The sequence below is a fragment of the Salvelinus namaycush genome, unplaced genomic scaffold (assembly GCF_016432855.1).
Source record: "Salvelinus namaycush isolate Seneca unplaced genomic scaffold, SaNama_1.0 Scaffold1230, whole genome shotgun sequence".
Taxonomy (NCBI): domain Eukaryota; kingdom Metazoa; phylum Chordata; class Actinopteri; order Salmoniformes; family Salmonidae; genus Salvelinus; species Salvelinus namaycush.
This window is the reverse complement of record NW_024057932.1, coordinates 5,499-77,116: the sequence shown is the minus strand read 5'-3', so window position 1 is coordinate 77,116 and position 71,618 is coordinate 5,499. Positions and strand designations below refer to the sequence as shown.

Genomic DNA, 71,618 nt, shown 5'->3' with positions numbered 1-71,618 from the left:
ACCTCTAATGGTTTGGTGTTTAATCTAACCTCTAATGGTTTGGTGTGTAATCTAACCTCTAATGGGTTGGTGTTTAATCTAACCTCTAATGGTTTGGTGTTTAACCTAATCTCTAATGGTTTGGTGTGTAATCTAACCTCTAATGGTTTGGTGTTTAATCTAACCTCTAATGGTTTGGTGTGTAACCTAACCTCTAATGGTTTGATGTTTAACCTAACCTCTAATGGTTTGGTGTTTAACCTAACCTCTAATGGTTTGGTGTTTAACCTAACCTCTAATGGTTTGGTGTTTAACCTAACCTCTAATGGTTTGGTGTTTAACCTAACCTCTAATGGTTTGGTGTTTAACCTAACCTCTAATGGTTTGGTGTGTAACCTAACATCTAATGGTTTGGTGTGTAACCTAACCTCTAATGGTTTGGTGTGTAACCTAACCTCTAATGGTTTGGTGTTTAAACTAACCTCTAATGGTTGGTGTTTAACCTAACCTCTAATGGTTTGGTGTTTAACCTAACCTCTAATGGTTTGGTGTTTAACCTAACCTCTAATGGTTTGGTGTGTAACCTAACCTCTAATGGTTTGGTGTGTAACTAACCTCTAATGGTTTGGTGTGTAACCTAACCTCTAATGGTTTGGTGTTTAAACTAACCTCTAATGCAGAGGTAGGCAAGATTCGCCGCAGGTAGATTTTGGTTTGATGTGGATGGTCGCGGTCCGGAAAATAATTATAATAATTTGCACACTGCAAGTTGACTACAACTAAGCCCAAAAATAGTTTTGTATTTGAAAATAACAATGTCATACCTTGATTACATTGAGACACGATCTCATATCTCTTCTTTAATTTGTGGGAATACTTGGAAACAGATTCTCTAATTATATATATTTTTTTGCTGAATTCCGGGTGATTTTACAGTCTTTTTGACCAAAAACTAAAATCCCCCAAAACATTGTGGGTCCAAAAACAAATGACTTGGGACAGTTATGGCTTGAGGCTGCCTGTTACCGACCCCTGCTTTAATGGTTGATTGAAGAATCTCATATCAATATGGACTAATTGGATTGTCCTGATATCAATCAGTGACCACCAGAGGTGATCGGTGATCAATAGCCATGACCCAGGATGGGATCATCCATCCTGATTCACAGCTAAGAGAATCATGGTTATATTCCATCCATCAAACACTTGTGAGGGTATGTGAGGGTATGTGAGGGTATGGGGGTATGGACAGTAGGCTATTCATAATTGTCTGGTTTCAACTTCTGCATATAACACTGTTTATTACACTGCAGTGTTGTCATTCAAAAAGTGATGTGAAGCATTCCATGGCTCGTGTTAAAATCAGGTGCATGGGCAGTATTTATAAATGATCTGGTCATGACTTTTGGTTGAACATCACAGACAACCTCTGACCCTTACAAAACTACTGGGTAAGCACGGAAATAGAGCTGTGACACTTGCAACTTCATTTCGATAACACTTTACGACTGCTCCTACCTGCAGTGAGGTGTGGTAATCTGGACACATAATTCCAGATCTGCTGCAGTGAATTTAGTTTGGGATACCTTTTTCTGTCAGCACCGCACTTAACCGACCCAATGTGCATTCTTTCCTAGTTACTTTCCACATATCCTTCTGCCACAGTGAGAGAATGAGAGGGAGACTAGTGTTTGTGCTATTTTTATTTTGCCGTCATGTTTGGGTTTTTGCACCGGCTTGTTGTTATGGTACAGATTATGGGAGGTCAGTTTGAGGGGTTGCTATGGAGACAGTGTTCCCTGCGCTGGCGGAGGATGATTCGGTAGCTCCTTGGTGTGTCAGTAGGTTCTCTGGTGAGGTGAAATAGATTTTACCTGGATAACACATCCAACCATTTACACATAAACACAGCTAGGCCTTCCTGCCTGAGAGCAGGCAGCTCAACCCACCATTCCCTCTCCACTCCCCTCTTGTTTTTTCCCCATCTCTCTAATCTGTCATTTTCAACAACAAAAAATGACATGCCGGGCATTCAGTTTGTGTTTCTGAAGTATTTGCTTATCATTTTTATCTATCTCTCTGTATCCTAGTCATCCGCCTCTTTCTGCATTTCTCATGTTCCTCTTCATCTCACTCCATCCCTCTCTCTTCTTCTCTCCTGATGGGGTGGGTGGAAGTGAGGACATCCTCCCTCCATATCCCTCCCTCCTCTCCCTTTGCTTTTTGAGAGTGATGTAGGCAGTCATCCTTTCATTGTCAGTCCTGAATTCTCTCATCCAACTCTCATTCTCTCAAATGTCTCTCCCTTCTCTTCACCCCTTTCATTCCTATTATCACTCTTTCATTTATTCTCTCCATACCTCTCTCTCCTGTGCTCTCTGAGAGGAGTGGAGGCGGCTGGAGGGAGGATGTCATCCTGAGCATCAAGCCCACAACGAGGCTTTGAAGCTGGGTTGGACTCCACTCACTGGCTGCCTCTCCTCCCTCTCTACCTCCGCAGCTCCTGGCTCTGGAGCTATGGCTAGGCAGGCAGGACTGCAAACGCAGCAAAAACACACACAGAGAGAAAGAAAGCGAATGAAAAAAGAAAGAGGGAGGGAGGAGAGAGAAACAGAGAGCTGCTGGGCTTTTACTCTGAGCCTGTGTGGTGCCTGATTCCTGTGGAGGGGCCATCTGCTTAGAGGGAAGGAGGGAAGGAGAAAGAGAGAGGGGGGGGCAGGGAAGGGAATTCAGAAAAGAGCAGTAGTAACAGTACCACACACACTCTTATCTAACCTCTGCAACCAGTCTCCTCTGCAACCAGTCTCCTCTGCAACCAGTCTCCTCTGTAACCAGTCTCCAATGTAACCAGTATCCTCTGTAACCAGTCTCCTCTGCAACCAGTCTCCTCTGCAACCAGTCTCCTCTGCAACCAGTCTCCTCTGCACCCAGTCTCCCCTGCAACCAGTCTCCTCTGCAACCAGTCTCCTCTGCAACCAGTCTCCTCTGTAACCAGTCTCCTCTGTAACCAGTCTCCACTGTAACCAGTCTCCTCTGCAACCAGTCTCCTCTGTAACCAGTCTCCTCTGTAACCAGTCTCCCCTGCAACCAGTCTCCTCTGCAACCAGTCTCCTCTGCAACCAGTCTCCCCTGTAACCAGTCTCCCCTGCAACCAGTCTCCTCTGCAACCAGTCTCCTCTGCAACCAGTCTCCCCTGCAACCAGTCTCCACTGTAACCAGTCTCCCCTGCAACCAGTCTCCCCTGTAACCAGTCTCCCCTGTAACCAGTCTCCTCTGTAACCAGTCTCCACTGTAACCAGTCCCCTCTGCAACCAGTCTCCACTGTAACCAGTCTCCACTGTAACCAGTCTCCACTGCTGTGTTACTATGACAGAGGTACAGTACAGTAAACATCACCTACAGCCTCTTACCATCACCTGGTGTCCTGAGGACTCTCTCTCTGCTGCTCCAAGTCTCACTCCACCATTATGTTACAGTACTAATGGTATTAAGTGGTAATAACGAAGGTGATAATGCCCATGTGTGTGTGTGTGAGACAGAGAGGGTGTACTTTCATGCTCTATCCACCATGCGTTACAGTACTACGTGTGAAGGAGTAAGCCCTTCACTACAAGGACATTGTTTTAATTGTGTCTATTGCTTATTTATTGGATAAAACAACATGTATGCAGAATCCCTATCATGTTAACCATTCATCATTCCATGCAATATTATAGCTGCAATGTCAATTGCACCTCTTCAGTGTTAATTCGTTATGTAGCTCCTGATTGGCTAGTTAATTGAGTGGCTGTTTGAACACAGGTGTGGTCCCTCAGACCTAATTATTGAAGGAACCGCTTTTAACAGAGGGTGTGTTATTGTTTGAGAGATTATTGTGCGTGTGTATGGTGAGCCACAGTTTTAGCCATCCATTTGGTCATTTTTACCTGGTTTATCCTGCCTTTTTACAATGAATTAAGCATTTTTGCACATCTTACTTGTCAGTCGGTTTTAAAAGCATTATGTGCAGGAGTAGGCCAGCTGTTTCAGGCACAAGTGATAATAAGAGTGATAATGATATGTGATAATGGGTAGTAGTGGAACAGCAGCCTCAGACAGAAGGTAATACATGACTCTGGAGGAGTGTCCTCTGGCCTCACTACTAGATGACTGACAGGTGACATAGTAGGTGTGTGTGTGATGGAGTCAGGGTGTGTGTGTGTGTGATGGAGTCAGGGTGTGTGTGTGTGATGGAGTCAGGGTCGTTAGAAAGTCGAGTGACATAGTAGGTGTGTGTGTGATGGAGTCAGGGTGTGTGTGTGTGTGTGTGTGTGTGATGGAGTCAGGGTGTGTGTGTGTGTGTGTGTGTGTGTGTGTGTGTGTGTGTGTGTGTGTGTGTGTGTGTGTGTGATGGAGTCAGGGTGTGTGTGTGTGTGATGGAGTCAGGGTGTGTGTGTGTGATGGAGTCAGGGTGTGTGTGTGTGTGTGATGGAGTCAGGGTGTGTGTGTGAGATGGAGTCAGGGTGTGTGTGTGAGATGGAGTCAGGGTGTGTGTGTGATGGAGTCAGGGTGTGTGTGTGTGTGTGTGATGGAGTCAGGGTGTGTGTGTGTGATGGAGTCAGGGTGTGTGTGTGTGTGATGGAGTCAGGGTGTGTGTGTGTGTGTGTGTGTGATGGAGTCAGGGTGTGTGTGTGTGTGATGGAGTCAGGGTGTGTGTGTGTGTGTGATGGAGTCAGGGTGTGTGTGTGTGTGTGTGTGATGGAGTCAGGGTGTGTGTGTGTGATGGAGTCAGGGTGTGTGTGTGTGTGTGTGTGATGGAGTCAGGGTGTGTGTGTGTGATGGAGTCAGGGTGTGTGTGTGTGTGTGATGGAGTCAGGGTCGTTAGACAGACGAGTGACATTGCATTACTGTTTTTACTGTCACTTGACGAATGGCCCTCTGATACAATCTATGGACGGCTCTCCCACTCAACCTTCACTTGTACACTACTGACTATGTGTGTGCATGTGACAGGGCGAGAGGGAGGGAAGGAGGAGAAAGAGGGAAGGCAGAGAGATGACCATCCATCCCCATTATCCTTTTTCACTCAAGTTATTTATGCCTCACATCCGGCTGACTCTCTCCATCTGTTTTTCTATCGGTCCCTGTCATTTTCACTTGTTCATGACTGTCCCCTCTCCCTCTTTCTCTGTTCTCTCATTCTGCCCCTCTCCCTGAGGAAATACCAGGGTCCTAATGACATGCGGAAAGGTTGAGGTGGGAGAAATAGCAGGGTCCTAATGACATGCAGAAAGGTTGAGGTGGGAGAAATAGCAGGGTCCTAATGACATGCAGAAAGGTTGAGGTGGGAGAAATAGCAGGGTCCTAATGACATGCAGAAAGGTTGAGGTGGGAGAAATACCAGGGTCCTAATGACATGCAGAAAGGTTGAGGTGGGAGAAATACCAGGGTCCTAATGACATGCAGAAAGGTTGAGGTGGGAGAAATACCAGGGTCCTAATGACATGCAGAAAGGTTGAGGTGGGAGAAATACCAGGGTCCTAATGACATGCAGAAAGGTTGAGGTGGGAGAAATACCAGGGTCCTAATGACATGCAGAAAGGTTGAGGTGGGAGAAATACCAGGGTCCTAATGACATGCAGAAAGGTTGAGGTGGGAGAAATACCAGGGTCCTAATGACATGCAGAAAGGTTGAGGTGGGAGAAATACCAGGGTCCTAATGACATGCAGAAAGGTTGAGGTGGGAGAAATACCAGGGTCCTAATGACATGCAGAAAGGTTGAGGTGGGAGAAATACCAGGGTCCTAATGACATGCAGAAAGGTTGAGGTGGGAGAAATAGCAGGCTATTGACATACAGTAGTGTGTGTGTGACACTGGTCAAATGTCAGTGATTTTATTCTCAATGCTCCAGTGTGTGTGTAAATGACTGTGTGACACTCACTAGCAGACACACACACTCCCCTCTGGTGCTCTGGCACATCTAAAGCCTTTGGGGTGAAAGTGACACAGCGCAGTTACACACTGACCCCTGCTGCAAATATTGGGTAATACAACCAGCACATACACGACTACTTCAAACAGGAAGACAACACTAAGCATGAAGTTGCATTGGAGCCTCTGGGCTGGTAAAACTCTTGTGACATCACATTTACATGTAGGCTGTTTTACAACAGCAATGCAATTTGGTCCATTACTTTATTCTGGAGAACAGTGATCTGACCACTAAAACAGAATTTAAATACTATTTACTCATACTCTGCCGAGGTTAAAGCATAGCAGTGAAACAAGTTGAAAGAGATACTGACGTTCCATTCCAAACTGCAGCACACCTGCTCTATTGTGCTGCAGCGAGGGAGAGTCAGCCAAAGCGTTTAACTCTGTGGACCAGGGCCAATATAGTAGGGCCAGACTTCAGAACCTGTATGGAAGCTTTACCAAGACATTTCAGTCTTCAAATTTACAACCTTGGCCGGGACTCAATCCAAGCCACATCTGCAGTGTTTACCTAGAATACATTGCCTTTAAAAGGTGCATTGCATAAACCATGGTTTATGAACTGACACAAAAAACACTTGATTCAACACAGAGTTTTTCATTTTAAATTATTATTCCAATTTCTTGCCACCAACAGAATATATATATATATATATATTGGGCATACCACAATCTCAGCTCTGTAGATTTTTGTGCGAAGAGACAGAATCACAAGATAATTTATTCTGGTATTGTCCCTATGTAGCTTGTTTCTGGTCACAGGTTAAGGAATGGTTTAAAAAAAATCACAACATGCACTTAAAATTAACCTTACAAATAGCAGTGTTGGGCGATTTGTTAAGCCATAGTCAATAAATCATATTATAATACTAGTAGGAAAGGTTTTCATCTTCGGATAAGAATCTGTGGATACTACAACATTAGAAAGGTTCTAAATGTACATAAAACATCACAGCACTATTGACAAACATATGGCACTTACAAACCAAACGGGGGTGGTCTATGGTGATAGGTGGGATGGGCTGAGAGTGGCTGAGGGGTGGGGTTAAGGAGTTTATGTTCAGTAATGTATTATTGTTATGTGATTGCTGTATATAAAAATAACGTATGCAAAATGTATGTATATGTAGCAGAAAAGCTGTAAAAAACAAAAAAAGATGTGTCCTCCTTAGAGGGGGTTAATAATAATACAAATCAATATATACAGTACCAGTCAAAAGTTGACACACTCATTCAAGGGTTTTCATTATTTTTACTGCCATTTACTACATTGTAGAATAATAGTGAAGACATCAAAACTATGAAATAACACATGGAATCATGTAGAAAGCAAAAAAGTATTTTATATTTGAGATTCATCAAAGTAGCCATTCTTTGCCTTGATGACAGCTTTGCACACTCTTGGCATTCTCTCAACCAGCTTCATGAGGTAGTCACCTGGAATGCATTTCAATTAGGGTTGTTAAAAAGTTAATATGTGGAATTTCTTTCCTTCTTAATGCATTTGAGCAAATCAGTTGTGTTGTGACAAGGTAGGGGTGGTATACAGAAGATAACCCTATTTGGTAGAAGACCAAGTCCATATTATGACAAGAACAGCTCAGATAAACAAAGAGAAATGACAGTCCAGCATTATTTTAAGACATGGTCAGTCAATCTGGAAATGCTCAAGTTGAAAGTTTCTTCAAGTGCAGTCACAAAAACCATCAAGCGCTATGATGAAACTGGCTCTCATGAGGACGGCCACAGGAAAGGAAGACCCAGAGTTACCGATGCTGCAGAGGATAAGTTCATTAAAGTTACCAGCCTCTTATATTGCAGCCCAAATAAATACTTCACAGAGTTCAAGTAACAGATACATCTCAACATCAACTGTTCAGAGGAGACTGCGTGAATCAGGCCTTCATTGTCAAATTGCTGCAAAGAAACCACTACTAAAGGACTCCAATAAGAGGAGACTTGCTTGGGCCAAGAAACACGAGCAATGGACATTAGACCGGTGGAAATCTGTCCTTTGGTCTGATGAGTCCAAATTAGCGATTTTTGGTTCCATCCACCATGTCTTTGTGAGACGCAGAGTAGGTGAACGGATGATCTCCACATGTGTGGTTCCCACCGTGAAGCATGGAGGTGTTTCGCCGGTGACACTGTCAGTGGTTAATTTAGAATTCAAGGTACACTTAACCAGCATGGCTACCACAGGTTTGCACTTAGTGGGACTATCATTTGTTCTTCAACAGGACAATGACCCAACACACCTCCAGGCTGTGTAAGGGCTATTTAACCAATAACGAGAGTGGTGGAGTGCGGCATCATATGACCTGGCCTCCACAATCCCCCGACCTCAACCCAATTGAGATGGTTTGAGTAGGGCGGCAGAGTGTAGGAAAAGCAGCCAACAAGTGCTCAACTGTTGGAAAAGCATTCCAGGTGAAGCTGATTGAGAGAATGCCAGGAGTGTGCAAAGCTGTCATCAAGGCAAAGAGTGGCTACTTTGAAGAATCTCAAATATAAAATATGTTTTACGCTTTTTTGGTTACTACAAGATTCCATGTGTTATTTCATAGTTTTGATGTCTTCACTATTATTCTACAATGTATAAAATAGTACAAATTAATAAAATGAGTAGGTGTGTCCAAACTTGACTGGTACTGTATATAGACTCAGCAAAAAAGGAAACGTCCTCTCACTGTCAACTGCGTTTATTTTCAGCAAACTTGACGTGTAAATATTTGTATGAATATAACGGAACAAGTTCCACAGACATGTGACTAACAGAAATTGAATAATGTGTCCCTGAACAAAGGGGAGGGGTCAAACTCAAAAGTAACAGTCAGTATCTGGCGTGGCCACCAGCTGCATTAAGTACTGCAGTGCATCTCCTCCTCATGGACTGCACCAGATTTGCCAGTACTTGCTGTGAGATGTTACCTCACTCTTCCAACAAGGCACCTGCAAGTTCCCGAACATTTCTGGGGGGAATGTGATCAATGGGATTGAGATCCGGGCTCTTTGCTGGCCATGGCAGAACACTGACATTCCTGTCTTGCAGGAAATCACGCACAGCACGAGCAGTATGGCTAGTGGCATTGTATTGCTGGAGGGTTATGTCAGGATGAGCCTGCAGGAAGGGTACCACACGAGGAAGGAGGATAATGCATGTAATGCACAGCGTTGAGATTGCCTGCAATGACAACAAGCTCAGCCCGATGATGCTGTGACACACCGCCCCAGACCATGACGGACCCTCCAAATTGATCCCGCTCAAGAGTACAGGCCTCGCTGTAACGCTCATTCCTTCGGCGATAAACACAAATCCGACCATCACCCCTGGTGAGACAAAACCGCGACTCGTCAGTGAAGAGCACTTTTTGCCAGTCCTGTCTGGTCCAGCAACGGTAGGTTTGTGCCCATAGGCAACGTTGTTGCCGGTGATGTCTGGTGAGGACCTGCCTTACAACAGGCCTACAAGCCCTCAGTCCAGCCTCTCTCAGCCTATTGCGGACAGTCTGAGCACTGATGGAGGGATTGTGCGTTCCTGGTGTAACTCGGGCAGTTGTTGCCATCTTGTACCTGTCCCGCAGGTGTGATGTTCGGATGTACCGATCCTTTGCAGGTGTTGTTACACGTTGTCTGCCACTGCGAGGACGATCAGCTGTCCGTCCTGTCTCCCTGTAGCACCGTCTTAGGTGTCTCACAGTACGGACATTGCAATTCATTGCCCTGGCCACATCTGCAGTCCTCGTGCCTCCTTGCAGCATGCCTAAGGCACGTTCACACAGATGAGCAGGGACCCTGGGCATCTTTCTTTTGGTGTTTTTCAGAATCAGTAGAAAGGCCTCTTTAGTGTCCTAAGTTTTCATAACTGACCTTAATTGCCTACCGTCTGTAAGCTGTTAGTGTCTTAACGACCGTTCCACAGGTGCATGTTCATTAATTGTTTATGGTTAATTGAACAAGCATGGGAAAGTGTTTAAACCCTTTACAATGAAGATATGTTAAGTTATTTGGATTTTTATAAATTTTCTTTGAAAGTCAGGGTCCTGAAAAAGGGACGTTTCTTTTTTTGCTGAGTTTATGATTCCGGCCCTTGTCTCTGTGATAACACTATCATTAAACACTGATAGCAATGGTTTTATCAGGTATGGTTTTGAAATGTTTTATCAGGTATGGTTTTGAAATGTTTCATCAAATATTCTTAATCGCTAATACTTTATAGCCTGCAGGTCACTTGGTTAGGGAAACCTTTTGGCTCTAATCACGATTTATCATCAGTCGAGCTAAGACGTTCCTTCTGAACACAAGACCCGGCCTGGGAAAATTCCAAGCCCTAGGAAAACTCCAAGCCCTAGACCCAATTCCCCTCTGGAAGAGGCAGGTGCAGTCTACACCCAGTACAATCACTTAGACCTTGGCACTAATCCTTAAGCATTTGGCTGGGCTCCAATGCTCACTCAGACCAGCCACAGGAGGCAGGCACAAATCCAGCCTGTACACTGACCCCACCAGCCTTAATTATTAATTACACTGCTCTGATCAGGTCTGGAAACCCCCGCTGCGTTGTCTAATTGCCTGCTGGGTTGACAAGGTCAGTTCTGAGACTGAAAAGCCGAAATCACACTAATAAAAAAGGCGCGACTAAGCCAAGCCAAACGGTAGGCTACTGGGCTGCCTTGTTACGCATTCACTATAGTTGCTGGAACCGTGCTGGAAAGGAGTGTGAAAAGACAATATCTGAGCCAGCACAGTGGGGTTCATGACGGCCCTAAAGTGTGATCCAGGGAAGAGCGAGAGGGTGGTAAGGCATCCTTATTAGGACCATAATCAGACCAAACGCCCTCAGTTATCTAGCTCCTATCTTGATGCTGGATGGTAGACAGGGAATAGCAAGTTAGTTGCTTAACCACTACGCCACCTGCTGCCCCAAAAAGACTGAGAGCAAGTGAAAGAGAAAGATGGAGTGAGTCAGCTACCGTTGATTAATGAAAATCTCTGGGTTTTATACAGGGCCAGTGGGGCTCATCCTCGGAAGTAGATTCTAATGAGCCGGGGTCTGTATTCACGAAGCATCTCAGAGTAGAAATGCTGATTTGTTGGAACTGATCCCGACCTCTTATTCAGGACTTAAAAAGGCTAAATTGACCCTAAATCAGCACTCCTAACACAAGAGTCAAACAAATCCAGACATCATTCAAGCTCTCTTTTTATTGATCAAGATGAACAAGTTTTAAAATCAAAACAAAAAAAGCTCAATTAAATCTCACTATATTTTACAGTAAGGGGCTAGAGAGATCAGTCAGTGGGTGTGAGATCTGGTGGGTGGGAAGGAGAGAGAAGAGAGAGATGCTCCTGACTAACATTGTACAAACACTTCTCGAACTGATTTTACAACTAATTTTCCCCCAAAAAGTCAAATCGTGGAAACCTGACATTACAAACCAAAACAATTTATTTGTCATAAAAACTGCATGAGAAACAGAACATAGATAAAAGCCTTAATGTATCATTCAGCCTCAGCAGCTACTAGACAAGGTCCTTTATTTCAGAAACGATGAAGGAAAGAAATACAACGTAAAACTGAATGAAGAATGTCTGGTCCTGCGCTAAAAATGTGATCTTCAAAAAAAAAAACAGGAGGACAACAGAGGGCACCTTTACACACGTGTCTTTTGTTGTGATTTAGATGTCACAGTTGTTTTAATAAGCCACTACATCTGTGGTTCACCTTGTTTTAAGCAGCGCAGGGACAGGTTCAGGGTGGAGCGACAGGTGGTCTTCAGATCTTCCTCCTCCAGATTTCCCAGCGTCCCCTGGGGTGCACAAACGGTCAAAGAGGTGACACATTAGCAAAGATCCTGGTAACACAGCTTGTAGCAGCCACAAGCTGTTATCAACTATACATACAGATATTTCTCATTAATAGAAATCCCCCTACAGACATGTCACAGAGGAATGGTAACTAATCTAACGAACTGGAAAATAAACTAAAACTAACACTAGCAAACGTTGGGGAAAACTAAATTGCATTTTTGGAGCAGGGAACATCCTGGCATTTTGTGGACGTTTCTCCAACAGCTCTTTAATGTTAGTGGACATTAGCTGACGATGGCCGCCCTGCTCTTCACACTCAGTTTGGGACACAGTATAAGGCAATAGAACTCAACTTTAAAGTTTTAACCATCCTATTTTGAGATTATGGAACCTGCTTGATATCCCCTTTACCATAAAATGAACTGTAGACAAACCTAAACTGAGGAATGTTAGTTGGATGATATCGATATAAGCATCGATATCAAACATGGGTCAAAATTAAGTGTTTTCACTCAACAGCATGTAAATAATATAAATTGATACACTTTCAAAGTCAATGAAGTCTTGAAAGGCAGGTTCACTAATAAGTATCAAATCTAATTAAACTAGACAGCTGGAGGATATCAAACAAGTTGACATGTACCTCTTATCATCATCACTTCCTGATAATAAATACTGCACAAAAACACCTTTAAAAGATGAAAAAAACAAAGGAGAAACAAAAACAATACACATCAAGCTTTAGTCATGATAAAGAGCAGTAGGCTCACAGGTAACAGCATTCAGTAGAAATGGATGTGGGTAGAGAAAGGAGTACCTGGGTGAGTACCTGAATAGTTTGACAGTTTGATCCTTGAGGGTTTATTAATTTGCCTTTTTCTTTCATGAGGTCGCTCACTCACTCAACACCAACGCTGTGTGAGGTATGGAAGTCAGCTGCAATCATTCATTAACCCCTACCCTTCCATCATCAGCCCAATGCTAACCAACACACTGTGTTACAATACAATGCATATCAGAGAACAGAGAGCTGTATATAGAACACAATATCCATGGCAGTGGGAGAAAAAAATGGTTTTAGACTGTGCATTCAGTAGGTCAAAGAAATAGTACGGATCCTTCCATATATAGCTTCACTTTACTTTTAAAGTATCTGTAAAATGCAGTGTGTCTATGTGTGGATACATGTCCACATATCTAGACAGTCACTTTAATACGTTCAATATAGGCTATGAAAATCGACAAATGAAAAGACATGGTTACTGCCACCATCACTGAAGAGAAAAAAAATATACAAGAGGCAATACAGGCAGAAAGAAATGCTTGGATTTAAATTTGGAAGAGATTTTTGTCCAATAGACAAAATAGAGATATATAATATGTATGCATGTATATAACCGATACAAAACGAGGGGTACCTCCAGGTATGTTTTTCAGGGCTACACTGGTCTTTCCCTCTGGGCTTTGTGACCTCTGTTTCTACCTTCTTCTCTCATCATCGGTCTAGCTCCATCTTCAGTGCATACTTACGATGCACTATATCCAAAACAACAGGATAAAGATACAACATACAAATCAAAGGCAATAGAACTGAAAGTAAACGGGGGGAGAGGAGAACAGGAGGGGGAGGTTTGAGAGGGAAGATGGGGGAGGGGTGTGTGTTTTGAGAGCCAGGATGACGGGGGAGGGCGCACTTACCTGAGCCTGATCTGAGGTCCTATCAGATCAGTTTTAATTGGACTGAGTGTCACCTTCAGAATGGAGGTCGTCTTGAGCAGCCCCGTTGACCCTGGCCAGAAGGGCCAGGCCCAGAGTGGAGGCAGGAGCCTCAGCCTCCACAGGCCCAGGCTTGGCCACGTCAGAGGAAGGCTTGTCTTCCTTTAACACCTCGTCCTTCTTGGAGCTGCTCCTCCTCTCCTCCGGCTCCTTACGCTCTGGGAGGGATGGAGGTAGGAAACAGAGTCATGACAAAGACTTGTAGAGTAGGACACACTTCAGATCACACTTGTGAATTCAGTAGGGACCATTATGGTCCAAATGTTGTTGCATCACCAGCTCAATCACAAGTGTGGAGTCACTAAACCAAAGTGTAAAAAAGTATATTTTATACATTTTAGGGATGGAAACCACTTTCAGTGTAAACCTAAACGACAAACCAGATATAAAGTATTTAGAATAAATAATGGAAAATATATATTTTTTTAATGATAGATTTTGAGATCTAACAATCACCAAAAGAAAAGCTAGACAGTCGAGGAGAATTGAACAAAAAGATGAATTTAGCAGTATTGATTTTATGTTTGAGTAAAAGAACACAGCATTAGCCATGGCAAAATGAATAGAATTGCAGGAAATTAGCTCTAAAACAAACATTTTCTCACAGCTCAATGGGGAAATTTGTATAACTAAGAAATTCACTTAAATTCAAACATTTATCTACACCGCCTCTAAAATTCAACCACGCCGACAGATGGACCGCGCCCATTGCCACGCCCACCACCTAAGCCCCTTTTAGATTCAGAAAAAAAACCTGCTATTGCTGCAAGAAACCTGCAAGATCTGAGTTGTGATTATTCTAAATGTGTTTGAATGTGCCAACCTGTCCCATGTCTCACCTTTGTCTCTGGACGTCCTGTCCTTGTCCCGGCTGCGGCTCCGGTGGCGGTGAGACTTGCGCTCTGAGCTGCGGGACTTCTTCCTCTCCCGGCTGCGGGAGCGCCGTTTCCTGTCCGAACGCTCCCGGCTGCGCCGCCTCTCCCGGTCCCTGTCCCGGCTTGTGTGGGAAAACACCGAACACAGGAACATGTTAATCCATGACAGACTCAAGAGCAGAGCAGTGGAACTTTCAACGAGAGATTTTCACAAACACATGAACTGTGATCCCTGATTAACATTATAGGGCCAGGCAGAGCTGTACTGGGCTGATTAACCCCCTAAGGTCGATGTCCGCATGTTAAGTTCATGTTTTAAGTATCCCTATATTTCTGTTATTACGGGGCTATCACTCAGTCAAGAGTGCGCATGCGCAGGAAGTCTTGTCGTTGTTGGACCTAGCCTGGAGTGTAATGGCTACCTTGTAGTGTGTTCATATAGTATAGTAAACTTTGTTAAACTGGAACCTTGTCGTTGTGTCATTTCGAGTTAACATTGGTAGCAGAGGATGGTTTCTAACTACAACGTGCCACCTCGCTTCGACGAGAAGAGGTCGTACGAAAGTTGGAAAAATGAACTGGGAATCTGGACACGCGTTACTAATCTGGACGCGAAAAAGCAAGCACTTGCGGTGGTATTATCGCTCGAGGGAAGAGCGAGAGATACAGCACTGGAAATATCCGTTGAGGATTTGAACAAGGATGACGGTATGGGAACTTTGATCAAAGCACTGGATTCTGTATTTCTCAAAGAAGAGAAAGACCGTGCCTACGAGGCATATTCAAACTTTGACAGTGTTACGAGAGATATTTCGGTTGCAATGGCAGACTACATCATTGATTTCGAACAGAGGTACAATAGAATGCGCAAGTACGACATGGTTCTCCCAGATGCAGTGCTAGCGTTCAAGTTACTAGGTACTGCCTGTCTAGATGGTAGGGAGAAACAGTTGGCTTTGACTGCTTGTACTGTGCTGACTTTTGCATCTATCAAGTCGGCACTAAAAATAATATTTGGTGAGAAGACGTCTATCGCGCCAATAACAGATGGAATGCAAGTGAGTGACGCAGCATATTACACCGAGCAGCACAGAAAAGGCGCCAACAAGTCACATTCTCAAGACAACCAGAAGAGGGCGCCATTTCCCGGCACAAATCCACTGGACAAATATGGAAGGAGATCGAAATGTGCAATTTGTCAAAGCACTTACCATTGGGTTAAAGACTGTCCTCATAAAAATGAACAAGTTAAACTAACAGAGGAAAATGTAAACACAGAGATAGAGCAGTGTAACATTACACTGTTTTCAAATGAATCTGCTTCTGATACTGAGATTTTTATAGTTGAATCCTTAGGATCTGCTGTGATTGATACTGCATGTACACGGACAGTGTGTGGTGCAAAATGGCTTGATAGCTATGTCAGTGAACTAAATATGAAAGAAGTACAAAATATGATTGACACACCAAGCAACAGAGCTTTCAAATTTGGAGACGGGAGAATTGTCCATTCTACCAAGAGAGTTAAGATACCAGCAAAAATTGGTCAGACTAAGTGTCACATTGAAACAGAGGTGGTCCCTACAGATATCCCCTTACTATTAAGCAAAGCTTCCCTCAAGAAGGCAGAGGCTGTACTAGACATAAAAAATGACAAGGCAGTGATGTTTAAACAACCAGTGACTCTTGAACTTACTACCTCAGGCCACTATTGTGTAAACATTTTAGACAAAGACATCACACAGAGTCCATGCAAAAATGAGATTCTGACTGACACAGAGCACATGAAGATTCTGACAGTCACAGAGAACATGAGCACTAAAGAAAAACACAAAGTATTGTTAAAGCTTTACAAACAGTTTGGACATGATACAGTTAACAGACTTCAGAAGTTACTCAGCAGTTCAGGGAATAATGATGATGAGAAGTACGAAACTGGAAACAAAGTGTACTACAAACGAGTTGACTGTCAAGAGTGGAAAGGACCGGGAGTAGTCATTGGTCAAGATGGTGTGGTGATATTTGTGAGGCACGGAGGCATGATTGTCAGGGTGCATCACTCAAGATTGCAGAAAGTAAATGATCAACAAGATAGAGGGGCTGTTGCTGAGAATCAGTCTCCTAATGAAAATGACAAAAAGGACACAGTAACAGACACAAACCTACCAGATGTCGCATCCGATGATATGGACACCGAAACTAACACAGGAAATGGAGCAGAGACCTTCAACCATGCCACAGGTAATACTGTTGAGCGTTCAAATGAGGAAAACATTCAACAGCCACATGTGTTAAGAGAACATGGTTGTTCCAATCTGAAAACTGGACAAACTGTTAAATACACGGACAGAGAAAGTGGTATTCCACATACAGCAACCGTCATTGGACGAGCAGGAAAAGCAAAACACAAGAACTGGTACAACTTGCAGTACTCTGAACCAGCTACACTTTCTGGTACAACAGGGTCAGCTGACCTGCCACTTGTAGATAATATCAGAATTGAACCAATGGAAAATCGAGAAAAACAGAATGACATTCAAAATGATGATGTACTTGAAACAAAGGACGTGTCATTTGACTCAGCTAAGCTAGATGAGCTCAGTAATTGGAGGAAAAATGGAGTGTTTGAGGAAGTCAAAGACATTGGCCAAAAGTGCGTCTCAACAATGTGGGTGTGTACCCTTAAAGAATCCTTAGCTGGAATAGCGCCCAAAGCACGTCTAGTGGCTAGAGGTTTTGAGGAGCTGGCTGCTAAAGAACTCCCAAAAGACTCACCGACATGCGCCTCAGAGTCACTCAGATTGCTGATGTCAGTGATCTGCCAGAAAAAATGGAAACTTAATTCCATAGACATCAAATCTGGATTTTTGCAGGGAACAGAGCTGTCAAGGGACATTCACATCCGACCTCCGCCCGAAGCTAAAAGTGAAGGAACACTGTGGAAACTAAAGAAGTGTGTGTATGGACTGGCAGATGGATCACTCTACTGGTACAACAAAGTCAAGGCAACAATGCTGAATACAGGTGGAAAAATGTCACAAGTGGATCCTGCAGTCTTCTATTGGCTTGATCAAGACTGCAATGTGACTGGAGTACTTGCCTGTCATGTTGATGACTTTATCTGGGGTGGCTCACAGACCTTTGCTTCAACTGTGATTCCACACCTCAAAGCTGTTTTCTAGGTTGGCCGTGAGGAGCATGATCATTTTTGTTATGTTGGCATAGAGTTTATTACAGTTGATGGAAAAATACTGATGCAACAGGAGAGCTATATCAAGAATCTTCAACCTATCCACATGGATTCTTCAAGAGCCGTACAAAGGAATTCCCCTCTGTGGAATTGAAGCTGGTCAATTGAGGTCAAAGATGGGACAAATTTTATGGGCTGCGAGACAGAGTAGACCTGGTTTGATGGTTGCAACTTGGCATCTAACACAAAACACGCCACTGTACAAACCATTCATGAGGCAAACAAAGTTGTTCGTAAACTGAAATCACAACAAGTGACTTTAAAGTTTCAGCATGTTGGAAAAGATGACTCTTTGAAACTAGTTGTCTTCCGTGATGCTTCGCTAGGTTATCACTGGTGGGACAAAACGGCACTTCCTACCTCTAGTTTGTGTCACTGACAACTACTCATTAGTTGATGCTGTGAAGTCAACCAAGTCTGTCACAGAGAAAAGACTTTGAGATTAGCAGCATCAAGGAACTTATTCAAGCACAGAGAATCCAGCGGATTCTGTGGTAGACCACAAAGGAACAGCTTGCTGACTGTCTGACTAAAAAAGGAGCATCCGGTCTTGTGCTCCTACAGGCTCTCGCTCCTACAGGCTCTCAGTAATGGAAAGTGGCAGCTTGAGTAATACAAATAAGAACTGTCACACAACCCATTTGTAATGGGGATCTTGAATAATACTTGGACATTTAACTATGTTGTTGATGTTTTATTTGTCTTTAAAGAAAAGGGGGAGTTTGTTAAGTTCATGTTTTAAGTATCCCTATATTTCTGTTATTACGGGGCTATCACTCAGTCAAGAGTGCGCATGCGCAGGAAGTCTTGTCGTTGTTGGACCTAGCCTGGAGTGTAATGGCTACCTTGTAGTGTGTTCATATAGTAGAGTAAACTTTGTTAAACTGGAACCTTGTCGTTGTGTCATTTCGAGTTAACACGCACCCCGCGGAAAACTATTTACAATAATAGCTCCATCAAAATATTTCAGATTAAGGTAAAAATATTTTGTTTTTGCAATGGATGTGTCTCAATCCACTGCATCCGCCTACGTAACACTTCCGCATCTGCGGTGAAAGGTGACAGAGCTAGAGCGGTGTTTGTCAGACCATGAGACATCCCGAAAAATCGGTCTTCTCACAGAATCATCTGTAGCGTCCGAACTATTATGAACCCTCTATGGAAAGATGAGACTGGCATGAACACGGTGTTCTCCGTTTTGCTCTACGATCCCCACAAGCGTCTTGGGACTCATCAGAAGTCATTACAGCCAATCTGCCGACTTCTGTCTGTAGCGTCCAAACAGTTTGGGCTACACACTAATATGTGAAGGTGAGACTCTCAGGAACATGTCTGTTGTTCTGCTCTAAGACGCCCACAGGCCTCAAGACTGGTCTTATGGAAGTATATATGGAGACTGTTAATTGGCAAAAATATGGGGTTAAATACATGTTTCAAAATAAAATTATCTGTCAGATGTAGGACAGACACTTCAGAACAAACTTCCTTTAGATGTCTTTTTGGGACTATTTGTTGTTCCATGTAATGAATCTGTTATTCAATGCGTTTGTATAGGCTAATAGCAGTAAGGCCCAAAAATGTTTTAATCAAATACGTTTAACATTAAAAAAAAAAGTGTGATACAAGGGGTCTTAAAATACCAAATCAAATAGCAAAATTATCTTTGGTATGACCTTAACACAATTCCTTATAGCTTAGTAGACCCCCTCCCCCGGCTTAGACTCTTATGGGTTAAGCATCCACCATAGTTGCTGGGACCGTGCGGGAAAAGACCATTTGAAAGGAAAATGAACGAGCCAGCACAGTACAGTTGGGGGTCGGCCTATAGTGTGAATCAGCCATACACTACTAGTCTACGTGCCATACACTACTAGTCTACGTGCCATACACTACTAGTCTACGTGCCATACACTACTAGTCTACGTGCCATACAGTACAGTACCTGCTACGTTTGCGCTCCCTCTCCTTGCTCCTGGACCGCCGGCGTTCCCGGGAACGACTCTTCTTACGGTCCGACGCTCGGCTGGAGTGGCGGCTGTTCGAGTGGCTCCTCCTTCCTCTCTTCTCCCTCTCTCGCTCCCTCTCTCTCTCCCGCTCCTTCACTCGCTCCCTCTCTTTCTCCTTCTCCTTCTCACGCTCTTTCTCCTTCTCTTTCTCCTCCTCTTCCAACTTGCGCTTAGTCTCCCTCTCCTCCCTCTCACGCTCCCAGTCCTTGCTTTCTAGCTCTCCCTTGTCTTCTCCGGCGGGGTCTTCGGATCGCCGATTTAACTTCTCCTTAACAGAAAATCATTCATTCATGACTTACCACCAACAATTCAATTATATGACTGAATGTTTTTCTGCATCAGCAATATCAACATACTGGTCTTTCAAAACAGCAACAGTCAAAATGATAAAATGATACTTCCTTTTCATGGGTATTAAAGCATACAGTACAACAAATGGCATATATGGAATCTTGACAAACATTGACTTGGGAGTGAACAATCCTTCAAACCTAAGGACTTACCTTGAGCTCCTCCACAGTGGACTTGATCTTGGCGTAGCCCATGTGCTGCTTGCCCATCAGGTGGTCATCCACCCGGGACTGGGCGTCTCCCACAATGAGGAATGCCCCGCACACCTCACACACCTCCATCTGTTTCTCCTGGGCCGCAAAGGTCTCAATCGTCTGGAATCAATCAGGATGACTTTTAGTTTTACAAGTACAGCACTTTCAACCAAAAAATGTCTCATCCCCAGGTTTAATTCACGGTATTGAATTCATACAAAAGGCTTACTAAATAGATAATGGAGTTGATCTCAATGCTGATGGAGTAAGAAAGAACTGGGAGTAACTCACAGAGGGGGTGGAGCTGAGCAGCTCCCTCTCATCCTTTAGCTGTTCCACGAGTTTCATCATCCCCTGGGCCTCCTCCACTCTGCCCTCAGAGCCCAACTCCTCGATCTGAACACAGCACATACAAACGGAAACTTTGTTGACATAGAAAACAACTTACTCACTCCAGAGTATGTGTCCTGCAGGAATGTAGGTCTTCACATGACGGATGCATGTACACTACAGTTCAAAAGTTTGGGGTCACTTAGAAATGTCCTTGTTTTTGAAAGAAACAATGTCTACAATGTATTTGACCAATTTGATGTAATTTTAATGGACAAAATGTGGTTCTCTTTCAAAAACAAGGACATTTCTAGGTGACCCCAAACTTTTGAACGGTAGTGTAGGGTCCATGTACATTTGAAGTCGGAAGTTTACATACACCTTAGCCAAATACATTTAAACTCCGTTTTTCACAATTACTGACATTTAATCCTAGTAAAAGTTCCCTGTCTTAGGTCAGTTAGGATCACCACTTTATTTTAAGAATGTGAAATGTCAGAATAATAATAGAGAGAATTATTTATTTCAGCACATATTTCTTTCATCACATTCCCAGTGGGTCAGAAGTTTACATGCTACCAAATACTAATTGAGTGTATTGCCTTTAAATTGTTTAACTTGGGTCAAACGTTTCAGGTAGCCTTCCACAAGCTTCCCACAATAAGTTGGGTGAATTTTGGCCCATTCCTCCTGACAGAGCTGGTGTAACGGAGTCAGGTTTGTAGGCCTCCGTGCTCACACGCTTTTTCAGTTATGCCCACAAATTATCGATAGGATTGAGGTCAGGGCTTTGTGATGGCCATTCCAATACCTTGACTTTGTTGTCCTTAAGCCATTTTGCCACGACTTTGGAAGTATGCTTGGGGTCATTGTCCATTTGAAAAGACCCATTTGCGACCAAGCTTTAACTTCCTGACTGATGTCTTGAGATGTGGATATATTGAAGCAACATCATCTTTCTGCCTCATGATGCCATCTATTTTGTGAAGTGCACCAGTCCCTCCTGCAGCAAAGCACCCCCACAACGCTGCCACCCCCATGCTTCACGGTTGGGATGGTGTTCTTTGGCTTGCAAGCCTCCCCTTTTTCCTCCAAACATAACGGTCATTATGGCCAAACAGTTCTATTTTTGTTTCATCAGACCAGAGGACAATTCTCCAAAAAGTAAGATCCTTGTCACCATGTGCAGTTGCAAACCGTAGTCTGGCTTTTTTATGGCGTTTTTGGAGCAGTGGCTTCTTCCTTGCTGAGCAGCCTTTCAGGTTATGTCGATATAGGACTTGTTTGACTGTGGATATAGATACTTTTGTACACGTTACCTGCAGCATCTTCACAACTTCCTGTGCTGATGTTCTGGGATTGATTTGCACCAAAGTACGTTCATCTCTAGGAGACAGAACGCGTCTCCTTCCTGAGCGGTATAACAGCTGCGTGGTCCCATGTTTATAGTTGCGTACTATTGTTTGTACAGATGAACATGGTACCTTCAGGCGTTTGGAAATTGCTCCCAAGGATGAACCAGACTTGTGAAGGTCTACAATTCTTTTTCTGAGGTCTTGGCTGATGTCTTTTGATTTTCCCATGATGTCAAGCAATAAGGCACTGAGTTTGAAGGTAGGCCTTGAAATACATCCACAGGTAAACCTCCAATTGACTCAAATGATGTCAATTAGCCTATCAGAAGCTTCTAAAGCCATTTTCTGGAATTTTCCAAGCTGTTTAAAGGCACAGTCAACTTAGTGTATGTAAACTTCTGACCCACTGGAATTGTGATACAGTGAATTATAAGTGAAATAATCTGTCTGTAAACAATTGTTGGAAAAATGACTAGTGTCATGCAAAGTAGATATCCTAACCGACGTGCCAAAACTATAGTTTGTTAACAAGAAATTTGTGGAGTGGCTGAAAAACGAATTTTGACTACAACCTAAGTGTATGTAAACTTCTGACTTCAACTGTAATTGTGTTCGATGGTAGAATGTAATGTTTTGGTAAACCCAGGCAGCTCACCTGCATGACTAGGTCCTCGATCTTCTCTGTCAGGACTGTAGCTTTCTCCTCGTTCTTCCCCACAGGACCACCAGGCCCCTGCTGGAGAAAGAGAAGGTCCAGTCAGCATAATCTAACAACATTGATTAACATGACAAACCGAATACAAGGGTTGGCCTAGGTTTCCATGTTGAGTTCTGTGTTCTCTATAGCGGCGACCTATGGGCATTGACTGAGTAAATCTTTATGTATTCTTACTCCTGCGGCCTGCTGGGCCTGCGACAGGGCCAGACGGGCGTGGCCCCTGCGGATCCTCCTCTCCACCTCGGCCAGGAGAGACTGCAGGTAGCGCAGGAAGTCCCTCTCATAGCCCTCCTTCATGAACCGGGAGCTCTTCTCATACCTGGTGCACATAGGGATGAAAAGGGAGTTATTCACCTGTTATACGCTATAGACATGTGATATTAGTTTAAGAACAGCCCTTAGTCATGGTATATTGTCCATATACCACACTCCCCAGGCCTTATTGCTTAAATATACCACAGGTATAATACAAAATTACCTGTTTACTTTTCTAATTAAATTGGTAACCAGTTTATAATAGCAATAAGGCCTGAGGGGGTATGGTATATGGCCAATATAACATTCATAACCAGTTTATAATAGCAATAAGGCCTGAGGGGGTGTGGTATATGGCCAATATAACATTCATAACCAGTGTATAATTGCAATACGGCCTGAGGGGGTGTGGTATATGGCCAATATAACATTCATAACCAGTTTATAATAGCAATAAGGCCTGAGGGGGTGTGGTATATGGCCAATATAACATTCATAACCAGTTTATAATAGCAATAAGGCCTGAGGGGATGTGGTATATGGCCAATATAACATTCATAACCAGTTTATAATAGCAATAAGGCCTGAGGGGGTGTGGTATATGGCCAATATAACATTCATAACCAGTTTATAATAGCAATAAGGCCTGAGGGGATGTGGTATATGGCCAATATAACATTCATAACCAGTTTATAATAGCAATAAGGCCTGAGGGGGTGTGGTATATGGCCAATATAACATTCATAACCAGTGTATAATTGCAATACGGCCTGAGGGGGTGTGGTATATGGCCAATATAACATTCATAACCAGTGTATAATTGCAATACGGCCTGAGGGGGTGTGGTATATGGCCAATATACCATGGCTACGGGCTGCATCCAGGAACTCTGCGTTGTGTCGTCCATAAGAAAAGACGTAAGACTTGCTATATTCACAATATGCCACACCGCCTCGGGCCTTATTGCTTAATTTTAACACAAACAAAAAGTGATGGGGTGGAAAAGGTAAAACTTACATTTTCCTAAGGTTTTCATCGTGGATTTTTTCACAGGGACCCAAGTCAGACCGGGTGTTTGTGAATAATTCTGCAGGGCAGAATCCACAGAGATAGTACTTACAGGTCTGCAAGGGAAGGGAGAAAAGATGAGCCACGTCATTAGTGAGCCAACAGTTGCATGATTTTGGGAAATACTGAAGCTACAAAACCCAAAACCTCTTCAATGCCGGGCCTGCCAAAAATGTTGCTTGCAAACTGGTTGCGAAATGCAACATGGATCTTCTATCAAACATGCATCTTCAAACATTGATTAGCCTAATCTCACTGATGAACAAGATTAGTAGCTAGTGACCTTTGCTTTGGTAATAATGCCAATTCTAATCTTTTTAGAGGTAACCATTTGGCCCATTATACACACATACAGTGCGTTCGGAAAGTACTCAGACCCCTTCACTTTTTTCACATTTTGTAACATTACAGCCTTATTCTAAAATGGATTAAATGAACAGAAAATCCTCTCAATCTACACACAATACCACAATGACAAAGCAAAAACAGGTTTAGAAAATGTTGCATAAAAATACACAAAAAACAGAAATACCTTATTTAAATAAGTATTCAGACCCTTCGCTATGAGACTTGAAATTGAGCTCAGTTGCATCCGGTTTCCATTGATCATCCTTGAGCTGTTTCTACAATGTGATTGGAGTCCACCTGTGGTAAATTCAATTAATTGGACATGATTTGGATAAGCACACAGCTGTCTATATAAGGTCCCACAGTTGACAGTGCATTTCAGAGCAAAAACCAAGCCAGGAGGTCAAAGGAATTGTCCGTAGAGCTCCGGGACAGGATTGTGTCGAGGCACAGATCTGGGGAAGTGTACCAAAAAATGTCTGCAGCATTGAAGGTCCCCAAGAACAGTGGCCTCCATTCTTAAATGGATGAAGTTTGGAACCACCAAGACTCTTCCTAGAGCTGGCCGCTGAGGCCAAACTGAGCAGTCGGGGGAGAAGGGCCTTGGTCAGGGAGGTGTCCAAGAACCGGATGGTCACCGACAGAGCTCCAGAGTTCCTTCCAGGACAACCATCTCTACAGCCCTCCACCAATCAGGCCTTTATGATAGAGTGGCCAGACGAAAGCCACTCCACAGTAAAAGACACATGACAACCCGTTTGGAGTTTGCTAAAAGGTACCTAAAGGACTCATACTGATGTAACGATATGACATTTTTGGCCGATACCAATATCCGATATTTTCCGTGTCAAATAAAACAATACCGATAACAGACATTTAAAAAAAATTGTAGGCTTTTAAGCATTCTAGTACAGTTAAATAGTTAGCACACACATGGACGCAGCGGTCTAAGGCACTGCATCTCAGTGCAAGAGGCGTCACTACAGTCCCTGGTTCGAATCCAGGCTGTATCACATCCGGCCGTGATTGGGAGTCCCATAGAGCAGCGCACAATTGGCACAGCGTCGTCCGGGTTTGGCCGTCATTGTAAATAAGAATTTGTTCTTAACTGACTTGCCTAGTTCAATAAAGGTTACACACACACACACACACACACACACACACACACACACACACAATTATATTGTTGGCATTTACGTATGCCCCCACTACCAGTAAAACATCATCAAAAAAATATATTTCACTTACTTGCTGTGCTGTTTCGTCGTTAATTTCTTCAGTCGTTTCATTCTCAACCAGGATTTCTATGGAACGCCGTTTGGGTCTTTACGTGTCAAAAAAGATAAGTGTCAAATAACACTATTTGACGTGTCAAATAAGCTTGTTGACCAATCAACATCTGAATATGACTAATAATTTAACGGGTTCATACATTTTTTGCATAGTTTTTACACATTGATTACTCTATCACTCGTATTTCATATGTCACAACGATTCATCGATACGCATGCTATGAGCGCTGGTAAATATTTATCGCACATCTACAGTGCTGGACATTTAAAAATAAGACAGTTCTTATTTGATTAATGGTGGTCGGACCCATCTATGTGATTCTAGCCACAATAAGGATTAGGCACAATAGTTGAATTTGAGGTTAGCCTTCAAATAAAAATATGGCATAATTCTACTATTGTTTTCATTTGAATCACTTTCAATTGCATACTTTTATTTTGAAGGCAGACTGCAAATTCCACTAGTGTGCCTAATCCTTATTGTAGCTAGCTTCACAACACATTCCGGTCGAGCTTACTGAAGCTAGCTGGCTGCTTACAATGTTAGCTTTGGCAACAGGGTTAAGCAGTTGGCTGGCTATTTCTTTTCTTCATGAACTGATGTTCATTTTCAATAGGCGAACAACAAGTGGCAACCTAGCTAATACTTACAAGGATTCCTAAATCATTGCTAAGAATAATGAAAATGACCACAGTTTCTACTGGTCATTGTTTTCAGGCTGGATGTATTGGTACTAGCTAGGTACCCCAGAAGCTGCGGCCGAACAAATGATGCTTTATTACCAACGCGGTATTGTAAACACATCGTTCGTGGCCGGCGTTTATTTTCAGCAAACTTAACATGTGTAAATATTTGTATGAACATAAGCTTCAATTACTGAGACATAAACTGAACAAGTTCAACAGACATGTGACTAACAGAAATTAAATAATGTGTCCCTGAACAAAGGGGGAGCATCAGCTGCATTAAGTAGTGCAGTGCGTCTCCTCCTCATGGACTGCACCATAATTGCGCGTTCTTGTTGTGAGATGTTACCCCGCCCTTCCACCAAGGCACCTGCAAGTTCCCGGACATTTCTGGGGGGAATGGCCCTAGCCCTCACCCTCCGATCCAACAGGTCCCAGGCGTGCTCTTCGCTGGCCATGGCAGAACACTGACTTTGCTGTCTTGCAGGAAATCACGCACAGAATGAGCAGTATGGCTGGTGGCATTGCATTGCTGGAGGGTCATGTCAGGATGAGCCTGCAGAAAGGGTACCACATAAGGGAGGAGGATGCACAGCGTTGAGATTGCCTGCAATGACAACAAGCTCAGTCCGATGATGCTGTGACCTACCGGCCCAGACCATGACGGACCCTCCACCTCCTAATTGATCCAGCTCAAGAGTACAGGCCTCGCTGTAACGCTCATTCCTTCGACGATAAACACGAATCCGACCATCACCCCTGGTGAGACAAAACCGCGACTCGCCAGTGAAGAGCACTTTTTGCCAGTCCTGTCTGGTCCAGCGACGGTGGGTTTGTGCCCATAGGCAATGTTGTTGCCTGTGATGTCTGGTGAGGACCTGCCTTACAACAGGCCTACAAGCCCTCAGTCCAGCCTCTCTCAGCCTATTGCGGACAGTCTGAGCACTGATGGAGGGATTGTGCGTTCCTGGTGTAACTCGGGCAGTTGTTGCCATCTTGTACCTGTCCCGCAGGTGTGAAGTTTGGATGTACCGATCCTGTGCAGGTGTTGTTACACGTGGTCTGCCACTGCGAGGACGATCAGCTGTCCGTCCTGTCTCCCTGTAGCGCTGTCTTAGGCGTCTCACAGTACGGACATTGCAATTTATTGCCCTGGCCACATCTGCAGTTCTCATGCCTCCTTGCAGCATGCCTAAGGCACATTCACACAGATGAGCAGGGACCCTGGGCATCTTTCTGTGTGTTTTTCAGAGTCAGTTCTCATAACTGACCTAATTGCCTACTGTCTGTAAGCTTTTAGTGTCTTAACAACCGTTCCACAGGAGCATCTTCATTAATTGTTTATGGTTCATTGAACAAGCATGGGAAACAGTGTTTAAACCCTTTACAATGAAGATCTGTGAAGTTATTTGGATTTTTACGAATTATCTTTGAAAGACAGGGTCCTGAAAAGGGGACGTTTCTTTTTTTGCTAAGTTTATGTATGTTGTGAAGCTAATAGCAGTGACGCTATTACTGTGTAACTCCAGTAGGACAACATCTGAAAAATAGCACACTTGGTAGTGTGTACCGGTGCTCAACCAGACGGCGAAAGCCAACATCCCCCATGACAGAGAACGGTTGATTGTCAAGGGCAATGAATTCCATTATCTTGGCTTTAATGGATTTTGCCTTTGAGTTGTCTCACTGAAAATGTCACAGCAGACATTGTGGGCTCGGTTAGGGATGCTGTGTTGCATAACATTTTACGTGGTGTCATTAATTCATTACCTACGTTATATAGATATGCACGGCAGCTTTGACATCGGTTTTTAAACATCGGTGTGAAACTATACATCGGGCCGATACCGATATTGGCATTCTTAGCTAATATTGTCCGATTCCGAGGACCTCAGGACCTCAGACTGGGGCGAAGGTTCACCTTCCAACAGGACAACGACCCTAAGCACACAGCCAAGACGACGCAGGAATGGCTTCAGGACAAGTCTCTGAATGTCCTTGAGTGGCCCAGCCAAAGCCCGGACTTGAACCCGATCAAACATCTCTGGAGAGACCTGAAAATAGCTGTGCAGTGAAGCTCTCCATCCAACCGGACAGCGCTTGAGAGGATCTGCATTGAAGGGATTAACTGCCCAAATACAGGTTGTAGCATCATACCCAAGAAGACTTGAGGCTGTAATCGCTGCCAAAGGTGCATCAACAAAGTACACGGTAAAGGGTCTGAATACTTTTTTTAAATTTAACTAGGCAAGTCAGTTAAGAACAAATTCTTATTTACAATGACGGCCTAGACGACGCTGGGCCAATTGTGCGCCGCCCTAAAGGACTCCCAATCACAGCCGGATATAATACAGCCCGGATTCGAACCAGGGACTGTAATGACGCTTCTTGCACTGAGATGCAGTGCCTTAAACCGCTGCGCCACTCCGGAGCCCTGAATACTTGTGTAAATGTACTTTTTTTTTTATTGTTAATACATTTTCACAAAAATAAAAAATAAATGTATTTTTGGGGGTATTGTTTGTAGATTGAGGGGGAAACAATTGCATCGATTTTAGAATAATGCTGTAATGTAACAATGTGGAAAAAGTAAAGGGGTCTGAATACTTTCCGAATGCACTGTAAGTTACATTACTTTTTAGATGTGTATATTGTTAGATATTACTGCACTGTTGGAGCTAGGAACACAAGTATTTCGCTACACCCCCAATAACAGCTACTAAATATGTGTATGCGACCAATAAAATGTGATTTGACTCAAGACTCATGCAACTTGATTAACTAGCTAACGTTACATTGACAACGACATAGCATAAGGTTACTAAGCTAGCTAATGTCTAACTTTGAGCCAATACAAATGTCAATATTGACTGAAATTCGCAGCTAGCTAGTTTGTCTCCATTACGGTTTCACATTATGTTGATGTCTGCAAATAACGTTAAAAGTACCCACTTGTTTTTATTTAGCAAACTAGCTAGCCCAGTTGTCAGTGGACCTGTCGCTAGCCGTCGTTAGCAAACTCGTATGTTGTCGTTGGCGAAGTTACTCATTATATAACATTATCTAGCTAGCTATAGTACAGGGCCAGTGTTGGTCGTTAGTTTAATGTTGAATGCGGATTCGTGGGTCAGGGGGTTGGGCCTGAGAAGAACATGCTGTCCTCAATTGTAGCAAACGCATTAACTTACCTAACTAACTAACACCCGACCCTAGCGGTCGTCAGTTTATAGCTAGTTAGGATACTGTTAGTTAGCGAGCATCATGTAGGTAGCCAGTTATTACGTTTACGCAAACATCAATATCAACGTCAGTTTGCTAGCTACCTACCTATAAAACGACTCACTGAAAACAAGAACCGGACGAAATTGTTTCCAGCGAGCTGGCTAAAGCTAACAAAGTGGCTAACTTACGGTCTCGTGGTCCCAGCGTACGTTGCATCGTTTCTCGTCGGGGGCCAAGTTTCTGTCTCGACCCATCAACTCATCGAGTAACTGGGCTGCGGAAAGCATTTTGCCTCAAAACTGAAAGCAAAAAGCTATTGTACCTACTAAGTTAAACCATTTATTATTGCGCCAAATAAATACAGACCCTAGTTATTTCAGATCAAAATGGCAGCCGTTCGCATTCAGCAACAGTCGCTACCCAATGTGCATCCGTGTGCGGAACCTGAAACCGCCGCTGTGTGAGAAATTACGCCACCCTCTGCTAGGATGTCCTGTAGCATCCACTCATGGTCCCCCAAAAGCCCTTGATCATCATGACTCCCACATAAGACTTATTGGGCGAAGGCGTATTCTGTATGGGGATTTACTAAGAGCCCTGACGCTTGGCTGAACATTAACTAGCATCGCTTGCAGTAAGGTTTTAGAAGCATAAGGATCTTATCTTTCATATCACAGATAAATTATATATACTGAAATATGGCTGTGTGGGAACCTTAACCCTAACCCTATAAAGGTGTGTATCAATTTAACCTTTGTATATGTATATATATGTATATATATATATATGGTTAGGGTTAAGGTTCCCACACCGCCATATTTCCATGTTTCAGTGATTGTTTAAAAGAGCAGATGGAAGACAGAGGCTGTGTTGGAGAGCATCAAAATGACTGCAGGCGACTGCCGACTGACTGATCTACAAATCACCTCGCACATTGATATCAAAATATTTACCCCTTATACTAACCTTGGTAGAGCTTCATACTGGAAGCTAAATAGCTCGTTATTAAATAATGATATAGTTAAGTTTGAGGTTAAAGATCTGCTTTCACACGTTTGGGAAAGGGCTTGTGAAGAAAAATCTTATTGCAACATCTGGGAGCTCTTTGATTTTGAGGTGTCCAAATACCTTAGAAAATATGGTAGTAATTTTGCTAAGAACACAAGAGCTGAGGAGGAAAAGGTTATCATTAAGATAACTTGCCTTTCTCAGAGGTCCCCAGCCAGCCTCTCGGGGGAGGAGAAGATGGAACTGATTGAGTTTCAAAATAAACTGGATAATATATATAGATTAAATAAACTGGATAATATATATAGATTAAATAAACTGGATAATATATAGAGATGAAATAAACTGGATAATATATAGATTAAATAAACTGGATAATATATATAGATTAAATCAACTGGATAATATATATAGATTAAATCAACTGGATAATATATATAGATTAAATCAACTGGATAATATATATAGATTAAATAAACTGGATAATATAGATTAAATAAACTGGATAACATATATTAAATAAACTGGATAATATATATAGATTAAATAAACTGGATAATATATAGAGATGAAATAAACTGGATAATATATATAGATTAAATAAACTGGATAATATATATAGATTAAAAGCAGAAGGAGCCTTTATTAGATGAAGCTGTTGAAGTTTCAACTGTTCTGCCTGCGGTTATGGAACCCTGACCTGTCCACCGGACGTGCTACCTGTCCCAGACCTGCTGTTTTAAACTCTTAATGATCGGCTATGAAAAGCCAACTGACATTTATTCCTGATTATTATTTGACCATGCTGGTCATTTATGAACATTTTGAATGTCTTGGCCACGTTCTGTTATAATCTCCACCCGGCACAGCCAGAAGAGGACTGGCCACCCCTCATAGCCTGGTTCCTCTCTAGGTTTCTTCCTAGGTTTTGGCCTTTCTAGGGAGTTTTTCCTAGCCGCCGTGCTTCTACACCTGCATTGCTTGCTGTTTGGGGTTTTAGGCTGGGTTTCTGTACAGCACTTCGAGATATTAGCTGATGTACGAAGGGCTATATAAAATAAACTTGATTTGATTTGATTTGATTGAGGGAGAACAGAATTCATCCTATTTCTTTAGACTTGAGAAATTTCACTCTACAAATAACACTATCCAAATAACACTATTTCTACAACAAGGCCGACGCACAAGACATTCTCCAAACACCCCACAGGGCCGACATCCCCGTTATTTGCAAGAGGAAGCGACGCAGGTACAGAGGACAAAGAGCTGGTCGCCAACGCCAACGTGCAATCATTGGACAATAAATTAGACGAGGTACGATCACGAATATCCTACCAACGGGACATCAAAAACTGTAATATCCTGTCGTGTCTTTGGCTATGCCGGATTAAGTGATATGACATGCTATTCTATAAAATCCTTTCTCTGTAATTAATATTACCTGATTGAGCTAATCATGCAAATGTAATTAACTAGAAAGTTGGGGCACCACGAAATAATATTTATAGAGCAGTTATCTTCAGAATAAACTCTTAAAGACCTAGTAATATTTTACATCAATAGCAGTCAATATTAATCGTCACCTTATTTCAGTCTCATCTGAAAGTTGTAAATTCTTGGTTATCTTCACGAACCCTGGCTAACAAGTTGAATCTGCAATACAAAATTGGGTTTAATTATTTATTTACTAAATACCTAGCTAATCACACAGAATTACATATACACAGAATGAACCATACATTGATTACAAATTACGTCATAAAGGAAAACGTCCCTAGCGCACGGAGCAGATATGACAGCTGGTTACACAAAGGAAAGGGGGTTGGGTTTGAGTGAAAGAGCGGGAAGACTGAGGAACAAAGGGAGAAGCTGTGCTATCGTAAATACAGTATCCTATGCATTCTAAATTACCGCCCATTTGGAAAAGGAAAATGCAATAAATATTTACTTTGAGCTGCGCTTCAATAGGTTGGTGGTAGATGGAAGGCCGTGTTGCCCAACAGAGTCCTTTGAAGAGTGTCTCTGGTGGTGAACGGGAAACGTTGTAGTGTCGTCGTTGTGTGGTAGACGGGATACTCTGTCTGTCCTCTCCTAGCCCACGTTTACAGCGGCCGCTGCTAACTCAACGGCTAGGAGGTATCACTTCTGTAGCGAATAAGAGTTTAAAGTTCATACCATTCGCAACCAAAGCTCAAGCTGAGGTTGGCTTCGTTCTGTAGTTATTATCTGAATCCTTCTGACATCGGACCGTCATCCTAATGTACCCGGAACAGGAGGTTACATTTTCGCTATATAGTGGAGGGAGAGAAGGGTGTGTTTCATAGTTTATAACTCGTGTCTCTTCACAGTGGCGGGCCACTGATTTAGCAGAGCCCTAACCTTATGAAAACCCAAATCTCTCATTTGGAAGCTAAAATTACATTTAATCTTTTCACAAATAATTTTATATTTAAACATTTGAATTGCACAACAATTCCATGTGAACCTGATAACTATAATGTGTAGACTTTCCCAGATACAGTTTATGTCGTCCTGTCATCAGTCATAATGTCTCAGATGACAACCGAACTGACATCATATTCATTAAGTACCAAGGCATATTTTCAACTGGTTCTATTACCGAAATATTGTTCCTTTCCCCCCACTTGTTTGATGTTCCCAGATTCTCTATGTTTAACAAAGGTATTTATGGGGGGGGGTCATAAACCTTACCCACAGGCCAACGTCATGACAATCCTATGTTTCACGGAATCGTGGCTGAATGACGACATGGAAATTCAGCTAGCGGGATATACGCTGCACCGGCAAGATAGAACAGCACACTCCGGTAAAACGAGGGGTGACAGTCTGTGCATATTTGTAAACAACAGCTGGTGCATGAAATCTAAGGAAGTCTCTAGATTTTGCTCGCCTGAAGTAGAGTATATTGTGATAAATTGCAGGCCACACTACTTGCCTAGAAAGTTTTCAGCTATACTTTTTGTGGCTGTTTATTTACCACCACAGACAGATGCTGGCACTAAGACTGCACTCTGTCAGCTGTATAAGGAAATAAGGAAACAGGAAACCACTCACCCAGAGGCGGCGCTCCTAGTGGCCGGAGACTTTAATGCACGAAACTTAAATCAGTTCTACCAAATTTCTATCAACATGTTAAATGTGCAACCAGAGGGAAAAAAATTATAGATCACCTGTACTCCACACACACGCCTCGCTCTCCATTTGGTAAATCCGACCACAACTCTATCCTCCTGATTCCTGCTTACAAGCAAAAATTAAAGCAGGAAGCACCAGTGACTCGGTCTCTAAAAAAGTGTTCATATGAAGCAGATGCTAAACTACAGAACTGTTTTGCTATCACAGACTAGAACATGTTCCGGGATTCTTCCGATGGCATTGAGGAGAACACCACATCAGTCATTGGCTTTATCAATAAGTGCATTGAGGACGTCGTCCCCACAGTGACTGTATGTACATACCCCAACCAGAAGCCATGGATTACAGGCAACATTCGCACTGAGCTAAAGGGTAGAGCTGCCGCTTTCAAGGTGCGGGACTCTAACCGGGAAGCTTACAAGAAGTCCTGCTATGCCCTGCGACGAACCATCAAACAGGCAAAGCGTCAATATGGGGCTAAGATTGAATCATACTACACCGGCTCCGACGCTCGTCTTATGTGGCAGGGCTTGCAAACTATTACAGACTACAAAGGGAAGCACAGCTACGAGCTGCCCAGTGACACAAGCCTACCAGACGAGCTAAATCACTTCTATGCTCGCTTCGAGGCAAGCAACACTGAGGTATGCATGAGAGCATCAGCTGTTCCGGACGACTGTGTGATCACCCTCTCTGTAGCCGATGTGAGTAACACCTTTAAACAGGTCAACATACACAAGGTTGCGGGGCCAGATGGATTACCAGGACCTGTGCTCCGGGCATGTGCTGACCAACTGGCAGGTGTCTTCACTGACATTTTCAACATGTCCCTGATTGAGTCTGTAATACCAACATGTTTCAAGCAGACCACCATAGTCCCTGTGCCCAAGAACACAAAAGCAACCTGCCTAAATGACTACAGACCCGTAGCACTCACATCCGTAGCCATGAAGTGCTTTGAAAGGTTGGTAATGACTCACATCAACAACATTATCCCAGAAACCCTAGACCCACTTCAATTTGCATACCGCCCAAACAGATCCACAGATGATGCCATCTCTATTGCACTCCACACTGCCCTTTCCCACCTGGACAAAGGAAACACTTATGTGAGAATGCTATTCATTGACTACAGCTCAGCGTTCAACACCACCTTCAAAGCTCATCAATAAGCTAAGAATCCTGGGACTAAACACCTCCCTCTGCAACTGGATCCTGGACTTCCTGACGGGCCGCCGGCAGGTGGTCAGGATAGGTAACAACACATCTGCCACGCTGATCCTCAACACTGGAGCTCCACAGGGGTGCGTGCTCAGTCCCCTCCTGTACTCCCTGTTCACCCACGACTGCATGGCCAGGCACGACTCCAACACCATCATTAAGTTTGCAGACGACACAACAATGGTAGGCCTGATCACTGACAACGACGAGACAGCCTATAGGGAGGAGGTCAGAGACTTGGCCGGGTGGTGCCAGAATAACAACCTATCCTTCAACCTAACAAAGGCTAAGGAGATGATTGTGGACTACAGGAAAAGGAGGACCGAGCACGCCCCCATTCTCATCGACGGGGCTGTAGTGGAGCAGGTTGAGAGCTTCAAGTTCCTTGGTGTCCACATCAACAACAAACTAGAATGGTCCAAACACACCAAGACAGTCGTGAAGAGGGCACGACAAAGCCTATTTCCCCTCAGGAAACTAAAAAGATTTGGCATGGCTCCTCAGATCCTCAAAAGGTTCTACAGCTGCAACATCAAGAGCATCCTGACTGGTTGCATCACTGCCTGGTACGGCAATTGCTCTGCCTCTGACCGCAAGGCACTACAGAGGTTAATGCGTACTGCCCAGTACATCACTGGGGCTAAGCTGCCTGCCATCCAGGACCTCTACACCAGGCGGTGTCAGAGGAAGGCCCTACAAATTGTCAAAGACCCCAGCCACCCCTGTCATAGACTGTTCTCTCTACTACCGCATGGCAAGCGGTACCGGAGTGCCAAGTCTAGGACAAAAAGACTTCTCAACTGTTTTTACCCCCAAGCCATAAGACTATCTGCATTGTGTTGAAGTCTTTTTAGAGAGTATTAAAAACAATGTTCTCCCTCCTACAATGAGTCAGGGGTTAATAACACTGAATCCTAAGCCTCAAAAAGAAGTGCTGCTCATCGATAACTGGTGTCCAATTTGTCTTCTTAATAATGACTATAAGATATTAGCCTTACTACTGTAACGGCTTTCTTCCTGGGATGAAGGAGAGGACCAAAATGCAGCGCGGTTATTGTTCAACATGTTTAATAAGATGATAAACGATGAACATTAACAAATAACAAAATAACAAACGTGAAAGCCGAGACAGTCCTATCTGGTGCAGAATACAAACACAGAGACAGGAAACAACCACCCACAATCCCCAACACAAAACAAGCCACCTATATATGATTCTCAATCAGGGACAACGATTGACAGCTGTCTCTGATTGAGAACCATATTAGGCTGGACACAGAAACAGACTAACTAGACACACAACATAGAATTCCCACCCAGCTCACGTCCTGACCAACACTAAACAAGCAAAACACATAAGAACTCTGGTCAGGACGTTACAACTACTTGCAAAAATAATTAAAGAAGTCCTGGATGCAATCATTGATGAAACACAGTCTGGCTTTATGAGGAACAGACATATTTCTAATAATATCAGACTAGTATTAGACATACTTTACTACTCAAATCTAATAACTGAGGATAGCTTCATATTATTTTTAGATTTTTATAAGGCATTTGACACAGTAGAGCATCAGTTCCTCTTCCACTCCCTTGAGAGACTTGGCTTTGGGGGGGGGGGGGGGGGGGGTCTGTAAGTCTATTAAAACTCTCTATACAATAACAGCTCTATCAAATTGAAATATGGCACCTCACCTAGAGTTGAGTTAAAGAGAGGAATTAGGCAAGGTTGTCCTATCTCTCTGTACCTGTTTTTATTAATCACCCAACTTCTTACAAATTCTTTAAATAATAGTCCTGTACAAGGTATTTCCATAGCTGGTAAAGAAATTATTATAAGCCAGCTGGCTGATGATACTACACTTTTTCTGAAAGATGCTAACCAAATTCCCATATCGATCAATGTGATGCAATCCTTTTCCAAAGCTTGTGGTCTATATCTTAACATTAATAAATGTGAACTCATGGCTGTCAAAGATTGTGTAACACCTTCATATGATGGTATTCCAGTAAAAGAAGAACTTACATATTTAGGCATAACCATTACAAAGGATCAGAAGTCTAGAGGCTTACTAAACTTTAACTCTCCTATTAAAAACCCCAGAAGAAGCTAAATCAATGGCTACAGAGGGACTTATCTTTAAAAGGAAGAGTCATAATAACCAAGGCTGGAGGTATCTCTAGACTAACATATGGCGCTCCATCTTCATATCTTGACGGTAAAATAAGCAAGGAGATAGGCCAGATGCTTTTCAACTTTCTGTGGAGAAACCGTACCCATTACATTAGGAAAACTGTTGTAATGAACACTTATGAGTATGGTGGGCTGAATTTTCTGGACTTTACTACATTAAGTTATACTTTTAAGATCAATTGGATAAAACAATTCCTAAGAAGACCCTTCTATGTGGAATTGTATTTCTCATCATGTCTTCTCTACTTTTGGTGGCCTTAACTTCATGTTGGTTTGCAATTATAATATTGACAAAGTTCCAGTGAAACTTTCTGCTTTTCATCGGCAGGTTTTCTTGTCATGGTCCTTAATTTATAAGCAACATTTTTATCCACACAGATATTATATATGGAATAATTGGGATTTTTTGTATAAAAATTTGTTTTTAGAATATTGGTTCCAAAATAATATCCTATTGGTGAGCCAACTGGTAAATGAAGAGGGTCTTTTACTTAGTTCTACAGAATTCTTATCACTTTACAAGGTCCCTGTAACACCTAAAGATTTTGCAATTGTTTTAAATGCCATTCCCTATTATTCAGGAACATGTCAAGACCTGACCCTCAGAGCCTACCTTCCATTAACCCTGTTGACTCATCAGTAGGAAAGATGCGTTTCTCTTTTGGTCCATTCAACAACAGAGCGATACGAACCTTGTTTCAGCAGGATGTTGTATCTATACCTTATGTCATGCCTTATTAGAACGGATTTATTGATAATATCTCTTGGAAAAAAGTTTGGATGTTGCCACACACATACCTACTTGTTAACAAAATTAAGGAAGTTTCCTTTAAAATTATTCATAAATATTATCCTGCCAACCACCATATGAAGAAGTTTAAGGAAAACATCAACTCAAATTGTACCTTTTGTAATGACCACCCAGAAACGGTGTTGCATATTTTTTGGCATTGTATTCATGAAAGGAATCTGTGGCAAGACATCAGTAGATTTATAATTGAACACATTTATGAAGATTTTACACTATTGTGGATAGTCAAAAGCAGAGATGTACTGCTTGGATTCTTTACCTAAAATAGAAATAAGCTGAAACAATTTTATGTAATTAATTTCATAATGTTTTGAGCCAAATTTCATATTCACAAACGTAAATTTACAAACAAAACACCACATTTTCTTACCTTACAAAAATAAATGTAACTGTATTTTAAGACAATTAAATACTCTACTAACAAAAAAGCTGTTAGAATAATAAGTGTATGTATGTCCCTTAAGGTCCTTGTGTAATGTGATATTGTACCCCCTAGCCCAATTGTCCTTTGTACAGTATATTATGTATATACTTGTGTTCCCATGTACATCCTGTATTGATTTGTTGTTAATAAAAAATAAATGTATAATAATAAAAAATAAAAAATAAATAATACAAATCACCTCGCATCATAAATAAAGACTCATTATTATTTCTGTGTCAGTAAGTAACAATTTACCCTTGACACGTTGCGGTTCTGATCCTTTGGAACAAGGCCCGAGTGTACTACTTGTGTTAATTAGCTATCTGCATCTCTGGACGCTTGTGTGTAAACAGAAGAATGATGCCACAAACGTGTTGTCACTGAAAAATACTGTTGGCTGCAACTGTGTTATACCTAGTTAAAACACGTTTACAGTAAGTGGGTATTTTTCATGTTGTGAAATTATTTTTATGTGATATAGAACTGTTCCGCAATTGAGAATCGATTCACGTTTAGATGGGAGTATTTGGCTGCTTTGACTTCCAGAGCCAAATTAGCCTTTAAACAGAACATGTAAGGTCCTTGGACTATAAGGAGTAATGTTAGGCTGCTTTAGTCCTTGACTGGGCTAGGTCCCCCACATTACATACTTTCTGATGCACAAAATCAGTTTGAAATCAAATAAAGTTGATTGACCACAACTTTGAAAAGGGTATAACTGTAAATCAGTGACTCTCACCCCTGATTATAATGCTACTAAGTCGATGAGGTCAAAGTCTACTGTGGTGTCAAACTATAAAGTTTTGAGTCTGAAAATTTTGAATGATGATTTTGGTTCAAGCGAATTCTCAAGGAGGTTTAGAGGGGAAAAAAATACTTATTTGTGGGAATGAACAAAGCAAGGGTGCTGTAGGTGCTCTCAGTAAGTAAAAGTACACAAATTGTGTACACAGTAAACACACACACACACCAGATATTTTCGGAATATCGTCCAGAAAATCTGTAACTAGACCTGTTGGACAGCTAACTCGTTGACTCCACAAGGAGCATACATAGACATATTGCACAAAACAGTGTAAGTTGAACATTCAAACAAGTATGTGCAAGGTAAATAAATGTCAACAGAACACATGGGTTATTGTAACATTCATTATTACGAGAGCTAATTAAAATAAATCGTATTTTGCAAGGAGGAACATACTACTTTCTTCCCACGGTTGTTACACTCAAATCTGTCCCCGATATGTGAGAAATAGTTGACAGCGCACGTCGGAGTCTTTACGCAAAACAGCTACAATGTAATGGACTTTTAATTTTAAAACTCATTTAAAAGAGTTGACAAGCCGGTGCAGCAACAACATATTACATTAAACTAACCATTGATGGTGTCCTTTGATAAATATTGTTCCTGCCAAGCTTAACATTACGGACATCAACAATCTTGCGCGAACCTAGTAGCTGTAAAGCTAGCTATCTAGTCAGTTAACGTTAGCTTCTTAGCTAACAACACTCCCCTAGTCGCCGGCTATATTTAGTGCAATTAGGCAGCTATTTCCAGACCAAGGCGTCACCCTCTTACGACCTGTAAAGTAATTATTGTCTCCCATGATCTCGTTAAGTTAGCTAATCATTTGTACAAAATGTCAACGACATCGTTGGATAAGGAATTGCAAGAGCGCTTGAGAGAGGCGTCTGCGATTGGAGACATCGAAGAGGTGCGGATTTTAGTGGAAAGCGGAGTAAATGTCAACTCTCAAAACGAAATAAACGGGTGGTAAGTGTGTCTAATACAGATATATATCAAACTTAAACAAGTTGATAAATAACATGTAAGGACGGGTGATTATTGATCGATTGATTGTTAAAATGCTGCCTGCGCAATGTTGGCAACGTGCTCTATGCAATGGCATGTCAAATGTCACCATTTCATGCTGGCCTAAGAAGAATAGTGTGTTATCCAATTGTGCCTAGATGGCAATCTCCTTTAATTGCAAGTGATGCAAATATACCCCCGCGTGGGTTCTCAAGTTTGACTATGATGACAATAAAAATTAACTAGTAAATGTTGGCTGCAGGGTGCAAATATTTGCCTAGGTAAAGTCGGTGAACACTGTACTTCATCTGGATCTGGATCTATCTCCAGTAACTACTTTATCATTCACAATGACTGTTCCCACATTGATTGTTTTATTGCGTCATCATCATGCAATGTCAATCTTTCATCAACATTATAAATCATCCCAGAGCAGATCAGAGACTTACTTTATTCATTGTCTTTTATTCAGGACATGTTTGCATTGGGCATGCAAGAGAAACCACAAACCGGTTGTGTCGTACCTGCTGAACTCTGGCGCTGACCAAGAGATCCTCACTGCTAAAGATGAGCTGGCTGTCCAGCTGACCTCTAAGCCTGAAATCAGAAGACTGTTAGGAGGTAAATGTCCCATCATCACATCACCACTCTCCCAGTTATTACTGTTTTTGTGTTAAAATTCTCTTAAACATGTTCATGTAATATCTGTATAATAGCTGTATTTTGGGTATAATGACTATTAGAAGCACTAATGACACCCCTAAGCACTAGTTCATTGCTCATAGCTCATAGTTAGGGGTCACAATTTGGGTAGTGATCATAGATGGAGGCTCCTGCCAGGACCTGCTATGTTTTGGTTTTTACAGCATGATCTGGGCATGTCAATGCTCAAGGTTCTCCCCAGTTCAATGTAGTGTCTTATGTATTTTTTTCACAGTTGAGGAGGAGGAAGTGCCTGAAATCAAGGAGCCTGAGTTGCCAATCATCCCAAACTACCTGTCCAACCCGCCATTCATGTACAGTAAGATGGACAACAAGGCTGAGCTCATATTGGCACAGTTGACCCAAAATGGAAATGGAGACCACTCATCAGATGACCCACACAGCGACTCAGCTTCCCTGTCGCCCACCCACGAGCAACAGCTGCCTCAGCAACCGCAGAGCCTACTCTCTGACACCCCGAGCCCGAGAGAGGGGGCCTTCATTCCATTGGCGCAGCAGAACGGAGTGTTGCCGAGCCCTGCCTCGTCTCTCACCGTCAACGGAGGCCTGCCTATGGACCTCTCCATGGAGCCCCACCTGGTCAACCATGGGGAGTACCCACACTCGGTGGCCCATAATGGGCCTGTGTGCTCTCCTCCCCTGCCCTCCCCCAGCACCACCAGCAGTAGCAGCCAAGCCCAGATGGCTAACGCTAACCCATCAATGACCCGGCAGCAGTCCCTCCCTCAGCAGCTCAACTGTGGCCAGGGTGCTGGGGGTAACATGCCTGCCTTCCAGCCTTTCTTCTTTACCAGTACATTCCCTGTCAATGTGCAAGGTAAGGACGGTCGCCACACTGCACTTGCTTTTGATGTTGTGCTGTTGATGTTGTGTGACGTCTGTTTGTCTCTAATGTTGTGGTGTTCGATCAAGCATTGTTTTGAGTCAACAGCAGAGCTTTTTTGGAGCTTATCCCATTGCATGTTGAACCTGTTTTATCACCACTCTGCACTTTCAGACCCATTATCCAATGCTTTCTCCCCATGTGTGTGCCTGATTGTGCCCCAGATACTGAGTGTTCTCTCTACTGCATCTCACACACTGAAGTAGCTAGCGTAATCTCGTTGGTGTATCTGTGTGTCTCTCCCAGAGCTGGTCCTAAAGGTGCGCATCCAGAACCCCAACGCGCGGGAGAACGACTTCATCGAGGTGGAGCTGGACAGACAGGAGCTGACCTACCGCTCGCTGCTCCGGGTGTGCTGCCGCGAGCTGGACATCAGCGCCGAACACGTGGAGAAGATCCGCAAGCTGCCCAACACCATGCTACGAAAGGTATGGAATGGCAGAGACGCACACGCACACGCAGGCACAAAAACACACACATGCATCGGAAGGGTGATGTTTCAGGGGGCTCTGGTACTCAAACTGTCTGGTTATAACACTAGTGGCTGAGCACTAGCACTGTGAACCCTGAGGCTGCAGCTACCTTTCCACTCCACTTACCAGCTCAATGGAGCGAGCAGGCCGGGGTAGGGCAGGGCCAGACAACACTAATAAAAGATGCAGGGCAGGCAGGAACTCTCCTAGACACACCTCGATGGCCCAACAGTTCACTGCTCTGTTAGGTTGGAGCACCACGCTGTTCTGTTAGGTTGGAGCACCACGCTGTTCTGTTAGGTTGGAGCACCACGCTGTTCTGTTAGGTTGGAGCACCACGCTGTTCTGTTAGGTTGGAGCACCACGCTGTTCTGTTAGGTTGGAGCACCACGCTGTTCTGTTAGGTTGGAGCACCACGCTGTTAGGTTGGAGCACCACTCTGTTCTGTTAGGTTGGAGCACCACGCTGTTCTGTTAGGTTGGAGCACCACGCTGCTCTGTTAGGTTGGAGCACCACGAGGTTCTGTTAGGTTGGAGCACCACGCTGTTCTGTTAGGTTGGAGCACCACGCTGTTCTGTTAGGTTGGAGCACCACGCTGTTCTGTTAGGTTGGAGCACCACGCTGTTCTGTTAGGTTGGAGCACCACGCTGTTCTGTTAGGTTGGAGCACCACGCTGTTCTGTTAGGTTGGAGCACCACGCTGTTCTGTTAGGTTAGAGCACCACGCTGTTCTGTTAGGTTGGAGCACCACGCTGTTCTGTTAGGTTGGAGCACCACGCTGTTCTGTTAGGTTGGAGCACCACGCTGTTCTGTTAGGTTGGAGCACCACTCTGCTCTGTTAGGTTGGAGCACCACTCTGCTCTGTTAGGTTGGAGCACCACGCTGCTCTGTTAGGTTGGAGCACCACGCTGCTCTGTTAGGTTGGAGCACCACGCTGTTCTGTTAGGTTGGGGCACCACGCTGTTCTGTTAGGTTGGGGCACCACGCTGTTCTGTTAGGTTGGAGCACCACGCTGTTCTGTTAGGTTGGAGCACCGCGCTGTTCTGTTAGGTTGGAGCACCGCGCTGTTCTGTTAGGTTGGAGCACCGCGCTGTTCTGTTAGGTTGGAGCACCACGCTGTTCTGTTAGGTTGGAGCACCACGCTGTTCTGTTAGGTTGGAGCACCACGCTGTTCTGTTAGGTTGGAGCACCACGAGGTTCTGTTAGGTTGGAGCACCACGAGGTTCTGTTAGGTTGGAGCACCACGAGGTTCTGTTAGGTTGGAGCACCACGAGGTTCTGTTAGGTTGGAGCACCACGAGGTTCTGTTAGGTTGGAGCACCACGAGGTTCTGTTAGGTTGGAGCACCACGAGGTTCTGTTAGGTTGGAGCACCACGAGGTTCTGTTAGGTTGGAGCACCACGCTGTTCTGTTAGGTTGGAGCACCGCGCTGTTCTGTTAGGTTGGAGCACCGCGCTGTTCTGTTAGGTTGGAGCGCTGTTCTGTTAGGTTGGAGCACCGCGAGGTTCTGTTAGGTTGGAGCACCGCGCTGTTCTGTTAAGTTGGAGCGCTGTTCTGTTAGGTTGGAGCGCTGTTCTGTTAGGTTGGAGCACCGCGAGGTTCTGTTAGGTTGGAGCACCGCGAGGTTCTGTTAGGTTGGAGCACCGCGAGGTTCTGTTAGGTTGGAGCACCGCGCTGTTCTGTTAGGTTGGAGCACCGCGCTGTTCTGTTAGGTTGGAGCACCGCGCTGTTCTGTTAGGTTGGAGCACCGCGCTGTTCTGTTAGGTTGGAGCACCGCGCTGTTCTGTTAGGTTGGAGCACCGCGCTGTTCTGTTAGGTTGGAGCACCGCGCTGTTCTGTTAGGTTGGAGCACCGCGCTGTTCTGTTAGGTTGGAGCACCGCGCTGTTCTGTTAGGTTGGAGCACCGCGAGGTTCTGTTAGGTTGGAGCACCACGCTGTTCTGTTAGGTTGGAGCACCACGCTGTTCTGTTAGGTTGGAGCACCACGCTGTTCTGTTAGGTTGGAGCACCACGCTGTTCTGTTAGGTTAGAGCACCACGCTGTTCTGTTAGGTTGGAGCACCACGCTGTTCTGTTAGGTTGGAGCACCACGCTGTTCTGTTAGGTTGGAGCACCGCGAGGTTCTGTTAGGTTGGAGCACCGCGAGGTTCTGTTAGGTTGGAGCACCGCGAGGTTCTGTTAGGTTGGAGCACCACGCTGTTCTGTTAGGTTGGAGCACCACGCTGTTCTGTTAGGTTGGAGCACCGCGCTGTTCTGTTAGGTTGGAGCACCGCGCTGTTCTGTTAGGTTGGAGCACCGCGCTGTTCTGTTAGGTTGGAGCACCGCGCTGTTCTGTTAGGTTGGAGCACCGCGCTGTTCTGTTAGGTTGGAGCACCGCGCTGTTCTGTTAGGTTGGAGCACCGCGCTGTTCTGTTAGGTTGGAGCACCGCGCTGTTCTGTTAGGTTGGAGCACCGCGCTGTTCTGTTAGGTTGGAGCACCGCGCTGTTCTGTTAGGTTGGAGCACCGCGCTGTTCTGTTAGGTTGGAGCACCGCGCTGTTCTGTTAGGTTGGAGCACCGCGCTGTTCTGTTAGGTTGGAGCACCGCGCTGTTCTGTTAGGTTGGAGCACCGCGCTGTTCTGTTAGGTTGGAGCACCGCGCTGTTCTGTTAGGTTGGAGCACCGCGCTGTTCTGTTAGGTTGGAGCACCGCGCTGTTCTGTTAGGTTGGAGCACCGCGCTGTTCTGTTAGGTTGGAGCACCGCGCTGTTCTGTTAGGTTGGAGCACCGCGAGGTTCTGTTAGGTTGGAGCACCGCGAGGTTCGGTTAGGTTGGATCACCGCGAGGTTCTGTTAGGTTGGAGCACCGCGCTGTTCTGTTAGGTTGGAGCACCGCGCTGTTCTGTTAGGTTGGAGCGCTGTTCTGTTAGGTTGGAGCACCGCGAGGTTCTGTTAGGTTGGAGCACCGCGAGGTTCTGTTAGGTTGGAGCACCGCGAGGTTCTGTTAGGTTGGAGCGCTGTTCTGTTAGGTTGGAGCACCGCGAGGTTCTGTTAGGTTGGAGCGCTGTTCTGTTAGGTTGGATCACCGCGAGGTTCTGTTAGGTTGGAGCACCGCGCTGTTCTGTTAGGTTGGAGCACCGCGCTGCTCTGTTAGGTTGGAGCACCGCGCTGTTCTGTTAGGTTGGAGCACCACGCTGTTCTGTTAGGTTGGAGCACCACGCTGCTCTGTTAGGTTGGAGCACCACGCTGTTCTGTTAGGTTGGAGCACCACGCTGTTCTGTTAGGTTAGAGCACCACGCTGTTCTGTTAGGTTGGAGCACCACGCTGTTCTGTTAGGTTGGAGCACCACGCTGTTCTGTTAGGTTGGAGCACCACTCTGCTCTGTTAGGTTGGAGCACCACTCTGCTCTGTTAGGTTGGAGCACCACGCTGTTCTGTTAGGTTGGAGCACCACGCTGCTCTGTTAGGTTGGAGCACCACGCTGTTCTGTTAGGTTGGGGCACCACGCTGTTCTGTTAGGTTGGAGCACCACGCTGTTCTGTTAGGTTAGAGCACCACGCTGTTCTGTTAGGTTGGAGCACCACGCTGTTCTGTTAGGTTGGAGCACCACGCTGTTCTGTTAGGTTGGAGCACCACGCTGTTCTGTTAGGTTGGAGCACCACGCTGTTCTGTTAGGTTGGAGCACCACGAGGTTCTGTTAGGTTGGAGCACCACGAGGTTCTGTTAGGTTGGAGCACCACGAGGTTCTGTTAGGTTGGAGCACCACGAGGTTCTGTTAGGTTGGAGCACCACGAGGTTCTGTTAGGTTGGAGCACCACGAGGTTCTGTTAGGTTGGAGCACCACGAGGTTCTGTTAGGTTGGAGCACCACGAGGTTCTGTTAGGTTGGAGCACCACGAGGTTCTGTTAGGTTGGAGCACCACGAGGTTCTGTTAGGTTGGAGCACCACGAGGTTCTGTTAGGTTGGAGCACCACGAGGTTCTGTTAGGTTGGAGCACCACGAGGTTCTGTTAGGTTGGAGCACCGCGCTGTTCTGTTAGGTTGGAGCACCGCGCTGTTCTGTTAGGTTGGAGCACCGCGCTGTTCTGTTAGGTTGGAGCACCGCGCTGTTCTGTTAGGTTGGAGCGCTGTTCTGTTAGGTTGGAGCGCTGTTCTGTTAGGTTGGAGCACCGCGAGGTTCTGTTAGGTTGGAGCACCGCGCTGTTCTGTTAGGTTGGAGCGCTGTTCTGTTAGGTTGGAGCGCTGTTCTGTTAGGTTGGAGCACCGCGAGGTTCTGTTAGGTTGGAGCACCGCGCTGTTCTGTTAGGTTGGAGCACCGCGCTGTTCTGTTAGGTTGGAGCACCGCGCTGTTCTGTTAGGTTGGAGCACCGCGCTGTTCTGTTAGGTTGGAGCGCTGTTCTGTTAGGTTGGAGCGCTGTTCTGTTAGGTTGGAGCACCGCGCTGTTCTGTTAGGTTGGAGCACCGCGCTGTTCTGTTAGGTTGGAGCACCGCGCTGTTCTGTTAGGTTGGAGCACCGCGCTGTTCTGTTAGGTTGGAGCGCTGTTCTGTTAGGTTGGAGCGCTGTTCTGTTAGGTTGGAGCACCGCGAGGTTCTGTTAGGTTGGAGCACCGCGCTGTTCTGTTAGGTTGGAGCGCTGTTCTGTTAGGTTGGAGCGCTGTTCTGTTAGGTTGGAGCACCGCGAGGTTCTGTTAGGTTGGAGCACCGCGCTGTTCTGTTAGGTTGGAGCGCTGTTCTGTTAGGTTGGAGCGCTGTTCTGTTAGGTTGGAGCACCGCGAGGTTCTGTTAGGTTGGAGCACCGCGCTGTTCTGTTAGGTTGGAGCACCGCGCTGTTCTGTTAGGTTGGAGCACCGCGCTGTTCTGTTAGGTTGGAGCACCGCGCTGTTCTGTTAGGTTGGAGCACCACGAGGTTCTGTTAGGTTGGAGCACCACGAGGTTCTGTTAGGTTGGAGCACCACGCTGTTCTGTTAGGTTGGAGCACCGCGCTGTTCTGTTAGGTTGGAGCACCGCGCTGTTCTGTTAGGTTGGAGCACCGCGCTGTTCTGTTAGGTTGGAGCGCTGTTCTGTTAGGTTGGAGCACCACGAGGTTCTGTTAGGTTGGAGCACCGCGAGGTTCTGTTAGGTTGGAGCACCGCGAGGTTCTGTTAGGTTGGAGCACCGCGAGGTTCTGTTAGGTTGGAGCACCGCGCTGTTCTGTTAGGTTGGAGCACCGCGCTGTTCTGTTAGGTTGGAGCACCGCGCTGTTCTGTTAGGTTGGAGCACCGCGCTGTTCTGTTAGGTTGGAGCACCGCGCTGTTCTGTTAGGTTGGAGCACCGCGCTGTTAGGTTGGAGCACCGCGCTGTTCTGTTAGGTTGGAGCACCGCGCTGTTCTGTTAGGTTGGAGCGCTGTTCTGTTAGGTTGGAGCACCGCGAGGTTCTGTTAGGTTGGAGCGCTGTTCTGTTAGGTTGGATCACCGCGAGATTCTGTTAGGTTGGATCACCGCGAGGTTCTGTTAGGTTGGAGCACCGCGCTGCTCTGTTAGGTTGGAGCACCGCGCTGCTCTGTTAGGTTGGAGCACGTCGCTGTTCTGTTAGGTTGGAGCACCACGCTGTTAGGTTAGAGCACCACGCTGTTCTGTTAGGTTGGAGCACCACGCTGTTCTGTTAGGTTGGAGCACCACGCTGTTCTGTTAGGTTGGAGCACCACGCTGTTCTGTTAGGTTGGAGCACCACGCTGTTCTGTTAGGTTGGAGCACCACGCTGTTCTGTTAGGTTGGAGCACCACGCTGTTCTGTTAGGTTGGAGCACCGCGCTGTTCTGTTAGGTTGGAGCACCGCGCTGTTCTGTTAGGTTGGAGCACCACGAGGTTCTGTTAGGTTGGAGCACCACGCAGTTCTGTTAGGTTGGAGCACCACGCTGTTCTGTTAGGTTGGAGCACCACGAGGTTCTGTTAGGTTGGAGCACCACGCAGTTCTGTTAGGTTGGAGCACCACGCAGTTCTGTTAGGTTGGAAACCCTGATCATGACGGCTGCTTGATGATGGAATGATGGTCACCCATTATTACCATTTTAATAAGTCATTTGCATGAGAGAGAGAGTGTGTTCTCTATTCTTTTCTTATGAGTTAGGGCCACAGAAAATGTACATTGTCACAATGGTTTCAAACTTTTGGGTTGATTTAGGATGTTTGCAAGTTAATTGATTTGAGCTACATTGTGTTTCATCGCACACGGTAGTCCCATCTTGCACTGCATGGGTGGATTTGATTTGAAAACAATGTCACCCATCCAGTTATGAAGGGAGCTGTTGTCACATTATGTAATCCCAGAACAACTGCTGACTAAGACTGTGAAACACACACACGCACACACACACACACACTTACGTCTCTTCTATCCTCCCACCTAATGTCTAAGTCCTGTGTGTGATGAACCATGTATGTACTCGATTTTGTACCATAATCACTACAAACAATTGGCCCTTTTGTGGACAGTAAAGATGTTTTATTGAATGCAACTTTATTATTCCCAGGACAAAGACGTGGCTCGGCTGCAGGACTTCCAGGAGTTAGAGGTGGTGCTGGAGAAGGCTGAGGGCCTGGCACTCCTCTCTGGGTCGGGAGGCCTCACCGACAGACCCTGCTACAACATGAAGGCCTCCAGACTCACCTACTAGAGACCCTGACAGACACCCTGACAGACACCCTGACAGACACCCTGACAGACACCCTGACAGACACCCTGACAGACCCTGATGTCCATGTGGACCCTACTAGCTCTCTATTGGCCGTAATAGCCACTATCGTTATTAGTCAATTTCATTGCATTATGATCCGGTGTCGTTCAGGCAGCGTTATTGGGGTTTGTTTAAAAATCCTGTTGTGTTAGCTAGGTAACGTGGTCGCCCTGCCTGTCCTTGCCTTGCTCCCTGCCAGTCTGTCCCCATGCAGCGCTCGCTAACCGATTTACTCATGCATCATGTCCTCAGTTATATACTGAAGAATTTGGGCCTCCTTCCCTCTCTCTCCCCTCTTCTCTTCCCTCTGTCCCACTCTCTCTCCTCCCTCTCTAGTTTGTGTTGTCGGGCTACAGTGGAACATTGGCGTTGAGGGACAGTGACAGTCTTCCTACATGGCTTAACTTATGTACTGTACCCCTTTGTACTGGGCATTAGTCATACATGTACTGTGGACTTGGCTCCTGGATGATGGGGGGGTTGAGAAGAGTAGAGGCCATTTGAACAGCTCTTCTGATATAGAGCCATGGCTCTTAGTCCAACATGGGCGGCTTAGTACAATGTTGCAGCACAGCTGACTTGCACACAGCAACATGCAGTACTGCCGCTTGCTTAGTGGACATAACAGGTGGCTGCCGACGTTCCAACTGGCATTCACACACATGCTGCAGACTACACACACACACACACACACACACACACACACACACACACTCAGTCATACTCCCACACTTCAGTGATATTTCCGGTTTTTCTTTCAGTGGTTGCCCATGTTATCACACTACCCTGTTTATTTGTTCTTAGGTGGATGCCTGATGGAGCTATTAACAGAGATGTTGCTTTGTGCTACTGAGGTTTGATCATCTAAGAGGGAGTGGGTGTGAGTGTCTCTTGCCAATTGAGAAGTTTTTGTTAGTTTCGTAGAACTGTTTATGTGCTTAGTAAGCAAACAGATGCTTCAAGTTTCATCCGTATTGTTAAGCCAGTGGGTCTGTTTCTTAAAGAAGTCTCTTCGTCAGTTGGAAGATAGCAGCCTTCTAACAGATGCAATGGTTAGCTAGCTCCACAGACAACGTCTGGATTTCAAACACCCAATCTGGAAAAATGATTCATTGCTTCTGCTCTATGAATTTAGTTTTATTGTACAACGTTTACTTGCTGAAACAAAACTCCTTTAGATGAACATGTATTTGGTGCAGGGGCAATATTTAAGTGCTCTACAGTTTGGTTGAATGTTTGTGTGTGAGGGGTTCTTTTCAATGTAAAAGTTATTGGGTATAATATTCAACTGACACTTTTAGCTGTGAATGAATTGAATGGTAGACCGTTCCTATAGAGTTCAGGTATTATTGATTTAAGCAGAATCCGCTAGGTTCACTTTAGGGGAAGTATATTCCCAGCTCAAGTAGAGGTTCCCCTAAAATGAGTATGTTAAACCGTTTCTGGATCGCTTCACTTGAGATACTTCCATTTACTGTGATTAGATCAAAACCAAATACAAACCTAGCCAGAAAAATTGTCTGATTCTCCACAATAGATTATCAATCATAAATGTCCTATTTTTTTTAAATTGCTGTATGAAATGTTTTTAGTTTTTTCGGAGCGAACTGAATGACGTGGGCAAAGGACAGATTGAGAGGATTGTTTCCGTTTCATACGTTTGACACAGCTGTTATGTTTGAGTGCTTCCATCACACTTTTCCCAGCAATTCTCCCCAAGCTGTTGCTTCTATCATACAGTGCATTTGTCATAATACACATTCATACTGCTCTCTGAGAACGTTTTAAACATATAACCTACATTAACATGTAAGCTAGCTAGAGATCAAATGTTAGTTCTTGAGGGGTTCCCGGGTTTAACCTACTTACATTTGACTTTTGTCAAGTTGTGGTGTTTGCTACTTATTTGTTTGAGTATAAATGACGATTCATACAAAGAATGCAAACGTTAGTATTGAAGCTGAATGAGAGTGCATTGATTGAAAAGATTACTGCTTAAAATGCTTTGTGACAAACACATTTGCTCATAGAGGAAGACTAAGACCCTAACATGTCCTATCAGTTCTTTATGCTGGTTAACATTACATTCAGTTCAACGGTAGTCAGTGACCCACTACAGAAGTTTAGAAACAATCAACAGTCAGTTACTAACAAAGCCGTTAATTGTTTACCGTTCAAATGTATACCTTAAGCTCTGACTGTCTTAGTATGTTTTAATGATTATATATTTTTATTAATTTGTCATTTCCTTTTTTAACGAGAAATGTCTTTAGTTTGTATCGATGCCTACAAGTATGGAAAGTGTTTATCAATGGGGGTGAAAGTGAAGGTAGGTTGCAGCTAGGATGAAACCAAGTGTAAAGCCACAGTATCTACTGTGTTGAATGAGTTGAGTGTAAATGTTGAAGAAATACAAGACTAACTTGAACATGTCAAATGGACTCTCCAGAGAATGTTGTATTCCTAACTTGTGCCACGAGACTGAGAGGTACCTGGTTGAAGAAGCTGAATGATGTTTGAAACGCCTACGGCCATTTTGTGCCCGGTGAAAGAGCACCAGTGTTCTAGAATGTTCCAGAATGAATACTAGTTCTGTGAAAATGGATGACTAACATAGTACTGATTGATTGCTCATGTTCTAGAGGAAGAATACAGTAACTTAACCTATGCATTCAGAGTCTGATATTTTTATATGTCCTGTGTACCTTTGATAAATTGCTTTATAGGCACTGTTTAACTTGTGTTTGATTGTGAAGACCTGCACCTGTTCTTTGATAAAGCATGGTGGATAACTTGATCAATCTTTCCTTTTGTCTGAAATTGGTGGTTATATCAAAGGATGAGATGGTAATTATGAAGATGGCAGAGAAGTGAAATGAAACCTCATCTGTTTCTGCTAAGATCCACTAGAGGGGGTAGATAAGTCAGTGTTGACATGAATCAACCATGCCAATGCAGTGGTGTAACTGTTCACTGCCTTGCTCTCCTCCCAAAGTAAATCATTTAAAATGAAACATGCTTAAATTTAATCCAAAAAGCATGATTTTATGAAGCTTTAAAACTGTTTAACGAGATTGATTTGGGAGTCGGGGGGGATGTTATTACAATAGGATACACAGTGTACAAAACATTAGGAACACCGTCCTAATATACTGTAGAGTTGCACCCCCTTTTGTGCTCAGGACAGCCTCAATTTGTCGGGACATGAACTCTACAAGGTGAAAAGTTTTCCACACATGATGCTGGCCCATGTTGTCAAGTTGGCTGGATGTCCTTTGGGTGGTAGATCATTCTTGATACACACGGGAAACTGTTGTCTGTGAAAAACCCAGCAATGTTACAGTTCTTGACACACTCAAACCGGTGTACCTGGGACCTACTACCATACCCCATTCAAAGGCGCTTAAATATTTTGTCTTGCCTGTTCACCCTCTGAATGGCACACACACACACACAATCCATGTCTCAATTGTTTTAAGTCTTAACAATCCTCCTTTAACCTGTCTCCACCCCATTCATCTCCACTGACTGTAGTGGATTTAACAAGTGACATCAATAAGGGATCATAGCTTTCGACTGGATTCACCTGGTCAGTCTATGTCATGGAAATAGCAGGTGTTCCTAATGTTGTGTACACTCAGTACATAGTCTAGATACCTGTGAAAACATGATTCTGCCTGGTTTAAGATTTTATGTAGATGGTTTGAGAAGAAGACTAGTTCAGTGTGGTGTCAGACGAAGGTAGAAAACCTACAGAAGCACATACATCACTTTAGTTCACACACAATTTAGGAGTCGAAAAGTAATTAATTTGTTCAACTTTAAACAGCCTAGTCATCAACCACTCTAAATCTCTTTATTTCTTCCAGTCCATTGACAGTGGCAGTTTGGCCAACAACAAAAAAATACTATTTTCTTTAATAATACATAACATCAGTAAAATAGGTTTTTAGATACTGGGGTACATGACCATACATGATGTTATGGGCCAATGCCAGTTTATGCTGTGGGACCCTTTAATCAACTGATAGCCACTGTAGTTCACTGAGCTGAGACGGACCAACATGAGCCCGATGACTAAGATTCAAAATTACCCTTGACATTTTATTTGGAGCTGTCTAACTTGTTCTTGATGAACTTGGGGGAGCTACTGTACCAGGTAGTGCATGCATAATCAAAGTGATGCTTAACTAACGCTGCTGAAAGTTTTTTCAAGGTCCCTTTATCTAGAAACGTGGCTTTTGGTGACCTTGGTAACCAGAAACAAGCATGGGATTTGTTTTCCTTCCTACCGTGGCTCAGTGGCAGGCAGACCTTATTCCTCTCTCCAGTCTCACTGGTGAAGCTCCAAGAGAACGGTTGGATGTGTAGATTGATGCGTAGATTGACCTCAGGGACTTTGACACAACATAGCTGCTTCCCCTAGTACAGGTGGGAGTGGGGTCTCAAAATAACACAGCTGCTTTAGTCGGAGTGGAATCTCATAACAAAAAGCTAGAACTGAACAGCCCTAGGTGACTGGGGCAGAAATCCTTTAGGTGACTGGGGCAGAAATCCTTTAGGTGACTGGGGCAGAAATCCTTTAGGTGACTGGGGCAGAAATCCTTTAGGTGACTGGGGCAGAAATCCTTTAGGTGACTGGGGCAGGAATCCTTTAGGTGACAGGAGCAGGAATCCTTTAGGTGACAGGAGCAGGAATCCTTTAGGTGACAGGAGCAGATGTCAGATGTCTTTACTGGCTGTTCCTGGCTGTTCCTGATACAGCTAGTTGTGTACAGCTTTGTTTTCAGCCGGTCCACACACTCTTGACCCTGCACACGCTGTACCCTGTCTGTATAAGTGTTGACATGTACTATAAAAGCCCATGTTCAAGAGTGCAAGAATGTTATTATGTTCTCTTCCTAATTTAAAGAACACAAACAGTGAGTAAGCTATCGCCACACTGCCCCCAAATATGTGCGAAGTGCACAAGCTGGTTGGAAAAGGAATGAAAATATTCCTCATGTGGTCAGCAGATGTTTTAAGGCCTGCTCAACTGACACAAGAGCAAGGCACTAGTTGCGTAATACCAACCGGCTGGAAAGTGACACTTAACGGAGTGATATTTGTGTGCTGACGTGCTCGTAGGTGTGTGTATGTGCGTAGGTAAGTAGGTCTCTGTATGTGTGTTTGTTTGCTACATGTCTAGCCGCTGTCTGTTTGGTCAGGGCGGGCGGATATGTGTGTGAGTGTGTGTGCGCGCATGTAGTTAAGTCTATGTACCTGGGTGTTTGACCTTCATACATGTTCTGTGTGTGTGTGTGTGTGTGTGTGTGTGTGTGTGTGTGTGTGTGTGTGTGTGTGTGTGTGTGTGTGTGTGTGTGTACGTGTGCCGTGTCTAGCCACCATGTGTCTGGCCTCCTCCCTGGGTCAGGGTCTAGGAATCAGCTTAGGCTGCTGCTGAGGCTGGACGCGTTCCTCTCCTTTGTCTTGGTGTCAGACACTTTAATAAGATTAGAACCAGCAATAACACCTTCATTGTTTTTCTAACAGCCCTCAGTCCCTACCCAGACAGAACCATCTGCAAAGCCAGTGGCTAGCTCTTCCATGGCCAAGGCTCCTAAGAGCTTTTAGGGTCAGAAACTTTGGATATGTTCCCCGCAGGAACGGAGGCAAAGGGCGACGTTACTCGCAGGTACCTCAAGCGATGGGTTTGGACTGTGGCCCCGCACCATGGTTTTCGTGCAATTCGTGCCGTTCACCGGGGGATAAAGCACAGAGCTACTTAGCTGTTGCACAAATGCACATACAACATTGTAAACCCACTGTAAAAAGAAAAAAGGCAGGAATGGAAAAACATTTTGGGCACATTCTAAGCCAGCTGTGTATTTCTGAGGACTGGTACATCACTGTGGGAAACAGGTGCTATACTGGTCACAGCTTCAAGGAGATAATCAGGTATTACTGCATTACAACCTTAAAGGGTTCTTTGGCTTTCCCCATAGGAGAACCCTTTGAAGAACCATTTTGGTTCCAGGTAGAACCCTTTACACAGAGGGTTCTACATGGAACCCAAAAGAGTTCTACCTGGAACCAAAAAGGGTTCTCCTATGGGGACAACCGAAGAACCATTTTGTATAGCTTGGTCACAGGTCATTTTCTGGTTGATGGTGGATAAAAATCACAGAATTAGATGCTGATTCAAAAGTCAGTGTAGATAGTGAAGCCCTTGACCAGCCCTTGACCGAGGCAGTCCTTGAACAGGTTCATTTTGATTAACAACATTTATAAGGGAGTATGAGACAGCTTAGATGCTGCCCCAGATGACCTAGAGTCAATCAGTAGCAGTGGCAGTTAGTCTGATGCCAACCTATCCTCATATGGTCATGGCAACCCTACAGAACATTGCTATGGTACTTCATTGGTGCATAATTGTTACCCAATTCACAATCAACATTTTTTCCTTGTAAGTTGTGCCCATTCACTACAAACAATGTCCCAGGTATCTAGGCTCAAATAACAGATTGTGTCACATCTGTGACATTTGATCTGCTATGTTTAATCAGGTCCAGATAATGATGCTGATTTGAAGAAGGAAGATGTTGAGTTTTGAGCCCTGGTCTGGTCCAAGTCTGGTCTGCTGTGGTTGACTGTGCTTGTGCTACTGCTAAACACGCTTAGTTACATTGATTAGGGAGAGTGTGTGAGACAGCTTAGATGTTGACCTTGCCTTATCAGATCAGCAGCAACAGCCCAGCCTCCCCTGAGCCTGTCAAGTATGTGTATGTGGGGGCGACAGGCAGAGGGGGTCCCAAACAGACCCAGCTCAACTGCCCCGGACCAGGCAACGTCTACCCTGCCAAACACCCTGTTTGGAAGTCACCTTCAGCACCCATCAGAGATGGAGTCGGGCATGAGTGGAGGGGGTTGGTGGGTGGTTCTGTTACCTTGAAATGGATAGTTTGTGGTAGTACACTGGTGAGTCTGACCAAGAGACAACTGAAACTTCTAGAGGATAGTCCCATTCCAGTTAAACTCCAATCAACCCCTGACTTAGCAGTTGGCTCTCATGCTTTTACAGGACAAAGCAATGTTCCCTCATAAAGCTCTCAATGTAACATCCCCATATCCCCATCTGTCAGACTGCAACTCAAAGATGCCAATTATTGGAGGTTTGGTTGAACTGAACTAATTGTTCTTGATTGGATGCTAATCTATCCTTTGTCCCATGACTCTGTATTCTATAATAACCCTATAGATCATTATTATGGCTCTGACAGCCTCTGCACTGTTATGTCATTTACGATTAACTATCTAATCTTGTCCTAGCAAATGTGTAAAATGTTCCTGTATTTGAGAGGGCAGGGTGGCGAGAAGGGAACCTAGGTAGGAACAGGTTAAGATCAGATTCAGTATCAGATGTAGGTGTTTTCTCAGAATGACAGGCGGTCACATCACACATCACCCCATCTGGACATTATTGGCTTGAGTTGACCAAGGCAAGAGGGACTAGTGGCTTTGTGTGGTGGTTGTGATTGTATTGCTGGTTACAAATCACACTATATCAACCTGTGAAATAACGCAATTTGGGGAATTTTGAAATATTGTCCAGTTTACTTAGCTGGTTTTCAGTGAGATATATTTCATTATGTTTATGGCTTTCAGCTTTTTTTGCTTTTAGATTGATGGAGTACTGCCAGCACAAGGGAAAGACAGTACGAGAAAACACCTCACACCCCTGTTTATTTTAACAGGAAATGGAATCCTTTGTAAGAACACCAAAACACACAGGAACTTATAGAATATTTATGTGACTGTTTTATTATCATGTCTCCATACTGTGAAATTGCGTGGGCTTGGATAAAATTAAATAAGTTATCAAAAACAACATGGTGCTTGTTTTGGACAAGGTTCAGAGAGGCTGCAAAGTCCTCACAGAAGGTCAAAAGGACTGTTTGCAGACAAGACATATAGGCTGAATGCAGGGAGGGTGTCAGAGTGCTTGGCGGGGCTTCTCTGGAAATCGTTATTCAATATGTGACATGTTTTCAAGCCTTCATGTGTCAGCGTTGGTGGGAATGTTGGGGTCTCAACCTCCCAGGGGTGAGGGCTGGAGGGGGAGGCTGGGGGTGAGGAGGCATCAAACCCAAGATGTCTGAATACATGTTGTGAGAAAGGGGATCACTTTGTACTGTTGCTCGGATTATGGTAGTGTGTGTGTTTGTGTGTCTACATGTGCGTGTGCACTTGTGTGTGTTAGTGTGTCAGCTTGTGTTTTAGTGTGTTAGTTTGTGTGTGTGTGTGTGTGTGTGTGTGTGTGTGTGTGTGTGTGTGTGTGTGTGTGTGTGTGTGTGTGTGTGTGTGTGTGTGTGTGTGTGTGTGTGTGTGTGTGTGTGTGTGTGCAAGCGTGCACACACTTTGTATATGCACATGTATGAGTGTGTTTGTGGAATATATGAATGTGTGTGCATACATGTGTGGAGTCTGTATGTGTGTGTTTATGTGTGTGAGCAGCAGGTTGCTAGTCTGCCAGTGTGCCTGGTCAGTGGGTCAGTGAGGGCTCTGACTGAAGTTAGAGCTGCAGGGGCCTGGGCCTCTTAGACACAGCAGGGGCCCCACTTGGAAGGATACTGGATGGAGAGAGACTGATGTAGATTTACACATGCATACAGACCCCTCAATCCATGTCCCATAGAATGTTGGGTTGACAGCTATGGGAAAGATCCTATTGTACCTCTCTAAGTGTGAACATCATGGACCCTGTTTCAGATGGCTCATAGTAATGGCTGGAAAGGAATAAATGGAATGGTATCGAACACATCAAACATATGGTTTCCATGTGTTTGATACCATTCCATTTACTGCATTCAAGCCATTGTTATGTGCCGTCCTCCCCTCAGCAGCCTCCCGTGGAACTAATGTTCCGAACAGTGATAGTAGATGGACTGAGAGGTCTCGGAAAATGGAAATTAGGCAGAAAGGGAGTTGTTTTTAAGGTAGGCTGTTCCTTTGCGACACTTCCAAACATTGTGTACTAATGTTTTCATAGAGTCCTCTGTTGACTGTTTATAACGTGTCATGACAATGTTCTGTCAGTGTTATACAGGTCTTATGACAGAGGATCAAGGTGTTGCTGATGTTTCCATAATCATGAGGCATATTCATCAGTGGCCGAGTAGGGAGATGTGTGAGCGTTCTCCGGAGTTCAATACAAACCTCTGACCCCAGGATGACAAACAGGGTTGGGGAGTAACTGGTTACATGTAAAACAAATGTTTATCAATTACGTTAGAAGCAAAAATATTGTAATCAGATTGCAGATACTTTAGAAAAAAACTAGATGATTACTTCAGAGAGGATGTTTGTGAAAAAAAATACATTATGTCATCTATCTGTTTTCTCAATGACATTCAATTCAGCATTGAAAAAGGAGCAAGTTTATGTTTGTTGCAGCTGAGGGAGTCTGACCACACGTCAGAGACCACTATGATGACACTTCTAATGCCTCTTAAGGGTAAAGTAATCCAAAAATAACTGAAAGTAATCAGATTATGTTACTGAGTTTGGGTAGTCCAAAAGTTAAGTTACTGATTAAAATGTTGGACAGGTAACTAGTAACTGATACATTTAGAAAGTAAAATACTGTGTCTGTGAAGAATATCACTGGGTATGGTGCCATCACCAGGAGACCCATTCACACTGTACATACAGTATAGTATGACCTACAATAGTCTTCATCATTTGGTCAGTGCTTATATTTGTCCTATTTCACACATGTACAAGTGTGTATTATATGCATGTGTTAATAGGGAATGTGTTTTGCATATCGCAACTCTCCCTGAGACACCCTTGGAGAGTGGGGCAAACCATTGTCTATGGTGACCCTGGAGCACTTTATGGTTAAGTCCCTTGTTCAAGGGCACGTCCCTTGTCGGCTCTGGGATTTGAACTAGCAACCTTTCGGTTAGTGGCCCAACGCGCTAACTGCTAGGCTACATGCCACCGAGTATCCTATAACCTACAGTAGCAGGAGAGAAGTCTCAGAGCAAAGATCTCCAAGAATGAAACCCTTTGCCTTCCCCAGGCAAGTATTGTGGATGTATTAAGCTCATTCCACATGGTTTTACTGATTCATCTCTGAAGATGTGAACCCACTCCTGGGAAAGGTTGAAAACAGCACTATGCAATGTGTTCAATAAGGCCATATTGATCCAGATAGTTAACTGTTTAGATATTATTATCCAAATATCTAAATGTGTATCAACATAAGAGTAAATATTGTGTCAATATAAAAATACTTATATCAGTATGAATATAATTTGTTTTCATGTTACCACAGTATGTTTTCCACATTTATAGTACTGCATAGTGGGCTACAATGAAGGTGGTCCAACTATTTACACAAAGGGGGAAAAGGTGTCACACGCGCCTTGCGCACCACACGCGCACAGCACAGGTATTTTGCCGGTGGTCCCTGCTCGAGCCTGCTGCTGCTGCGGACTTTTTAATATGTTCATCAGAACTGTAGCTCGCCTGGGATTTGCTGTCGGGGTAGACTAGCCACTGTAATTCATGTAGTTAGATCTTAAGTAATAGGGTTCAAATACCACCTAATCTCTCCAGACTATTAAACGTTGACCAGCGGACTGACGGAGTTCTTCACTGCAGCAACACTCCGCACTGACCACACGTCCTCCTGACCGTTTTATCACATTTTACTTTACATTTCAACTTCATTTCTCCCTTTGGCTTTGTCATTTATGACCATTTAATATTGTTGCACTCATCGGGAAAATTTAGCTAACTTCGACGCTCCTCGGATCTTGTTTTATTTCTTCGGGATCCTTGTGAAAGTCCCGTTACGCGCTGGATATGTGGTGGATGTTGTTTCCTCGATGGATCTGGTTTCTCTTTGGACAGTGCTACGTCTTGCTCCTGATCATAGACAGCTGTGTGAGGGTGAAAGCGATGCCAATGTCCATGCCCAACAAAGTGGTGTACTCTCACGCGGGCATGTGCCCCAACGAGATGAACCCCAACCTGTGGGTGGACGCCATGAGCACCTGTATGCGCGAGTGCGAGTTGGACCGGGTGAGTTTCTGGGATCAGTTTTCCTCGCGGGCTGGAGACAAATAGGGGACACTTTATTGTGTCAAAAGTTTATCTACATAAAGTTTCTGCAATTTCATTAATGGAATGAAAGGTGGAGATAAGTGGGACATGCGCACTCCGCACTGTTTTTGGTCATTAAAATTCAATTGTGACCACATTGCCTCTGTTGTTTATTTCTGCATTTCTCTTTGAATTAGATTGAATATCTCCTCAATCAGATATTTGTTCATAGACTACAGTTTTTGGAAATAGCAGACACTGGTGTATATACCCACAATATTACATTTGTTGTCAACAGATTGTTCACCTAGTCAGCTCAGTAATTCGAACCAGCAACCTTTCAGTTACTGACCCAACACTCTTAAGCGCTAGGCTACCTGCCACCCATGACTATTCACTCTAATAACTTGTATTACTCTGCATTAAGAGATATTGAGAAGTAAGCACGTAAAATGTATAGCCTACAATACCAACCTCACATTGCATAGTATTGTTTCATTACATTAGAAAATGCATCACTCTCAAGTTCCTTAACATCCTATATGTTCCCTGAGTGCATAATGAACTGAACCATGCTGATCCTAACAGAACACCTCCCATGTATCCCCTATCACCCCCAAGGACTGTGAAAACTTTGAGAAATGCTGCAACAACGTGTGTGGGAACAAGAGCTGTGTGGCGGCGCGCTACATGGACATTAAGGGCAAGAAGGGGCCGGTTGGCATGCCAAAAGGGGTCAAGTGTGACAAGTTCATGTGTACGCAGCAGGGCTCCGAGTGCGACATCTGGGAGGGCCAGCCCGTGTGTAAGTGCCGGGACCGCTGTGAGAGAGAGCCCCACTTCACATGCGCCTCAGACGGTATGACCTACTACAACAAGTGTTACATGGACGCAGAGGCCTGCTCCAAGGGCATCTCTATCTCTGTGGTCACCTGCAGGTAAACAGGAAACATCTATGTATAGACTCCCATATTAATCACATGTTAATAGAAAAGTTATGTATAGACTGCGGTGTTTACTGTTTTGTTGTACTATGACTGCTTTGTTATGTTGATATCCATCTCTATGGTAACAGGAACTGAAAATCAATAGATGGGATTCTGAATTATAACTGTAGACATAATAACCCTATATTTCTGTATTTGTATGAGATGTACATACTCCTCTGTAGTTACACAGGAGTAATGCTCACTCAATCTAGCGTTGCACTTAGCTTTTGTTTTATGCATTTTAGTTTCTTGTACCAACCTTTGTCTATCACACACCCAGCTCAAGGCGGATCACATTAGTGTGGTAACTAATCTATTCTTCTCTCACTGACATCACCTCTGCAGGTACCACCTCACCTGGCCAAACACCAGCCCGTTGCCCATGGAGACCACCCTGCGGCCAACCACTGCCCTCCTGGAGACCACCCCCCCGGCCGACATCCATCCTCCAATGATGCTCAGCAGCCCCACTCAGCAGGCTGTGTTCGTGGGCGAGACAGCCAGCTTCCTGTGCGAAGTGTCAGGTAAGCCCAGTCCGGAGGTGACCTGGGAGAAGCAGCTGGAGGGCAAGGAGAACACAGTGATGAGGCCCAATCACGTGCAGGGGAACGTAGTGGTCACCAACATCGGCCAGCTGGTCATCTACAATGCCCAGCAACAGGACGCCGGCATCTACACCTGCACGGCCAAGAACCTGGGGGGGGCTGTGACCTCCCACAACCCCCTGTCGGTGATCCAGAGAGACATGGGCCGGAAGGAGGGTGAGGTAGGGAATGCCACCAACCCGTTCCCCTTCCCCGCCGAAGAGTGCCTGAAGGGGCCGGACAGTGACGACTGTGGGGAGGAGAGCATAAGCTGGTACTACGAAGCCAAGAGGAACAATTGCTTCACCTTCACCTACAGCCAGTGCAACAAGAACCGCAACCACTTTGACAGCTACGAGACATGCATGTTGTCGTGCGGGGCGGAGCTGTCGGCTCCCTGCTCCCTCCCCAGCCTGCAGGGACCCTGTAAGGCCTACGAGCCCCGCTGGGCCTACAGCAGCACCCTCAAACAGTGCCAGTCCTTCATCTGGGGAGGCTGTGGAGGCAATGAAAACAACTTTGAATCCAAAGAGGCCTGCGAGGAGATGTGTCCTTATCCGAAGAACCATAACTGTAAGATGTGTAAACCGCGGGGCAAGATGGTGACCAGCTTCTGCAAGAGCGACTTCATCATCCTGGGGCGCGTGACAGAGTTGCCTGAAGAACAGGACTCGGGCCACGCCCTGATCACCGTGGAGGAGATCCTAAAGGACGAGAAAATGGGCCTCAAGTTCTTCGGCCAGGAACCCTTGGAGGTGACCTTGATGAACATGGACTGGAACTGCCCGTGCCCAAACATCACCACGGCCAACGGGCAGCTCATCATCATGGGAGACGTCCACAACGGCATGGCCGTGCTGCAGCCCGACAGCTTCGTGGGGAGCTCCACCGCACGCAGGGTCAGGAAGCTCCGAGAGGTCATTCACAAGAAGACCTGTGACTTTCTCAAAGAGTTCCCAACAAACCAGTAGTTACTCTCTGAGAGATCCCCACTATCCTGTACAAGAGCTGTCTATGTCAAGAAGAGCAAACTGGTTCTAGCATCCAGTAGTAGCTATTGTCTGAGATTTCCCCACTATCCAGTAGGGAAGATATCTAGAAGAGTAGACTGGGACTTTTTCAAAGTTTCTTACCATTCAGTAGCCGGATGATGGCTTTTGTTGATTATTGCTTTCTCCTTCTCCTAAAGGTGGGGACTGAACAAATACCTTAACACTGATCCAACAAGCTGTTTCCCTACCCATGACTTTCTCTTTAGTTTCCACAGAAGTCACATTTTGTATGCATTTTGTCATATTTTCCACTGGCTATCGCCTTCACTCTGATGTTCCCCATATACAGTGGATATCTAGAAGATCCATGACTTTCTCAGATGACGGCTGCTGTTAGCTGATTCCAGATTCTCTCTCTCCTTTACTCGGAAGTTTAGACATTAAGTGTTGGGGCTCCTCTGTACTATGGAAATGGCTGGAGGTATATTTAAAACAACAACAGATTTATACTTTGTGTGGATTCACTTTCTGAAAGGAGAGCTAAATGTCCGTATATAATACTGTAGTGATGACTTATATCAAGCGCTTACCTTGGAAATATTTTAGTTAAACTAAAATGTCTCTTTGAATAATATTTTAAATTCAAATATATTATCTTGGTATGAATATACTAATGCCTGTCAGATAGCTAAACTCTGTGCCTTGGTTAATATGAATGTTATATTATGTTGACTTAAAGTATCTATGTTATCCTGAAAGAGACGTTTTGTAATATATATTCTGAGTGCTTGAGCTCACGATAATGTAATGTAAAGCTTGTGGAATCAAACAACTCCTTTGATTCCACTAGAAACCACTTTGTAGTTCATGATTGCTTATCCAGTACATGAACTGTTCTTAACATCGTATTTATTTTTTATCCTCTCCTTTTAGAGATACATCCAATTCAATAATGGACAGACTTGTTTTGTGTTATTTTGTAAATCCAAATGATAAAGATGTTCATAACACAATGGTAAAGAAATAAAAATGACACTTTGAAAGAATATCCACTTCTTATCTCTGTGTTGCGCTATGCTTCTATACCTGTAAAATGACTGGCAGCAGGTGGTCTGTCTGTCTGTCTGTCTGTCTGTCTGTCTGTCTGTCTGTCTGTCTGTCTGTCTGTCTGTCTGTCTGTCTGTCTGTCTGTCTGTCTGTCTGTCTGTCTGTCTGTCTGTCTGTCTGTCTGTCTGTCTGTCTGTCTGTCTGTCTGTCTGTCTGTCTGTCTGTCTGTCTGTCTGTCTGTCTGTCTGTCTGTCTGTCTGTGTCTGCGTGTATTTGTATGTTCACATGCAAGCGTAATTGTGCATGTGTGCGTGTCATTTTCTAGTTTATACCAGCCCCCTATCTTCCTCCACCCCCTTTCCTCATCCCCCCTTCACATGGAGGGCCAAGTTTGGCATTAAATCTGGAGCAGGTCACATTCCAGCCCAGCTGTGAAGAGCTGCTGAGCCCAGGGGGACGGAGAAGAGAGCAGCCTGGCCGGCCCTGTGTTGTGTCTGGGTCTGGCTGGGCCCTCCATCCTCCACCCACCACCCACTGGCCCTCAGATCTTTCATGTGTGAGGGGCTGACTGAAGGGGGGAGGAGAGGGGGAGGAAAGGATGTAGGCCATCTCTCTCACCCTCGGCTGGACACATCTGTGTAAAGGGGCTATGCGGAGGGGGAGAGGGGGAAGTGAGGGGTTAGATGAAGGGGCGGTGACGGGAAAGCAAAGTGGAGTTGGGATGGAGTGATGCATGCTTTCTCTCTCTCTCTCTCCATCAGATGGGCACCCTGCAGTCTGTCTCTCTCTCATCTCAGTGCTCTCTCTCCAGCCACTCTCTGACCCGACGCGGGGGGAGGTGGTAGGCCCACAGACTGGGCTGTGTTTAAGGCAGAATTTGAACTTTTGACTTGGCTGGCTGGGCTGAAGCCAGGGCTGGAGGCTGGGGGGGGTTGGGACTGGGGTAAAGGGAAAAGGCTAGAGCTAGGATGTAGGGCTGGAGATAGGGCTTAGGTTGGGGTAAAAGGCTGAAGCTGGGGCTGGTCCCTGGGCTAGGGTATAAAGCTAGTAGTCTGGGGTTAGGGTCAGGAGCTGGGGTTGTGGCTGGGGTAGGTAGTGGTCTGGGGTTAGGGGCTGGAGTTGGGGTTACAGCTGGGGGCTGGAGTTGGGGTTACGGCTGGGGGCTGGAGTTGGGGTTACGGCTGGGGGCTGGAGTTGGGGTTACGGCTGGGGGCTGGAGTTGGGGTTACAGCTGGGGGCTGGAGTTGGGGTTAGGGTTGGGACTGGGGTAGGTAGTGGTCTGGGGTTAGGGGCTGGAGTTGGGGTTACGGCTGGGGGCTGGAGTTGGGGTTAGGGTTGGGACTGGGGTAGGTAGTGGTCTGGGGTTAGGGGCTGGAGTTGGGGTTACAGCTGGGGGCTGGAGTTGGGGTTAGGGTTGGGACTGGGGTAGGTAGTGGTCTGGGGTTAGGGGCTGGAGTTGGGGTTACGGCTGGGGGCTGGAGTTGGGGTTACGGCTGGGGGCTGGAGTTGGGGTTAGGGTTGGGACTGGGTAGGTAGGTAGTAGTCGTGTTGGGGCTTGGCCTTGATCCGAGGCTGACACTGTGACTGGGACTAGATCAGAAAGAGGGACAGGGAAATAAAGGATAAAGAGTCAACAAGGTTTTCCCAGGGTGGGCCCCTCACCCGTCTACCCCCTCGGGCCCACACACAGCACAGGGTTGACCCCTGACCCCCTAAGCTGCTAATGAAAAAGAGGCCAGGAGGAAAAGACCACTTTCATTAAGGTCTGTTGACAAGTGTTACGTACGGAACTAGTCAGGACCTAGACATAGAAGTCAGGCTCAAGTTCACTTTGAACCCACAGACCAAACAGACCATAATAACACAAGCTCTGCTTAGAGGCACACACATCTCTTGGTAGCCATGGAAACAAAATCATGGCAACTTTGAAAACACATTTCTGGCAATAGATTATTTTCAAGATGGATACATTTAAACTAGGCTAGTCTTATATGCTCTGATGAGAACATCTCTGCTTTCAGCCTGAAAATGCTTTACACATTATTTGACTCATTCCTTAATATACAGATCATATTTATTGTGTTTGGGTATAGGCTACAGTTTTAAAAACATTAACACTGTAATGCAGTTTTCTACTCTCCTTTATTCTAGGTAGAAACACTGACCTCTGTTGATGACTTAGAGGAGTTACATGTCAGGGACACAAGACACAACTGCTACAGGTGTTACAATGTGGTTCGCTCATCTTTTACCAATCACATCCAACCTGGATCATCTGATGATTCTTAAACTGACTGGTTCTGAAAAAGTACATAACTTTAGGAATATTTACATCCCATAGATTTCGACCATGACTCATGCTATCAAAGGATATTCAAATGGATCCTTCTGTCATAATTGCTCAGCCAGAAGAAATAGCGAGGTATCATGCAATGATGTCATAGCAATGATATGAAGCAATGGATCTCTGAAATCCTGGCAAAAACATAATAATGACGATGATAGCGGAAAACCTGCTCTGGATTCCCCTAGCAGACTCCATCCTAATGTAGATAGCTAGATCCCCCTAGCAGACTCCATCCTAATGTAGATAGCTAGATCCCCCTAGCAGACTCCATCCTAATGTAGATAGCTAGATTCCCCTAGCAGACTCCATCCTAATGTAGATAACTAGATCCCCTAGCAGACTCCATCCTAATGTAGATAGCTAGATTCCCCTAGCAGACTCCATCCTAATGTAGATAGCTAGATCCCCCTAGCAGACTCCATCCTAATGTAGATAGCTAGATTCCCCTAGCAGACTCCATCCTAATGTAGATAGCTAGATCCCCCTAGCAGACTCCATCCTAATGTAGATAACTAGATTCCCCTAGCAGACTCTATCCTAATGTAGATAGCTAGATTCCCCTAGCAGACTCCATCCTAATGTAGATAGCTAGATTCCCCTAGCAGACTCCATCCTAATGTAGATAGCTAGATTCCCCTAGCAGACTCCATCCTAATGTAGATAGCTAGATCCCCCTAGCAGACTCCATCCTAATGTAGATAGCTAGATCCCCCTAGCAGACTCCATCCTAATGTAGATAGCTAGATTCCCCTAGCAGACTCCATCCTAATGTAGATAGCTAGATTCCCCTAGCAGACTCCATCCTAATGTAGATAACTAGATCCCCCTAGCAGACTCCATCCTAATGTAGATAACTAGATCCCCCTAGCAGACTCCATCCTAATGTAGATAACTAGATCCCCCTAGCAGACTCCATCCTAATGTAGATAACTAGATTCCCCTAGCAGACTCCATCCTGATATAGATAGCTAGATCCCCCTAGCAGACTCCATCCTAATGTAGATAGCTAGATTCCCTTAGCAGACTCCATCCTAATGTAGATATCTAGATCCCCCTAGCAGACTCCATCCTAATGTAGATAGCTAGATCCCCCTAGCAGACTCCATCCTAATGTAGATAGCTAGATTCCCCTAGCAGACTCCATCCTAATGTAGATATCTAGATCCCCCTAGCAGACTCCATCCTAATGTAGATAGCTAGATTCCCCTAGCAGACTCCATCCTAATGTAGATAGCTAGATCCCCCTAGCAGACTCCATCCTAATGTATATAGCTAGATCCCCCTAGCAGACTCCATCCTAATGTAGATAGCTAGATCCCCCTAGCAGACTCCATCCTAATGTAGATAGCTAGATCCCCCTAGCAGACTCCATCCTAATGTAGATATCTAGATCCCCCTAGCAGACTCCATCCTAATGTAGATAGCTAGATTCCCCTAGCAGACTCCATCCTAATGTAGATAGCTAGATCCCCCTAGCAGACTCCATCCTAATGTAGATAACTAGATCCCCCTAGCAGACTCCATCCTAATGTAGATAACTAGATTCCCCTAGCAGACTCCATCCTAATGTAGATAGCTAGATCCCCCTAGCAGACTCCATCCTAATGTAGATAGCTAGATCCCCCTAGCAGACTCCATCCTAATGTAGATAACTAGATCCCCCTAGCAGACTCCATCCTAATGTAGATAGCTAGATCCCCCTAGCAGACTCCATCCTAATGTAGATAGCTAGATTCCCCTAGCAGACTCCATCCTAATGTAGATAGATAGATCCCCCTAGCAGACTCCATCCTAATGTAGATAGCTAGATCCCCCTAGCAGACTCCATCCTAATGTAGATAGCTAGATCCCCCTAGCAGACTCCATCCTAATGTAGATAGCTAGATTCCCCTAGCAGACTCCATCCTAATGTAGATAGCTAGATTCCCCTAGCAGACTCCATCCTAATGTAGATAGCTAGATTCCCCTAGCAGACTCCATCCTAATGTAGATAGCTAGATCCCCCTAGCAGACTCCATCCTAATGTAGATAGCTAGATTCCCCTAGCAGACTCCATCCTAATGTAGATAGCTAGATCCCCCTAGCAGACTCCATCCTAATGTAGATAGCTAGATCCCCCTAGCAGACTCCATCCTAATGTAGATAGCTAGATCCCCCTAGCAGACTCCATCCTAATGTAGATAGCTAGATCCCCCTAGCAGACTCCATCCTAATGTAGATAGCTAGATCCCCCTAGCAGACTCCATCCTAATGTAGATAGCTAGATCCCCCTAGCAGACTCCATCCTAATGTAGATAACTAGATCCCCCTAGCAGACTCCATCCTAATGTAGATAGCTAGATTCCCCTAGCAGACTCCATCCTAATGTAGATAGCTAGATCCCCCTAGCAGACTCCATCCTAATGTAGATAGCTAGATCCCCATAGCAGACTCCATCCTAATGTAGATAGCTAGATCCCCCTAGCAGACTCCATCCTAATGTAGATAGCTAGATCCCCCTAGCAGACTCCATCCTAATGTAGATAGCTAGATTCCCCTAGCAGACTCCATCCTAATGTAGATAGCTAGGTTCCCCTAGCAGACTCCAGCCTAATGTAGATAGCTAGATCCCCTAGCAGACTCCATCCTAATGTAGATAGCTAGATCCCCCTAGCAGACTCCATCATAATGTAGATAGCTAGATTCCCCTAGCAGACTCCATCCTAATGTAGATAACTAGATCCCCCTAGCAGACTCCATCCTAATGTAGATAGCTAGATCCCCCTAGCAGACTCCATCCTAATGTAGATAGCTAGATCCCCCTAGCAGACTCCATCCTAATGTAGATAGCTAGATCCCCATAGCAGACTCCATCCTAATGTAGATAGCTAGATCCCCCTAGCAGACTCCATCCTAATGTAGATAGCTAGATTCCCCTAGCAGACTCCATCCTAATGTAGATAGCTAGATTCCCCTAGCAGACTCCATCCTAATGTAGATAGCTAGATCCCCCTAGCAGACTCCAGCCTAATGTAGATAGCTAGATCCTCTAGCAGACTCCATCCTAATGTAGATAACTAGATTCCCCTAGCAGACTCCATCCTAATGTAGATAGCTAGATCCCCCTAGCAGACTCCATCCTAATGTAGATAGCTAGATCCCTCTAGCAGACTCCATCCTAATGTAGATAGCTAGATTCCCCTAGCAGACTCCATCCTAATGTAGATAGCTAGATCCCCCTAGCAGACTCCATCCTAATGTAGATAGCTAGATCCCCCTAGCAGACTCCATCCTAATGTAGATAGCTAGATTCCCCTAGCAGACTCCATCCTAATGTAGATAACTAGATTCCCCTAGCAGACTCCATCCTAATGTAGATACTAGATTCCCCTAGCAGACTCCATCCTAATGTAGATATCTAGATCCCCCTAGCAGACTCCAGCCTAATGTAGATAACTAGATCCCCCTAGCAGACTCCAGCCTAATTTAGATACTAGATTCCCCTAGCAGACTCCATCCTAATGTAGATACTAGATTCCCCTAGCAGACTCCAGCCTAATGTAGATAGCTAGATTCCCCTAGCAGACTCCATCCTAATGTAGATAGCTAGATCCCCCTAGCAGACTCCATCCTAATGTAGATAGCTAGATCCCCCTAGCAGACTCCATCCTAATGTAGATATCTAGATCCCCCTAGCAGACTCCATCCTAATGTAGATAGCTAGATCCCCCTAGCAGACTCCATCCTAATGTAGATAGCTAGATCCCCCTAGCAGACTCCATCCTAATGTAGATAGCTAGATCCCCTAGCAGACTCCATCCTAATGTAGATAACTAGATCCCCCTAGCAGACTCCATCCTAATGTAGATAACTAGATCCCCCTAGCAGACTCCATCCTAATGTAGATAGCTAGATCCCCCTAGCAGACTCCATCCTAATGTAAATAACTAGATCCCCCTAGCAGACTCCATCCTAATGTAGATAACTAGATCCCCCTAGCAGACTCCATCCTAATGTAGATAACTAGATCCCCCTAGCAGACTCCATCCTAATGTAGATAACTAGATCCCCCTAGCAGACTCCATCCTAATGTAAATAACTAGATCCCCCTAGCAGACTCCATCCTAATGTAGATAGCTAGATTCCCCTAGCAGACTCCATCCTAATGTAGATAGCTAGATCCCCCTAGCAGACTCCATCCTAATGTAGATAACTAGATCCCCCTAGCAGACTCCATCCTAATGTAGATAGCTAGATCCCCCTAGCAGACTCCATCCTGATATAGATAACTAGATCCCCCTAGCAGACTCCATCCTAATGTAGATAGCTAGATCCCCCTAGCAGACTCCATCCTGATATAGATAACTAGATTCCCCTAGCAGACTCCATCCTAATATAGATAACTAGATTCCCCTAGCAGACTCCATCCTAATGTAGATAGCTAGATCCCCCTAGCAGACTCCATCCTAATGTAGATAACTAGATTCCCCTAGCAGACTCCATCCTAATGTAGATAACTAGATCCCCCTAGCAGACTCCATCCTAATGTAGATAGCTAGATCCCCCTAGCAGACTCCATCCTAATGTAGATATCTAGATTCCCCTAGCAGACTCCATCCTAATGTAGATATCTAGATCCCCCTAGCAGACTCCATCCTAATGTAGATAACTAGATTCCCCTAGCAGACTCCATCCTAATGTAGATAGCTAGATCCCCCTAGCAGACTCCATCCTAATGTAGATAGCTAGATCCCCCTAGCAGACTCCATCCTAATGTAGATAGCTAGATTCCCCTAGCAGACTCCATCCTAATGTAGATAGCTAGATCCCCCTAGCAGACTCCATCCTAATGTAGATAGCTAGATCCCCCTAGCAGACTCCATCCTAATGTAGATAGCTAGATTCCCCTAGCAGACTCCATCCTAATGTAGATAGCTAGATCCCCATAGCAGACTCCATCCTAATGTAGATAGCTAGATCCCCCTAGCAGACTCCATCCTAATGTAGATAGCTAGATCCCCCTAGCAGACTCCATCCTGATATAGATAACTAGATTCCCCTAGCAGACTCCATCCTAATGTAGATAGCTAGATCCCCCTAGCAGACTCCATCCTAATGTAGATAACTAGATCCCCCTAGCAGACTCCATCCTAATGTAGATAACTAGATCCCCCTAGCAGACTCCATCCTAATGTAGATAACTAGATTCCCCTAGCAGACTCCATCCTAATGTAGATAGCTAGATTCCCCTAGCAGACTCCATCCTAATGTAGATAGCTAGATCCCCCTAGCAGACTCCATCCTAATGTAGATATCTAGATCCCCCTAGCAGACTCCATCCTAATGTAGATATCTAGATCCCCCTAGCAGACTCCATCCTAATGTAGATATCTAGATCCCCCTAGCAGACTCCATCCTAATGTAGATAGCTAGATTCCCCTAGCAGACTCCATCCTAATGTAGATAACTAGATCCCCCTAGCAGACTCCATCTTAATGTAGATAACTAGATCCCCCTAGCAGACTCCATCCTAATGTAGATAGCTAGATTCCCCTAGCAGACTCCATCCTAATGTAGATAGCTAGATCCCCCTAGCAGACTCCATCCTAATGTAGATAGCTAGATCCCCCTAGCAGACTCCATCCTAATGTAGATAGCTAGATTCCCCTAGCAGACTCCATCCTAATGTAGATAGATAGATCCCCCTAGC

General features: G+C 44.6%; 3 protein-coding genes across 6 annotated transcripts; 2 read left to right on the top strand and 1 right to left on the bottom strand.

The window, feature by feature from the left end:
* Window positions 1-11,139: 11,139 nt before the first annotated feature.
* On the bottom strand, window positions 11,140-29,922 carry LOC120036183 (luc7-like protein 3). 4 transcript variants are annotated; one of them, XM_038982660.1, is made up of 10 exons: window positions 29,681-29,922; window positions 23,893-23,999; window positions 22,795-22,939; window positions 22,558-22,638; window positions 20,509-20,613; window positions 20,176-20,337; window positions 19,609-19,937; window positions 14,381-14,538; window positions 13,464-13,699; window positions 11,140-11,764 (listed from the first exon to the last, which is right to left on the bottom strand). In XM_038982660.1, exons 1-9 carry the CDS (start codon window positions 29,777-29,779, stop codon window positions 13,497-13,499), a joined length of 1,389 nt encoding a protein of 462 aa, XP_038838588.1. In that variant the 5' UTR covers window positions 29,780-29,922; the 3' UTR covers window positions 11,140-11,764; window positions 13,464-13,496. The 4 variants fall into 4 exon arrangements, with proteins under 4 accessions (XP_038838588.1, XP_038838586.1, XP_038838585.1 ...); XM_038982658.1 differs by having other exon boundaries at window positions 19,609-19,940; window positions 22,558-22,635; XM_038982657.1 differs by having other exon boundaries at window positions 19,609-19,940; window positions 29,681-29,921.
* Window positions 29,923-39,550: 9,628 nt separating this feature from the next.
* Window positions 39,551-51,676, top strand: LOC120036184 (ankyrin repeat domain-containing protein 40-like). Its single transcript, XM_038982662.1, has 5 exons — window positions 39,551-40,080; window positions 40,592-40,740; window positions 41,057-41,659; window positions 41,972-42,153; window positions 48,676-51,676. Exons 1-5 carry the CDS (start codon window positions 39,947-39,949, stop codon window positions 48,817-48,819), a joined length of 1,212 nt encoding a protein of 403 aa, XP_038838590.1. The 5' UTR covers window positions 39,551-39,946; the 3' UTR covers window positions 48,820-51,676.
* Window positions 51,677-59,299: 7,623 nt separating this feature from the next.
* LOC120036185 (WAP, Kazal, immunoglobulin, Kunitz and NTR domain-containing protein 2-like) lies at window positions 59,300-63,559 on the top strand. Its single transcript, XM_038982663.1, has 2 exons — window positions 59,300-60,908; window positions 61,305-63,559. Exons 1-2 carry the CDS (start codon window positions 60,661-60,663, stop codon window positions 62,512-62,514), a joined length of 1,458 nt encoding a protein of 485 aa, XP_038838591.1. The 5' UTR covers window positions 59,300-60,660; the 3' UTR covers window positions 62,515-63,559.
* The last annotated feature ends 8,059 nt before the right edge of the window (window positions 63,560-71,618 follow it).

Excerpts from the sequence above, each read along its gene's own strand:
- LOC120036184 (XM_038982662.1), top strand. The coding sequence starts at position 39,947 with ATGTCAACGACATCGTTGGATAAGGAATTGCAAGAGCGCTTGAGAGAG. Across the intron at positions 40,081-40,591 it reads CAAAACGAAATAAACGGGTG|GACATGTTTGCATTGGGCAT; the intron begins GTAAGTGTGTCT and ends TCTTTTATTCAG. Across the intron at positions 40,741-41,056 it reads AATCAGAAGACTGTTAGGAG|TTGAGGAGGAGGAAGTGCCT; the intron begins GTAAATGTCCCA and ends TTTTTTTCACAG.
- LOC120036183 (XM_038982657.1), bottom strand. The coding sequence starts at position 29,779 with ATGCTTTCCGCAGCCCAGTTACTCGATGAGTTGATGGGTCGAGACAGA. Across the intron at positions 24,000-29,680 it reads TACGCTGGGACCACGAGACC|ACCTGTAAGTACTATCTCTG; the intron begins GTAAGTTAGCCA and ends CTTCCCTTGCAG. Across the intron at positions 19,941-20,175 it reads CCACTGTGGAGGAGCTCAAG|GAGAAGTTAAATCGGCGATC; the intron begins GTAAGTCCTTAG and ends TTTTCTGTTAAG.
- LOC120036185 (XM_038982663.1), top strand. The coding sequence starts at position 60,661 with ATGGACATTAAGGGCAAGAAGGGGCCGGTTGGCATGCCAAAAGGGGTC. Across the intron at positions 60,909-61,304 it reads ATCTCTGTGGTCACCTGCAG|GTACCACCTCACCTGGCCAA; the intron begins GTAAACAGGAAA and ends TCACCTCTGCAG.